The sequence below is a fragment of the Castanea sativa genome, chromosome 5 (genome assembly GCF_040712315.1).
Source record: "Castanea sativa cultivar Marrone di Chiusa Pesio chromosome 5, ASM4071231v1".
Classification (NCBI taxonomy): Eukaryota; Viridiplantae; Streptophyta; class Magnoliopsida; order Fagales; family Fagaceae; genus Castanea; species Castanea sativa.
The window spans coordinates 43,293,297-43,357,573 of NC_134017.1; the positions used below are offsets into that span (position 1 = coordinate 43,293,297).

At 35.5% G+C, this 64,277-nt stretch overlaps 3 protein-coding genes and 1 pseudogene across 3 annotated transcripts; 1 reads left to right on the forward strand and 3 right to left on the reverse strand.

Moving 5' to 3' along the window:
* LOC142635240 (protein FAR1-RELATED SEQUENCE 5-like) overlaps positions 1–3,962 on the forward strand; it is an 11,226-nt pseudogene extending 7,264 nt beyond the window's left edge.
* Positions 3,963–32,846: 28,884 nt separating this feature from the next.
* On the reverse strand, positions 32,847–35,225 carry LOC142635241 (uncharacterized). The gene is made up of 4 exons (XM_075809434.1): positions 34,766–35,225; positions 34,319–34,633; positions 33,982–34,155; positions 32,847–32,905 (listed from the first exon to the last, which is right to left on the reverse strand). Exons 1-4 carry the CDS (start codon positions 35,223–35,225, stop codon positions 32,847–32,849), a joined length of 1,008 nt encoding a protein of 335 aa, XP_075665549.1.
* Positions 35,226–48,800: 13,575 nt separating this feature from the next.
* LOC142636500 (rac-like GTP-binding protein RAC13) lies at positions 48,801–51,387 on the reverse strand. Its single transcript, XM_075810746.1, has 7 exons — positions 51,150–51,387; positions 50,931–51,018; positions 50,361–50,470; positions 50,202–50,265; positions 49,614–49,678; positions 49,406–49,471; positions 48,801–49,234 (listed from the first exon to the last, which is right to left on the reverse strand). The coding sequence occupies exons 1-7, from the start codon at positions 51,246–51,248 to the stop codon at positions 49,133–49,135; spliced, it is 594 nt and encodes a 197-aa protein (XP_075666861.1). The 5' UTR covers positions 51,249–51,387; the 3' UTR covers positions 48,801–49,132.
* Positions 51,388–58,420: 7,033 nt separating this feature from the next.
* On the reverse strand, positions 58,421–58,876 carry LOC142635242 (uncharacterized). Its single transcript, XM_075809435.1, has one exon. The coding sequence runs from the start codon at positions 58,874–58,876 to the stop codon at positions 58,421–58,423; it is 456 nt and encodes a 151-aa protein (XP_075665550.1).
* Between the last annotated feature and the right edge of the window lie 5,401 nt (positions 58,877–64,277).

The following is a 64,277-nucleotide window of genomic DNA, read 5'->3' on the forward strand; positions in this document are numbered from 1 at the left end:
GTCTCATGGGATCCGTATTAATTTATCTAGTAAAGTTTTGTGAACTTCACTGCAGGTTGAAATTAACTCAATCGTTTATATATATTCTTGTTATTTATCTTCCTCTCCCAGACAATTGTGCTATATATACAAGGGTGTTTATTTTAAGAACGTTTTTATTATGAATTAAAAAAAAATGTCAAAACTGTTAATTATTTTTATTTTATTTTTTTATAAATTTTATTTTTAAAAATAATTTACTAGCATATACCTTAAGAGTAAACCCCTAAATACAACGCCAGTGAAAGTTTTTGGTTTAATACTCATGGAAACTTAGGCACAACTAGCAGTACAAAATCTTATTTTAGTCATTTTTGGCTGGATGATAGAATAGCCTCAACGACGAACTTCCATGGATGGCTACCATCAAATCTTACTCTGTGCTCTCCTATAAATTAAAAAAGAAAAGAAAAAAGAGCTGCTGTGCTCTTATATGTCAAATTGTGCATTTAATTTAGAGTACTATTGGGTAGGGTTCACCCTACCCAATAGTAATACCTTCTCCTGCTATTCACACATGTAGTTGGTTTTGTATCTCTGATTCTTCAATTTGACAGAGATTGTCTCCTCCACCAAAAGAAGAAAAAAAAAAAAGTGATATTCGTAAGGACAAAATTTAGCTACAAAAACGGTCTTGAAGTTACAAACTGTTATAATAAATTGATATGTGTAAAAAATGGCATGTGCATTGCACATGATTACTTAAGTAAACTTCACCCAACTAACCTTAGTTAACTACACTACCTACTTAAAAACTAAAAACCTGAAAGAACCTATACATATAATCTCTCTCTCTCTCTCTCTCTACTCTCTTTCCCTCTTTCATTGACTTCTCTCTCTAAATTGTAACCTAGAAAGCCAGGTCCAACTACTCACCCAAAGCCTCTTGTCTCCACCACCGGCCGGCCAACCCAAACCCTCCTGTCTCCACCGTCGGCCAACCTCAAATTCTGTATTGTCTCCACCACTAGCCCACCACCTCAAATCCTCTTATGTCTCCTCCACCGGCCCACCTAGTTCTGTTGCTCAAAGCCACCTCTTGTATGTTGCTCCGCCACTTCACCGATCAAAACTAAGTTTCCCTTTGTTTTATTCATGAATAAATAAATTTAATCTTTTAATCCTTTTTTTTTCTGAATGAATTGTGTTTGATTATTAATGTGAGTTTTGGATTTTCTAGTTTTGTTTGATTATTAATGTAAACATTATCGCTATAGTAGAGTGCTACACAATGCATAACTATGTTATGTTATTCATTTTATTTTCGTTCTCTTTAAGTGCTCATTTTAGTAAATCTCTGCATCCCTATATTTTTGCAAGCATCTCTTGTGGTTCTCTAATTCAGTACCAACAAACTTTGATCAATTAAAAATTTGGAGTCTTTAACTTGTCAAGGGAGCTTCTCATTGTACTCAAAGTTGTTTAATGAATGAGTATTTAGAATCATAGCCCTCTTAAAAATGGTCATCATCAAAAGCTTCTGTTTTGAATGTTGTTGAGCCTAGGCAGTCAAGTTGAAATAGAGAGTACCTATAATTCAATGGCATCTATTTCGTTGAATCCACCAAATTAGCTCTCCTCTGAATCAAATGTAGCACAGACACTGACTCTGCTCGAAAGATGTACAAATATGATGGAACTATTGCAGATTCATTCTCACATTTACAAAACAGGTTCATACTTTCTAAAACTGTAGTGTTTGTAAGTAATTTATTGAGAGTATTCTTTAATGGGTCCAGAATATTAAAATACATTTTTATAAATATTGTTTATAAAATTTTTCCTTGTTTTTGATTTGATTTTGAATATGCTTCTTGACTATAGATTATGGATACTAGTCAAACCATTTTATTAGAAAATGAATTCAATAGTTGCATAGCTAATCGACAAGAAGAGGCTCAAGTAGAACCTACTCATGGAAGCCCAAATAAATCAGATAATCCAAGTAGAAATACCAAGAAAATTGTAGAAGTTCCAGAAATTGTGTTAGAAGATGATTTCATTAGTTGGATAGCTAATCAACAAGAGGACCCTGAAGTAAAGCTTACTCCTAGAAGACAAAACAAATCAAATACTCCAGTAATTGGCATGAAATTTGATTGTGATGAGAGTGCATATGAATTTTATAAAGGATATGCTCACCAAATCAGCTTTAGTGTACAAGAACATTTTGTTAAGTGAGGAAATGCGGGGAAAATTATAAGGAGAAAATTTAGTTGCTCAAAAGAGGGTGAACAAGTTGTTGACAAACATCTCCAAAATGCATCTTATCATCACCCAATTTCACGAATAGGTTGTTTAGCACAGATGACCCGTCATATTCAAAAGGATGGTATCTTACATGCAATTTCTTTTCACGACCAACATAATCATTAGTTTGCTCCTTCGCCAATGAAACATATGTTAAGATCAAAGAGAAAAATTTCACCTGCTCAAAAAGCCATTGCAAATGATGCAGAGAGGTCTAGAATATCAATAAAACAAACCATTGAATTATTGAGCATGCAAGTTGGGGGTCATGAAAATCTTGGGTTTATGGATGTTGACTATAAGAATCATGTACATAATGAGAGGAGGATGGCTTTGAGGAAAGGTGATGGACCTGCTATGATGGAGTACTTTCATAAGATGAAATTGGTAGATCCATCTTGTTTTTATTCAATACAAGTTGATGATGGTGGTCAAATCATGAACATTTTGTTTACTGATGCTAGATCAATAGTTGATTACGGGCACTTTAGAGATGTTATTTGTTTTGACACAACTTATCGAACAAATAGATATGATCATCCATTTGCTCCATTTGTTGGAGTTAATCATCACAAACAATCCATTATCTTTAGTGCAGCTTTACTTTACGATGAGACTAAAGAGTCATTTAAGTGGTTGTTTGAAACTTTTTTTAATTGCAATGTTACTAAAGCAACCAAGAACTATACTTATAGATTAATTTGCTGCAATGGCTAAAGCAATAGCAGAGGCATTTCCTAAATCTAATTATCGTTTGTGTGTATGGCATATTTATTAGAATGCTGCTAAGAATCTACATCATGTATTTCATTCATGTAAGCAATTTGCAAATGATTTTAGTGATTGTTTATATGAGTATGAAGATGAAGATGAATGGCTTGTTTCATGGGATTATATGCTTAAGGAATATGGTCTTACTGATAACAAATGGTTGCGTAGCATATTTGATGTGAAAGAAAAATGGGCTATTGTATATGGTCGATATATGTTCACTGCCAATATGAAAAACACCCAACATAGTGAGTTAATAAACAACGTGTTGAATAAATACTTGAAACCAAAACATGATTTTGTGTGCTTTGCAAGACATTACTCTAGAGTTTTAGTTGATAAGAGACATCAAGAACTACAAGCAGAATTCAAAATGAGGCAAACAAAACCAATTTTACAATATAATGTAGAGATGTTGAGACATGTTGTAGAGCTATACTCCCTAGAAATGTTTCAAATGTTTCAAGATGAACATATGAAGATTGTTGATTGTACTATTTACAAGGCTAATAAATCTGATACTATCACATAAAAAAACACATATAGTCAAAAAATTCAAGGGCACCTAGTTAAATATGAAGCCACAAATACTACGATGGAATGTAGTTGCAAGAAGTTCAGCTATGTAGGAATTCTTTGTGCCCATGTTGAGCATAAAATGTTAAGAGACTTCCCGTCCATTATGTATTGAAAAGATGGACGTAAGATGCAAAAACTAGTTCTATCAAGGACAATCATGGCATTGATATTAAAGGTAATGCTCAAGAGTTGATAGAAAAACACTACTCTCATTTGAGTCACAATGCTCGTGAAATTTCTACGCTTGTAGCAGAGAATGAGATAATCTATGAACACACTGAAGAATGTTTTGAAAAATTAATGAAGGATTTGCAAGAGATTAGAAAAATAAATGTCATTCAAATGATATGGAAAGTTGCATAAAGGTCATGGTGATGTTACCGTAGATGTCTTACAAGGTGATAACAAATTTAGGATTAAAACAAAACCTACTATTAGGCGTCCAAAGAGAAGGTTGAAATCTATATTAGAGAAGAGAAATGGTAAATCTCGAAACAAAACAGCACATGCTAAAAAACATGCCAATGGCTTACAGAAAAAAGCTTATGAGGCGAGACAAGTTGAAACACTTAGAAACCTAAATAAAGTAAGATATGTTACATTCCACTATAATATGTCAATCTATGCGATAATTATTCTTTTCTATTATTTGCAAGTTTCAATAGCTAATTCTAATGTTATCCAAGAAGAGCACAATATTGGCAAAAGCACTAAATAGGCTGGAGTTAGGGTGCAACTTTATTGAATGGAGATTGAAGACTATGCAAATTTATTTGTTAGAGATTGAAGACTATTTTTTATTGTTAGACCATTGGCAAATTGTTTACTTTTTAGTATTCTTTTATCGTTAGACTCTTGTTAACTTCACTATTGAGCTCTATTGAAGCTTGTATTGCTGTGTATTGGTAAACATTATCACTATAGCAGAGTGCTACACAATGCATTACTATGTTGTATCACTTATTTTATTATTGTTCTTTGTAAGTGCTCATTTCAGTAAATCTCTGCATCCCTATGCTTCTACAAGCATCTCTTGTGGTTCTCTAATTCAGTACCAACAAACTTTGATCAATTAAAATTTTGGAGTCATTAACTTGGCGAGGGAGCTTCTCATTGTAGTCAAAGTTGTTTAATTAATGAGTATTTAGAATCATAGCCCTCTTACAAATGGCCATCATCAAAAGCTTCTATTTCGAATGTTGTTGAGCCTAGGCAGTCAAGTTCAAATAGAGAGTACCAATAATTCAATGGCACCTATTTTGTTGAATCCACCAAATCAGCTATCCTTCGAATCAAATGTAGCATAGACACTGTCTCTGCTTGAAAGATGTACAAATATGATGGAACTATTGCAGATTCAAGCTTGCATTTACATTTCCCTCTCATTATAGACCATATTCCAGTTAGTAGGCTTCTAACTTTCAGTACCTCACTGGATTTTGGAAACTTATTATACGCTTGAAAGGTTTTTGACATAATTAGCAAACGCAATACTTTCATGTGGAACACCATGATAAGGGGATGCTCAAACAGCAATGAACCAAAAGAAGCCCTACTTTTGTACCATCAACAGCTATGTCATTCAGCCCCACACAATGCTTACACCTTCCCTTTCCTGCTCAAAGCATGTTCCCGTATGTTAGCCTTGGAAGAAACCCAACAAATCCATATTCACATCATAAATACAGGGTTTGGCTTGGACATTTATGCCGCAAATTCCTTGCTTCATGTTTATGCCATCTATAGCGGCATTAAATCTGCACATCTCCTCTATGACCGGCTCCCCCATTGAGACATTGTTTCTTAGATTGATGGGTATACAAAATCTAGCAACATAACCAAAGATACATCATTAATTTCTTTACGTTTTGAGATAAATACAACCATAGCAAAAAAGTTTACATTAATAATCAAACAAAAGGAAATTTAGTTATCTATGAATAAAACAAAAGGAAATTTAGTTTTGACCGGTGAAGTGGCAGAGCGACGTACAAGAGGTGGCTTTGAGCGGTAGAACTAGGTGGGCCGGTGGTAGAGACAGAGGAGGATTTGAGGTGGTGGGCCGGCGGAGGAGATAGAGGAAGATTTGAGGTGGTGGGTTGGTGGTGGAGATAGTACAGAATTTAAGGTTGGCCGGTGGTGGAGACAGGAGGGTTTGGGTTGGTCGGCTGGTAGTGGAGACAAGAGGCTTTGGGTGACCCGTGGGAGCTGGGTTTCTAGGTTGCGGTTTAGAGAGAGAAGTTGATGAAAGAGGGAAAGAGAGGAGATAGAGAGATAGATTATTTTAGGGGTGGCAATTCGTGTTCGCGTGTCGGGTTCGTGTTGTGTCAACACACGAGTATTCAATTATATAGGTCAATGCTAACCTGACATGTTTATTAAACAAGTCAAGATTCATCAACCCTAACACGACCCATTTATTAAACGGGTTAGTCGTGTCAACCTTTTTATCAGATTTTATCAAAATGAAAAAAAAAAATGAAAAAACAAACAAAGAAATATTTTTAACATAAAATTCAGAACTAATGAGTAACTGCATTACAAATAATTATTCAAAACTAAAACATATCTCAATATCACAAATAATCAATTATAATATGTCAAAGAAAATAAATCACAACAACTAATAATTTTATTTACCTAGAGTTTGAAGGGTATGTTGGTAAAGTGTCTTTTAATTAAACGGGTCAGACGAGTCAAACGAGTTCTATGTGTTCAATACTAACGGAACTCATTTATTAAACGGGTTAGTTGTGTCAACCCGAATATGACACAAACCTGTTAAATCTCAATCCATAACTAACTAATTTCATGTTGTGTTGTGTCGAATTCGCAGGTCGTGTCCAATTTTGCCACTCCTAAATAGGTAGTGTAGTTAACTAAGGTTAGTTGGGTTAAATTTACTTAAATAATCATGTGCAATGCACATGCTATTTTTTACATATGTTAGTTTATTAGAGTAGTTTATAGCCTCAGGCTACAACTAGTTTTGTAACTAAATTTTATCCTATACGTAATCCACGGAGTTAGAACTTTCAACAATACTCTCATCGTCCTTGTCCCCAAGGTAAATAGCCCAACTGGTTTCGGGCCAATTATCTTATGCTTATAAAATCATTTCAAAGCTAATATTGGTGAACATATGTACTAAGATCACTTCTGTACAAATTGATCTCACTATGCCAATCGGCCTCAGGACGTTGGATAGCTAAGCTCGAAGTGTTAGCTTAGGAGATACTTCACACCTTCAATGATTGTAAAGTGAAAAAGGGGATGATGGGGGATTAAACAGGACCTACAAAAAGCATCTGACAGGATGAGTGTGCTGACGAACTCTGGTTTTAATAATAAAACATGATCAAGGAGTGTGTAACTGAAACCACAATATCATCTTCAGTGATATATGTACTTGTAGTAAGCCAAATAACCTAAAGAGAGAGATTATCTACCAAAAACAAAAACAAAATACTTATAGAGAAAAAAATTAAGAACATTATTATTTCACCAAAGGGTCAGATTTAAAATAAATAGCTTATCACCTATTCATCACGTCATTGATTTTCTTCTTTCTTATTAAACATAAAAATATTGAGAAAAAAATAGAATATAAAAGCCTAACTCTAATATCATGCTAAAATATAAAATGATTAAGAAGAAAATAGAGAGAGAGAGAGAGAGAGAGAGAGAGAGAGAGAGAGAGAGAGGACAAAAAGATTAATATGGTTAGAGTTATATGGTTAGGTTTTTTGGACTACATCAACAATAGAAAATTATACAATATTTGCAAAGTATGATAATAGTGTATTTCCTCATCCCATATGAATAATGAGTCTCAACATAAATTTAATTAACGAAACTAATTGTAAATGAGACACTATACCATTATTGTACTCTGAAAATATTGTATATTACTCAACCACAACATAAACCCTTACGGGCTATAAAGCACTGATGTGGCTACAGCGTCGCCTCACCGGAGTCCTACGCAGCGTGCGGCGGTCGACGCCGCTGCCCGCGCGTCAGTGCCACGTCACTTTTTTTTTCTTGATATGCGCCAACTCGAAACCGACTCAGGCCGATTAGCACCGAATCAAGTTGTATTGGCTGAAACCACCGAAATACGCCGATTCAGGTCATATCGACGCTAATATGGCTGATTCAGGCCGAAATTCAAGTTAAACATAAAAAAAGGTGTGCAACGCACCGTTTCAACCCAAGCTTTAAACCGAAAACCCTGAGCTCTCTACCCTTTTGTTTTTCGATCTTTGCTCTCCTCTCCCTCTCAGCTCTGTGCCCTCTGTCTCCCTTCTCTGCTCTCCATCTCCCCTCTCTCTCACAAATCCATACTCAAAGCCTAAGAAAATTTCAAAGTCTCACTCACACACCCACTCACAGCCTCTTTGCTCTTCATCTCCACCATCTCCATCACTTGGTTTCAACTTTCAACTTTCAACTCTCAAGCTCACCAACCCAATTCTCAACTCAGGTATCAAAGCTTTCATTCTCAGTTTCTCACCCTCCATTATACTCTCACATGCTCTATTACTCATTGTGATTTGATTTTTTTTTTTTTATAATTTTTTTATATAAGCTGCTTGTAATGCTGTGAGTTGTGACTTGGGCTTGATTGTTTATTTAGTTATTATATATTTGTCAAATTATTTGTAGGTTAAATTGAAATTATTGAATTTGTAATGGATGAAGTCACTAGCACAGAACTTCACCTTCATTAGATGAAGAAGTGCCAAGTGGTGATGCTCCTCTTTCGCAGTATGTGACTAAAATTAAATTGGAAAAATCACCTAGGTCTACTTCAAAATCATGTGGAAACACACATTTTAAGTGCAAATATTGTGGTGGAATTTTTTTGGGATCCTATTCTAGGGCTAAGGCTCATTTGTTAAAAATTAGTAATAAAGGTATTAGAGCATGCAATAAAGTGACACCGTGCCATAGATTGGAAATGCAAAGAATGCATGATCAGGCTAAGAATGATAAGTTAGAGAGGGAACCTAGAATTAAAATTCCCTTACCCCCACCTTTCCCAGGCCGTGGGCCTATTCCCTCATTCCGAAGACAAGAAGGGAGTGGTAGTACAGATTTGGTTGATGGTAAGAGGAGGAAGGTGACTGCGAATTCTCCTTTGGAGAGAGCATTCCAAAATAATACTAGACATGAATTGGATAGTAGAATTACTAGGATATTTTATATTGGTGGGCTTCCATTTCACTTTGTAAGGAGCCCAAATTATTGTAGTTCCTATGCATATGCTGCTACCCATAACATTCCGGGTTATGTTCCTCTTGGATACAATGCCTTGATAACAACACTTTTGCAAAAAGAAAGAGCTAATGTTGAAAAACTTTTGAAACCAATTAAGGACTCTTGGCTTGCAAATGGGGTAGTATAGTTTCTGATGGATGGTTAGACCCAAAAAAGAGGCCTATTATGTATTAATATTATGGCTGCATCAGATGGGAGTCCAATGTTTATAAAGGCAATTGATAGGTCAGGTGAGTTTAAAGACAAACATTTTATTGCTGAGGTGTTGAAGGATGCTATAAAAGAGATTGGACATGAAAAAGTTGTCTAAGTCATCACTGATAATGCTAGTGTGATGAAGTTTGCTAGAGCTCTTATTGAGAGTGAGTATCCCAAAATATTTTGGACACCATGTGTTGTCCACACTCTCAATCTAGATTTGAAGAATATTTGTGCAGTAAAAAACACTGAAAAGAATGAAGTTACATATGAGGAGTATAGTTGGATTACACTTATTATTGATGATGCACCATTCATACGTGTTTTTATCATGAACCATTCAATGAGGTTGACAATGATTAATGAATTTTGTCCATTAAAACTACTTCAAGTTGCTGATATTAGATTTTCTTTAGTTGTTGTAATACTAAAAAGATTGAAGTTGATAAAAAGATGCCTTCAAGCCATGGCTATTAGTGACCAATGGGTTGCTTATAGGGAGGACGATGTTGGAAAAGCTCAAAAGGTGAAAGATATGATTCTAAGTGATCGTTGGTGGGATGTTGTTGATTATATCCTTGAATTCACAGCACCTATTTATGATATGCTACGAGTAGTTAACACAGACAAGCCTTGTCTTCATCTTGTGTATAAAATGTAGGATTTAATGATAGAAAAGGTGAAGGTAGCAATATATCGGCATGAAGGCTTGGAAGATGATGATTATAGCTCATTTTTTAATGTGGTGTATGATATACTCATTGATCAATGGATTAAAAATTATACACCACTATATTGCTTGGCTCATTCCTTAAATCCTAAGAAAGTACTTTTATTTTCTATTTTCCTTAGTTCCCCCTTCTAGTAAAACACACGTTTCATCATCTATATTTGTTTATATATATATATATATATATATATATATATATATATATATATATATATATATTTTTTAATCTTTAACTAGGTATTACTCCATTGAATGGCTTTCGGAGAATCCAAAACGTATCGCTCCACATTAGGATCATGAAATTTCAATGGAAATGAGCAAGTGTTTGGAGCGATACTTTGAAGATGAGAGTGAATTAAGGGTGGTGAAAATTGAGTTTGCTGCATTTTCAGGAGGGAGGTTTCCTTCACTAGATGCCTTGATAGATAGGTGGGTCTTACAACCTTTGGTTTGGTGGTAATACCATGGCTCCTCATTTCCAACTCTTCAAACCCTTGCCATTAAATTTCTTGGACAACCTTGACCTTGCTCATCCTTATATGCTGAGAGGAATTGAAGAACGTACAAATTCATTCATTCCTTAAAAAGAAACAAAATGGCTCCTACATGTAAGGAATTAACACGAAATTCCCAAACCTGTGAGAAACAAAATAGAGAAAACACACGCCAAAGAAAAAATAATCACACGCACAAGACAATATTTACGTGGTTCAACAATTTGCCTATGTCTACGGAGTTGCAGGAATTTCACTATTATCAAGGAAAGAATACAAAGTGCGGTCATACAGTTTTTCACTCTCTCAAAAACAACAACCAACAACCCTAATTACCAAAACAACGGTTTCTATATCTTGCGCACATGAGTCACAGTGGGCTACAAAACAAGCCAATTACAACGGTTTCTAAGCCTCAAAAAATCCCCATTAAAAACCACGCAATATTATTTCGGATAGGGTCGGATCGTCAACCTGATCAAACACAACTAGGTTCCATAAAGCCCAACACCGCATGTGCTGAGGATTTGGTATATGTGCATTCTAATCTTCGACTCTTGTCAAGGCACAATGAGGAGTACATAAATGCAGCAACAAAGATGTAAGATATGACAGGAGACTCTTGGAATGACAGTGACATACATGGAGGAGCGGGAATTCTTGAGAATGCTACACTTACACTTGATGAGCTAGAGTTGGAGGCCACGGTTATTGGGAATACTAGCATTAGTGTTACTACTAGTGAAAGTGAAGTTTGAAGTGAAGCTATTGATCATGATGATGAGGGTTGTATTTGATTATTTTGTTGATTATCTTTTATTTTGTTTTAGTTTCAAACTTGCTGGTTGTATTCTAGTTTTCAAACATCATGGAATGTTTTAGTTTCAAACTTGTTGATTGTATTTAATTTATGGACATCATGTTTTAGTTATTATCTACTATTGCTCTTAAATTTGGTATATGTTTATATAATGTGAAAAAGTATGCTTAGCAATATAGAGAAAATATAAATAAAAATATTTTTAATAATTTTTTAATCGCTGTACCCGCACTCTATTTTTTCAAAAATTGTCTAGTCCTGCACCTGCATCCACACCGGCATCCAAATTCAGAAATGCACCCGTGCTTTATAGCTTACGGGTCCATGTAACAACTGACGAGTTGCAATCTTTTAATCAACCCGATTCTTGACTTCTTTCAATTTTTTCTAAAATAATATGAATTTTGGCTATTTGCCCATGTGGACATCTTATTTATGTAATTGATATTATGTACAGCCTAAATAAGTTTTAAACCTTCAGACAGTAACAGTATAACACAGGTATATATGCTTAGAAAGTGCGTAGAGCATCTGTATTGAAAGTGCTACACTTCCAATTTGGCTACATGAAAACAAACAAGAGTAACATTCAGGTACTCACAAATTCCAAACCCTTTATTACTCCCATATTACACTTTCTCATTGAGTCTTCCCCCTCAACTGACAAATCAAAATGGTACTGTGGTCCTATATATGGATCAGACAGACAATAAAGTGAGAGCAGAAGGTTCGGGATACCATCCTATCAAATTAATATCATTAGCCACTGAAGTAGACCTGTTGTTTGGCACTTTGGCTTTAATATCACTCCTATATATGCAAACGTGCGTGTATGCTTGTTCATAATGGTGAAATCCAACATACCCCACAGTACCCACACTCTCCCTTTAAATCTTGGCACGACTTTGAGTGTGATCTTCCGCTATCATGTACAATAAATATTTATTGTTTTCTTCCTATTTCTGTGTCAAGTTCCTTTCCCTTCCCCTCACTTTTTCTTTTCTGTTCCCACCTATTTGTCTGAATGAGAATTGAAACGTAATAAATCAATATATAACACTTGGGATGGGCATGTTATAACTCTGCTCTTTTTTCTTTTTTTCATTTCTTCTTAGGTAGAAAAAGTATGGGAGTTATAAATTTGTACATAAACAAATAAACTAAATAAGCTCTCCAAAATACTAAACTAATGTTGTGGATGTGTTATTACTAAACCTAATTAAACTCAAGACATTTGATCGGTCCAAAACACGTGTCATTGGGATACTAGTTCAACTAAAGGGTCACTTGTTAAATTACATAGTTTATAAAAAAAATATTAATTTAAAATAAACATGTTAACATTTTAAAACTAGTTTAGATAATACAATAATTTTATGTCACATATTTATAACCAAAAAATGAAATAAAAAGTAGGATAATACAAAAACATGCATAATTGAAATAAAGAAGCTAATTGCTTCTTTTATTTTATTCTTTTTTTGGTAAAAAATTTATACTTCATTAAAATTTTAAATCAAAATAGAAAAATACAGAAATCGTGAAAAAAATAAAGAAAATTGTGCCTTTTTTTTACTAAAGAAAATAGTTTTTAAGGTATAAAAATTTAAATATATATCTTGACTATAGTCCCAATCTCAAGGCTAAGAAGTCTCAACCGAATCTTGATCTCTATGCAAGGTAAATGGCACAATAAAACCAATCAAGAACAAAATGGGAAAAAAAAGGTCGCGTAATAATGCCACATGCAGGTTTGGCAATCATACAATTTGTGAGCTGGGAAATTATGCCATTTAAATGGCATAATTAGAGATCTCTCATTGCTTAAAAGTTATAATGCAAAAAGAGTATTACGGAAGCAGACGCTATACATAGATTGAAACTCAAAAAAAAAAAATTATAACGCAAAAGAACATGACTTAATTGTTTAATGTATTGCAGCTTAATTGGAAATCATGTTTCTACAAAAAATGTTAAAAAGATACTGGTACTACAATTTATTTTACATGGTATTTAGAGTTTTAGAGTGGCAGTGAATTTCTTATTGTGGATTTCAAATCGTAATAAATAAGTGTTTAAATTACTTATTTGTGATTGGTGATAAATTAATTTTATTATGCCCTATTTTGTCAAAAATAAAAATAAAAATATTGAGACACCGTAGATTGTTTGGATATAATTGAGTGTGTTGTGTGGGTGTATTTATTAGATTGATCCAGCCTTTATTAACAACTAAAAGAAATCTTAATTGTCACTACTAGCAGACTAATTCTTTTAGATTGTAACATAGATGTAGCTAGACCTCTTGGTTAGGTCATTACAAGTTTATAAAAAACTACCTAGTAAAATTTATAATATCTATATTACTCTATTTATGTAGGCAACTTCTCCTTGGTCTCTCTACTCTATTCCAACTTATCAAGTATCTATCTCACTTTGGACTCTTGTTGATATTGATGAGCAGTTTTTCCTTGGTCACTTTTCTGTCTCTTCTTAATAAAGTTTATCATTATTTATTAAAAAAAGAAAAAAGAAAAACAAACAGAGATTATACTGTAATTGACGGGTTTTTTGGTAACTTGGATAATGAACAACTAAACTGATAGAGGCAGGTTGGGATTGTAGGGTTTGTATAATATCAATATCTAAACTATGGTCTCAGATGGCTACGTCACAGTAGACTTATAGCTAAGACAATAAAAGAGTAACGATGGTTCCAAAAGTAATTCCATGTTGTTAATTGTCTGACTCAAGACAACTATACCTTTTTAGAGTCATTGTCAATAATAATCCAAACTCAATTGATCTGCACTAAACTAAGCAGAGCAACAATTTGGACTTGCATGAATCTTACCCCTGCATTTAGAACTCACTCTAACACTAAAGGAAAAATTCTGAACAAGATTCCTTAAATGTTGAACTCGCACATGAAAACAATAAATGTTGATATTAATCTAATGCAAACAGGAAATAGGTTTGTGTGTCTTACCTAAAATTGCGCCAACAGCAGTAACTAAATGCGAACATGCAAGCAGTAAATACACAACATGCTACAATTAAATGCATGATTTTGGTGCACATGAAAGCTAAATAAAATATAGTACACGCGTTGAAATTTTGAAGACGAAACATACTAAAAAAAAAAACTAAATCTTTGGCACAGAAAAAATTGACGAGAAATTATTTCAAAAAAAAGTATTTTTTGACGAGAAAGAGAGAGAGTAGTGAAAGATGCCTTTGAATTCGAATTTATGCATGGCACGCATAGGTGTTCCATTCTTTTTATTACTTTCAAACCCTATAAAGAGTCATTTGGAAGAAGGAAAAAAAAAACACCCTATAATGGGCTTGGTGTCCTCCCATAAGACTTTCCCAATTCCAATCCAAGAATCGGAATTCTGCGGATGTAATCCTGTTGGAAATTATATAACTAGATGTTCCTGAATTTCTTTCGTCGTTCCAAACAATTTTCAAGAGGAACTTACTCCTTGAAAACTCTTTTTTATATATCCAAGTATTTGAATGACCTCTTTATATTCTTCTAAACGAATTCTGGCTTTGGTCAAGAAAATTAGTGTTTTCTGTCATGACAACCAAAGTGTTTTCTAAAAATTATTCCGATAGTCTTATATTACATAAAAGTATGACATTCACCTTATATTATGTTTATGTGGCTCGGGTTTTGGTCGTGATAGTTTAGAACAATTTATGTCTACGTAAATTGAGTGTAACCCTATGGAGAGTATATAGAGCGTCACGTCATTAAAATTTTTTTTAACAGATTATGTAAACCTATGGAATCACATCTCAAGGCTACTCATAGGATAATGCAATATGCTAAAGGGTCACCGTCACAAGGGTCGTCTCTTCTAGGAAATTTGAATTACAATTGAAAGCATTATGTGATGCAAATTGGATTGGATACCCAAATGCATGGTCATTAATTGGTCATTGTGTTTATCTCGTTAATTCCTTAATATCATGGAGGTCAAAGAAGCAGAATATAGTTTTCAGAAGCTCAGCTGAGGCAAAGTATCAAGCTATGGCCTCAACAACATGTGAAATAATTTGGTTAATTCAAATCTTGAAAATTTAGAATGTAAACCATACCAAGCATGCCTTAATTTAATGTGATAATTAAGATGCTCTTCATATTGTAGCAAACCTAGTCTATCACAAACACATTAAGCAAATCGAGATAGACTATCATCTAGTTAGAGAAAATATTCAACAATGTGTGATAAAGACCTTCCACATCTCAGGTACAAATAAGGGAGCAAACATTTTCACTAAATCCTTGGGGCTTCCAATAGTAGACAAAATGGGACTTTTGAACATTTATTAATCTACATTTCAATCCAATTATATTCAAGAGAGCAAGGTTAAGGTTTCATCACAAACAGTAGCAACAACTAGTTTGAGTGAGAGTGTTAACAAGAAAGAAGAAAAGGTCCCATCGATGTCGTTTTGTAGGTTGAAGAGATTGATAGGAAACAAAACATTATAATGACATCGTTTCATCACACACTCTTAAATGAAGCATGTACAGAGTGAATGGTTCATAACAGAGTCGTTTCCTTAAATAATGTTAGATTTGATCAAATTTACTAAATGACTTCTAATCTATTTCAAGCGCGTGTTAAATGAGATGTTAAGCCAGTTGTAATTAATTATAACAAACTTCTAAATTCTATTAGAACTGTGCAATGGTTAATTTAGGCTAGGGTTTTTTTATTATTACAATTTTTTCTTCTTTCTCTCTATGAACTGTTAAAAATTCTATTAGAATTGTGCAATGGTTAATTTAGGCTAGGTTATTTTTGTTATTACTATTTCTTCTTCCTTCTCTCTATGAATTGTTGAGAGAGAGAGAGAGAGAGAGAGAGAGAGATTAACGATTCTACCCTTTTACATTTGATGCAAACGGAGTGACGACTGGTCAATGGGATAAATGTTCATTTTATGGGTAAAGACCTTTACGGACGCTTAGAGCATCAACATTAGTTGTGCTAAATGCAAAATTTTTAGCATTTAGCACACCAAACACTATCAGATATACTACACTTAAAAATATTTAGCATGGGATACAATGCACTTCTTCTACTAGAAGTTTATTGTAGCTCTTGCTACTTTTTTATGAATAATTTCTCTCCTCTCTACTGACTCTCCCTCATATGTCTCTCGCCTTTCTCCTCGCTCTTCACTATGGGTCTTACTTTTTTTGTATTTTAGAGCACTAGTTTCAAGTGTGCTAAATATTAAAATTTTAACATTTAGCATACCAAAAAAAAAAAAACCCTGCATATGAGATGTTTCAAATGCCAAAATTTTTAAGCATTTGTGAACATAGCATTCTATTACAACATCAGCATCAGTTGTTGTGAAAAAAAGAATTTTATTTTACACACTAAAAACCTATTTTATCTATTTTAACTCACTACTTTACAATTTTCCCTACATCGGATTTTCTATTTTAAGATTCATCTCATTTAAAAAAAAAAAAAACCTTAGAAAAAACCTTGTATGCAATAATAATAATAATTAAAAAATTGTAAGTTTACAACCCAATACCATCGGAATTGCGAACCTACCACCATCAACCACCACCACCAAAAAACACTAAAATCAATCAACCACCAATCAGCCACCATCAACCACCACCCAAAACCATCAGCCTCCACCATCACCCACAATATAAAAAAAAAACTAACAAAAAAAAAATTCTAAAACACATAATCACCCACAACCCACCACCACCAGATCTAAACTCTCCACCACCACAAGCCACCGCCACCAGATCTAAACTCCCCACCACCACATGCCACCACTACCGCAAAACAATCACCGCTCAAAATAATCAACCACCATCACTAACAATGTCAACCACAACCTAAAATCCCCAAACCACAACTGGCCGCCTTACCCACAACCACCACATTTAGCCTATGACCACTACCCACCCCATCAAAATAACCCCACAACCACCAAAAAATACCCACAGCAACAACCCAAAAAACCACTACCATTACCACACAAAATAAACTTGCACAGCCTAGAATCGCCGCTTAGTACTGACCCAAACCACCACACCGATCTAGCTGAGAGAGAGAGAGAGCTTAGAGATCCCAAAGACATGCAAGTCGGCAACGTGATGTGGCATTTGGTGTTCGTATTGTTCCAAAAATAGATTGATACTGTAGCATATGCTAACTTTGGCATTTGGAACATCTGGTGTTGGTGGATTTTTAGAGTTTGATGTGTCAAATGCTAAAAATTTAGTATTTGGCACACCTAATGCTAGTGCTTTTAGTAGAATGGTACATATCCAAATGCTACAACTAAAATTATTTTTTCCCATCTCTCCCTCTCTCTCTCTCTCTCACTCTCTCAAGCCAACTTTCAACTCTCGCTACCACTACCCATCGCTCCTCCGCATTCCACCTGACCATCTCGTGAGTTCTGTTCTACATGGAAACGCATGGAGTTTTCTATTTGTTTAAATAAATGGGTCGGCTAATTTCCTTTTTCTTACGGTACTTGTAAGTTTCAAATGGTGTTTTGGGTTTTTTGTTTCCTCCGATAGAGGTGAGTTTCAGATGGGTTCTAGTTGTTTTTTTTCCTCCAATGGTGGTGAGTTTCAAATGGTGGTGATTATGGTTGGTTTTGAGGGTGGTGGTGGCTGTGAGTAGTGGTGAGTTTCAGACAGAGAGACTGACAAAGAGGAAGAAAGAAGAAAAAAAAAAAGAGAAATGAATAAATAAAGGAATAAAACATGAAATTAGACCATACAACGTATAATGTATTGTTAAATGATATATTAAAATAGCAAAAATAAGTTTTGGTGTGTGAAATTAGAATCATTTTGCAACAGCTCATGCTAATGCTCTTAACAAAAGATGGAACTCTTAATAGAAGGTGGGTATTAATTTAGGTTATTTTAATGGATAATGTGTTAAAATAAAAGATGAAATGTAAGGTGTAATATTAAATATTATGATAAAGTAGATATATAAAAAATAACTAGTTAAAACGGGAGCATGGGGGCAAAATTTGCCAAACAGTATAATTCTGAAAAAAATTTAGCCGGATGGCATGCGTTCAAAATTTATTAATTAGTTGGACTCTTTTTTGGAAATAAAATATAGCAAAATCGAGTTTAATATACTTGACTTCCAACCAAAAATCAACTCTGAGGCGGGTAAAAAAGAAAGTCAAGTATAATAAACTTGATTTTGGCTGAAAGTTGATTTTGCTTTACTCGATTTTTAAAAAAAGAGTCCAACTAACTAATAAACTTTGAATGCATGCCATCCAACTAAAATTTTTCTAGTATTATACTGTTTAGCAAATTTTGCCGGAGCATGGGTGTGCTTCCATGATTCAGCAATCGGCCACCTTCATTCAAATAACTTTTTTGAGGATAGTCTTCAATCATAACTCTTGTTGGATAATAAAGTGAAGTAGGACTATACCAAGCAATCCTACTAAATCCCCTCCGATACCCAAAAGATGGTCTCCTCTGCCTGCGGGATAGTACAAAATTAACGCGAATGGTGCCACCTTTAAGGAACATAGGAACTGTGGGGTGGGGGTGGTGATTAGAAATGAGAAAGGTCAGATGATGGGCGCAGTAAGCAAGAAAATCCACCACCCTCTGGGAGCGCTTGAGGCAGAAGCGAAAGCAATAGAGGAAGGAATCCTACTCGCATGGGATTTAGGCCTCAAGAATATCCTACTTGAAGGGGACTCTTTGGCTGTCATTCAACCAATTAAAGGAGCTAACCCCCGAGCTACATCCATCCAGAAGATCATAGAAGGGTTGAGGTGGTGCTTGAAGAAATTCAACGCTTGGAAAGCTGTCCACGCGAAGAGAAGCAGCAACACATGATTGCCAACCAGATATATCATTTGGGGACTTTTGCCCCGAGTAATGAAAGTTCAGTCATTCAGCAACAAAAAAAAAAAAAAATTGAAAGTTCAGTCAAAATTTCTAATAAAAATAAATAAATAAATAAATAATTAGGGCATGAACATAGTTTTGGACCTAGCAGTCCATGGGTCTAAAAGATCCTCCAAGTCCGTTTCAGGCTTGGGCATGAAAATAGTTTTGGACCTATCACTCTTCTTCACTCTCTAGTGCTTTTTAACCCCATTGTTGAATTGATCTATGTAAGGGTTCTAGAAAATAAATATCAATCAAGATTTATTTTATAAATTGAAAATATAACCAAGATTTAAATTGTGCCAATATAGAGCTATTGGGCATAGAGGTATATATGAGTTCCAGGAAATATATATAGCTGTTTAATCAAGAATTCAAGTGTAATTTGATGGTAGAAGTTAAATCTAAAGCAAAAAAGTTTTAAGAAGAATGTTCTGAAAAATTGTAGTGGAGATGACTGGATGATTGGAAAGATGTGGAATAAAGAGAGAAAATAATATAGGTAGCCTTTGTAGTATGGTAATTAAACATGGAAGGCTCGAAATGAGGTTGAATTCAGCCAAATTGAGAGAATAGCCTATACAAGTTGCAAATATACAAAAGCAAATTCACAAGAGCATATGGCGACCTCATGAACAAGGGAGAATGAAAGGCAAACATTGATGGTGTTTGGAATAAAGAAAGAAAAGTTGGTGGAGTTGCCATTGTCTTCCGGATAAAAAAGTTGGAGTTGCCATTACACCGCCATCTCTTGTGTGGGCTAATCTTCCGGGATGACGTTTAATTCATATCTGTACTTTTGTACATAGAATAATATTTACATTCAGAACCTTTCAGCAAGTTTGGGAAGAATTGTGCACTGTCACTGATATCTGAAAAATATATGTATACACAAAAAATATATGAATCATATATATATGTGTGTGCGTGTGGATACCAAATGGATCCACAGTGTAGAGTTTAATTGACTGACGCAATTTATTTGTAAAAAGAGAAATAGGAAAAAAAAAAAAACACTCCACAATGAGAAACTCAAGCAATTGATTTCATAAGCACCATATATTTTAGATGAGACTTATGTATTATAATAGGAAAAAATTTCTATCTCCTGTGGTGTTACACTACATCAAATGGGTATCTCTCTTTCTTCTTTGGTTTCTAGTCTTTGTTTTCCAACCCCTTTCTATTTGCCTGTTTCCCCCCTTAAATAGGTACATTTCTTGTAGTTATCCCTACAATTGTCTTATCGCCAGCCGAGTTTTCAGGGATATTTTTCTTTCTTTTATCAATTTCCTCCATTCCCTTATTTTCGAATTTGACTTTTGGGATATTTGTACTGTTCAAGTTATCTCATATGCATTCAATGTGGCAGAGGTTAGGTGGAAGTCCTCTCATTAATGCAAATCCTTCTTACATATTCTGGAAGATTCCCTGAGGTTCTAGATGCTAGCTGGAAGTAAGATGTGGATCATTCGTGCATATCTCCTCAGACAAGACTTGGCTCCACTTAGCTTACTGCCTGCCTCACAGGAACGATCTACAAGGATTCCTATCTCCTCCCGGATGCTCAAGATAACCTTATTCCCTTCCACCAAATCTTATAGGCTATTGTGCCCTTCTGTAAGCATATGGGTCTGACCTATTCCACTCCACGGGGCTCAACAGGTATTTGGGCTTTAGGCCTAGATGAGGACTCTTCCACTCTCCACAATATATATATATATATATATATATATATATATATATATATATATATATATATATATATATTAAAATGTGCACTGTAGTAATAGTAGAACAAATTATATTTTTCTTTTCCCAGTTTTTTTCATTTAGAGGTTTTTTATTTGCTAAAGATTGAGTAGTGTATGATTATAAAGTGTTCAGCTAATTAAGTTAGAATGTTAGATTTTTTTTTTATAGATGAGCATTGAATTCTAGGACAGTCTTGTCTTTCTAGTTCTTTGCTAGGTATTAAGAAAAACTAGCATGTAACTCATTCAAATGCATGTATGCATTTAAAATTAAACACAATTATTTGTGTTTAATTTTTATAAATATCTAAATTTTCATCGCGAATTAAACATTTTCTTAGAAGAACCGCAATGGATTTGCACGGGCTATACTCTGATGGTGTAATTCATTGGGCAGTTGGAAAGAGAGAAATGTAGGATAATTTTATGTTGGGAAAAACAAATTAATAAATAGGTTACGAACTGCATTTTTCTAAGGAGGGGCCGAATTTTTCATGAATTTCAGCTAGCTAGCAACAAGTTAGAGTCAGCCCAAGGTGAGTTGTTTTCACCTTAACTACAGTGATAAAGGGGTCAAATGGGTTGGCATGGGTGTCAAGTTCTCTTATTTAATTTCTGGCATTCTTACAAATAGTACAATAGTGATGGTAATACAGGATTTTAGTTTTAGGTTGCATGTGTAGTCTCCTTTTAAATTGGTTTCTAGAACTTATGTGCACTAGGTTTCTTGCAAATAATGTTTTTCGCTTAACTTGAACTTTTAGCGAATTATTGATCTTTAAACGTTGGATGCTTATAGGTTATTAAGGACCATGCAGAACTTGTTGACAAAAGAAGAGTGTTTTAAGCCATTAAATATTTAAACTGCATAGTCTCCAAAGCAAAAATTGTGTCGGTTTTCCCAAATGTAAGGGTGCTTATTTACTATCATGGTTATTTCCCTGTAATAGTTGTTGACATGTGAGGTGCATGTTTGTTCAAAGGTTTATGATCAAATTAAATTTTCCTACTGGTTGACTTGGTTTCTAAGGAGAATACAGTCCCTCTGTGACCTTTTTTATGATATGAAATACTCATTGTCATATCTAACTTTTGCAGACATTATTATTGGTAATTTATTACTATATTGGGCTATTTTAAACTTATTATTAGTTTAAAGAACAATAGTACAAGGATGATTATTCTTAATAATCATTGTACTAACTTATTTAGATTGCTCACTTAGATAACTCAGAGCTGTATAAAGCGGAGAATGATAGATCAGATGATAGATCATCAATTTTGAGTGAGACAAATCAAACCACTCAATTGGAGATGCTATTGTTGCCACTAAAGAGTCAAAGATAGATATCACTCATTAACACTATATGTTTGTATTTGACTATAAAGAGGTGGACTAATGACATAAATCCTCATATATGTAAAAGTTTGAAGTTGAATCACCGGTAGTACTCCGTGTTCTTTCTTGTGTTGATCAGGTGAGAAATGAAGCTGCAGATCAGTTTTCAGAACAAAATGTTGATCTAAAAAGGGTTGATGGCAATGATAATGATGAAGATGATGATGATGATGATGTTGATGAAGTCCTTATGGTTCCAGATGTGGATTAAGGCGTAAAATTAAAGTGAGGCCTTTTATGAAAAAAATTTAGTTTTTTCCAATATCCCAAAAGATGGTACTTGTTGAATCTTCTTTGCCAAGCCATCAATTTGATATATTTTTTAATAACTTTGGCCTCAATTAAATTGGTTTCTTTATACTAATATCATTATGATAATACCAATATTATGAAATATTAATCATGTTATTGGCATGTTAAATGCTTTTCATGCAAAATATGATCACATTTCTATGAGAAATTTTCATACATGTAGAGTATTTTAAATATAAAATAGAAAGTTTTCAAAACTTGTAGATTCTAAATGGTGTCATTTCTATTGAATACCTTAGTTCAGTTTAAAATATATTCTTTTTCAAACCTCACTCAAATTCACGATCCGCAAAATATGGCCTAGCCTAGGGCTAACTCAATACTATTCAAGGTCAAATGCAAGTGTAAAATGAATAATTACTTAATATTTTATAAGTAATGAATGAATTAGAAAAACGAATTCAAAATTTTTATATAATTTGAGAAATCAATTAGACTATTTTCATATATTTATAAACACATTTTAAAACTTTCAATTCTAAAATATTGAAATAATCCATATCAAAATAAATATCATATTTTAGATGATCAATACTTCAGTTTTTGAACAATGAGTTTTACTGTTATAGTAATGAATTTTTCTCGGAAATTATTAATTCTAAATTTAATTTTGATAGAGAGAGAAGAAAATAGTAAATTTTTTGGTTTACATTCTTAAACTTCCAAAAATATAGTAAAATGTATTATTTATTTAATTTTTTTTCCTAATTACAAGACATTCTATCAACTAATAGAACATTTTTTCCCCTTAAGTAAGAGACCTTAATTTTTTATTCTTATTTTTGTGCAATACTATAAAACCAAGATATATGATATATGTTATGACATATGTGATTCATGTTAAGAATATATGTCAACATTTTATGTAATTGGCTAATCTTTTGACAAAACGCACTTTACTTGTAATTGGGTAGATCTAAGATGTGTTTAATGCTTCAAGAAACAAGGTTTCAAGTTAAAGTGTTAAAGTCATGCAAATCTGTCCAAGAATTAAAGTGAAGAAGTGTTGTTCATTAAATCTCGACAGCTAGTATCTATCGAGATTTAAAAGAGTTGTTTCAGCCTGAGACTCGACAGCTGCTCGACAGATAGGATATCTACCGAGATTTATGAAATTCAGTTTTTTCAGAGCTAATTTTTATCCAATCCGTGAATATATGTTTAGGCTTTCTTTTCTCACAACCTTAAACATATATAAGAATTATTTTAAGGGCCGTCACAGGTTGCACAGTTGCACAAGAGCACAATTCTACAACTGTAAAGTAAAATATGACTGAAAACCTAGTTTGCCCTACTTTATCTTGAAGAAGCTGTTGTATTTGTACACCGTAGGGTTTTGTGACTAAGCAACTTCATGATCTTCATCGTGTGATAAACTAAAGAACTTTGCAGCCAACATCCTTCTCAAGTTGGTGATCAAGTCGCTTATTAGGATTCGCGCATCTATTGGTTAGTCACATACTGGGAGTCGTGCAATACAAGGAGAAATTGTAGGTTGCTAATAAGGTACTGAGATTCCTTTACTTGTGACCTCTTTTTTTTATAATAGTAGATTTTCGGGAGTGATGACCTTAAAATCACCCAGTGGAGTTTTTTCCTTGGAAGTTTTTCCCATTTGTAAACAAATCATCGTGTCAATTTATTTTCCGCTGCATATTTATTTAGTTGGTGATTTGTTTATGCTGCCACGTACATTGCATGTTAAATTGATTAATTAATTAAACTTGGCTAATTAATCAACTAATTCGTCACAATGGGTCAATACATTTTTGGCCTATCAAGTGGTATCAGAGTGTGCACACTCAGATTAGGGTTTAATCTTTGCTGTGTGATCCATTGACCCCTGTTTGTCATGGATAGAGGACAGTCACTCATTTTACCTCATTTATTTGATGGTACTATCTATGCATACTGGAAAGTACGCATGAGAGCTTTCTTGCAGTCATTAGATGAGAAAGTGTGGCAAGCTGTGGAGATAGGCTGGACCAAGTCGAAGGAAGAGCCAGATGACTGGGATGAGGCAAAGATCAAGGCGGCAAACTTCAATAGTAGGGCATTGAATGTTTTATTCAGTGCGGTCACAAATGTTTTATTCAGTGCAGTCACAAATGAGGAGTTCAAGAAGATATCCTACACTGAAATTGTAAAGGAGGCGTGGACCATTCTCTAGATAACCTATGAAGGAACCAAGGCTGTTAAGGATTCGAAGCTTTAGAGGCTCACTACTAGCTTCGAAGGAATCAAGATGGAGGAGGATGAGTCATTTGATAAGTTCTATACCAGGCTCAAGGACATAGTGAACTCAGCATTTAATCTTGGGGAAACCATTCTCAAACCCAAGATTGTGAGAAAGATACTCAAATCTCTGCCCGAGAGATTTCATGCCAAGATCACTACTATAGAGGAATCAAAGGATATTGATAAGATTTCTTTGACAAAGCTCGTTGGTAATTTGTAGACTTATGAGTTAGGTTTGACAAGGATTGGCAAGAAGGATAAGGGCAAGAGCATGGCATTGAAGGCCAAGAACAGTGACACTGATGAGTCTTTCGACGATGAAGATTCTAAAATGAAGTCCTACATTACCAGGAAATTCAAGAATTTTAGGACATATGTGGTTTACTTGATAAGAACATATGTCATTCTTTTATGTAATTGGATAATACTTTGGCAAAATGCTTTTACTTGGAATTAGGTAGATCTAGGATGTTTTTGATACTTCAAGAAACAAGGTTTCAAGATCAAGCGTTAAAGCCATGCAAGTCTGTCCAAGAAACAAGCTGAGAAGTGCTCTTCATTAAAGCTCGACAGCTAACTCGACAGCTGCATCTATCGAGCTTTAAGAAGCTGCTCCAGCCCTGTGGCTCAATAGCTGCTCGACAGCACCTCGACACCTCTAGCTGTCGAGACTTAAGAGAAACAGTTTTTCAGTACTTTGATTCTAATCCGTGGATGTGTCTTTGGGCCTTCTTTTCTCATAATCCTAGACATATAAAAGGATTATTTTAAGAGCTGTCAAAGTAAGCACCAATTGCACAAGCATTGAGCAAAGTCTGTTCAAGCAATTTCTGACCGGAGACAAAGTTTACCCTAGTTCATCTCTTTGTGAAGAAGTTGTTGTGTCTTTGCATCGTATGGTTTTGTAACCAAATGTCTTCTTGTTCTTCATTGTGAGGATAAACTGAAGAACTTTGCAGCCAACATCTTTCTCAAGTTGGTGATTGAAGTCGCGTACTGGGATCCACGCAATTGTTTAGTCACGTACTAGGAGCCGTGCATTGAAAAGGAGAGATTGTCACTACAGAACAAGTCCAATTAGGTATTGGGGTAAGGGTTCAACTGTAGGTTGGTATAAGGTACTAGGATTCCTTTACTTGTAACCTCTTATTGTGATAATAGTGGATTCTCAGGAATTGTGACCTTAAAATCACCCGGTGGGGTTTTTACCTTGAAGGTTTTTCCCATTCGTAAACAAATCACCATGTCAATTTATTTTCCGCTGCACTATAGTTTATTGGTGATTTGTTTGTGCTACCACGCGTTTGCATGTTAATTTGATTAATTAATAAACTTGGCTAATTAATCAACTTAATCCATCACAAGGGGTCAATAAGTTTTTGGCCTATCAAAGAAGTTCATGAAGAATGTCAATGCAAAGGGCTTCGACAAGGACCGTAAACAATCGAGTTCTTCTTTGTCTAAGAGCTAAGACAAAGGGAAGAAGGATGCTAGAGATGGCGGTCAGTACACTGTTCTCTCAGGACCCAAGTGTTTCAGGTGTCAAGGATTTGGTCACATGAAACAAAAGTGCCCTATGTATCTCAAGTCCATTGGGAAAAGTAAGGCACTAGCTGCTACCTTGAGTGACACCAAACCTAAGGATGATTCCAAAAATAAAGATAACAGAATTCTAAATGCCTTTACTGCTACTGTCAATCCTACTAAAGGGATTGTAGAAGATGTAGATGAAGAAGAAAACTTGGTGGAATCAAAATTTGAGAAGATGGATGAACAAAATGACATCCACACTGCCTATGCAAATTTATATAAGGTCTCTGAAAAGTATGAGAAGTTGTATAGGTTGGCCACCAAGAAGCTCAGTGATATGGAGTTTGAACAAGAACAACTCTCCACAAAATTTGATGAAGCAAATCAGACCATTGGAGTACTAGGGTTTGAAAACAATTTCTTGGCTGAGAAGACCAGGAAGCTTGAGGTAGAACTGTTCCAAATTAGAGCTCAGTTGGAGAGGACCTCAAGTGCAAAGCTTGATGAGATGCTCAGCATGCAAAAATCTGCCTTCGATCGAACCGATTTAGGGTATGATTTTTCTTCTCCTAATATTGCTTCTTCTAGTACTACTGTTTTTGTTTCTCCTGCTAACAATATTGGTTCTGAGAATAATGATGCTAAAACTATGATAGCTTGTGAGAACATAGACAAGGGTAAATCTATCTTTAGAGCACCCCCTAAGCTTGCTTAGAAAGAAACCAAAAACCCTAGGGCTAAGAAGAGTAATGCTCAAAAGTCCAAAGAGAAGAAGCAGCAACTTTGTCATCACTGTGGAGCAGCAGGACATACTCAATCAAATTGCTACAAGTGGCAAGCCACTTAACAGAGAAACAACATGGTCTCAGCAAGAAACCTGAGTCAGTTTCCATCCTCTCTTGCTCCTCTTAGAGAGCTCCTCAAAGCCCTCATGTTCCTTACGAACTTGAATGGTTGCAATTCTTCCCCCTCTCCGCCAATTCAAGGGTTCGCCAAAAGGAAAGGCTCTTCCAAGGTGTGGAAGGAAAAATGCTCTAAGTGATTCACTCACTTTTCTCTCTCCCTCTTTTTGTTGTGTTTGCATTACTTGTATATTTGCTTTCTTATTGAGACAGTCTAGTTTTTATGCATTGTTTTATTTGACATGTTTTTGTTTGGTTGTTTTTCAATTTTCTTTTATTTTGTTTTTCATTCATAAAAATCAAATAAAAATTGAAAAATTAGAAGAATACAAAAACAGTGTGTGTTTGTATACATTGGTACTTGTGTACCTTGAATGGCCAATGAAATAAAGTTTTCTAAATTTTCTATCTCTTGTAGCTTAGATGAGCATCTCTATGCACAATTAAGCAAGTGTGCTTTGTGGCTCTTGTTTACGATGAGTAAGATTAAGTTATTTCTTATACTTAACACTCGTATCACTCTTTTTGACGGGAAGGACTAGAAAATTCTAAAAGAAAGGCATAAATAACCATCTCACCACTGTTACCCGCCAATCATGAAATGACATTAGTATGCTTCGGCATAGCAAAAATGCAATGTCAAAAAACTTAACATAATTGAGAATTCCTTTTCTTTCTCTTATATGTGCATGCATGATATGCTTAATAAAAGAAAAATATGCAAAGAAAATTAAAGCAAATAAAACAAAATGCTTTAAAACATAATTGCAAGCGTGTATTCTAGGAGATGTGAGAGTTATAGGATGTACCTCGAAGGTGATAGTCCCCATCAAGTAGTTATGATTGTGTGTGAGTTAAATTGATTTACTCATATCTCAAATCGTCATAACATAGAGCCACTTATGTGATCTTGCGATATTTTCACACACAACACGCAATATTCTTCGCTACTCTAGATACATGTGCAGGTACAATGTGATTTGGCCATCACAAGGTTTACTTGTGTTAATGTATGTTCACTAAACTGTCTTGACCTGTTTTTGAAATATGAAATTGATTAGACGTGTTTAGTGTGTATGTGTGTGTGTTTTTGGATCTATGTGCTTACATTTTTCCTTGATTAGGAGATTAAAATGTTGTTTGGATCCTTGATTGAGTTGCATGTTTGATAGCATTCATGTCTATATTTTTCTCTTCTTGAAAAACTCTTTTTAAAGTAATCTCGACAGCTCCCTGACACCTCTCGACAGCTAGGCTATCTATCAACTTCTTTAGCTTCTTGTTATCGCAATCTCAATAGCTCCTCGATCCATCAAGAAAGTTTTTGTCTCTGCGATAGATGCTCGATAGGTTCTTGATCCATCGAGCACATTTTTGCTGTAGACACCTCTGGATAGCTGCTCGATAACTGCATCTCTTCAAGCTTTAAAGCTTGACACCTCTCGATCTGTCGAGAATTAAGAGGTTCTATATATAGGATCCACGCGAATTTTCTTCAATTCTCCTCAATCTCTCTCGATTGTTTTCAGTCTTTTCACCTCCCAAACACACTCTTCTCACTCCAAACTTCATCGTCAAGGGTTTTTCGGCCTAGATCAAGTATTTCTTCACTAGTAAGGGTCCTTAATCCTTCATGCTTCATGCATTTCATGTATTTGACCTAACTTTTTGGGTTTTTAAAAATTGATGAAGTTTTGTAAAATTTTTGGGATGGGCTTTGTGAAAATGGCTTTAAATCATCATCCATTGCATCATATTTACATTATAACAATGTTTCATGCATCTTAGATGTGTGTTTACCTTGTTGCAATGGTTGTGTGCTGGTAGGTTTAGATTGGGCTGAGCCCATGTATTTACTATTGCATATCACATGCTCATGCATTTTCATGCATACGTACCTTACATTCTCTATATTCTAATATATTGACTGTGATTGGTGCTTTTTTTTTTCTCTCTCTCTCTCTCTCTTGGTTAGTTGCTCTATGACACCTAAACGAAAATCTACTCAGTCCCGGAACCCTTTTCATTCTGGGGCGTCCTCTTCTTCTAATCCTACTCCTTCTCATATTCGGTTCCATGATGATAAAGCCTATAAGGACTTTTCGGAGAACTATTCTAGAAGAGGCATTCATTCGGAACACCAAGTCATTTTGTCGAACTTCTCCGACACTGACCTACCCACTGTCATTCATAGTAGGGGTTAGGAGTCATTGTGTGACGTCCCGCTCACTTATCCATCTGTGCTTATACAGGAGTTCTACTCTAACATGCATAGATTTGATTATTTAGGACCTCATTTTTCTACTCACGTTCGAGGTACACGCATCGTGGTCACACCAGATATAGTATCCGACGTGCTCCATGTCCCCAGGATAGCACATCCTAACTACCCTAGTTGTAATCGTCTTAAGACCATGTCTAAAGACGAGCTTATGTCCTTTTTTTATGAGCGTCCCTCTGATTGGGGTGGTCATCAATTCACTTCTTATTCAGCCTATGCTAAAGGTCCTAGGTTCATTAATATGGTTATGAATTTTGTTTTGCATCCTTGATCTCATTATAACTCCATTACAAAGCCCCGTGCTCAATTTTTGCTTTTCCTTTTAGAGCATCTTACCATAGATTTTCCCTCTTACTTCATTCTTTCCCTTATAGATGTGCATAAGGATACGGCGACCCGTGATAAGCACATCTTCCCTTTGGCTATCATGAGGATTCTATGCCATTTTTCTGTCCCCTTTCCCATTTTCAACCACTTCCATGTTATGTGTGCCATAAACGCCGCTACTGTTAAATAGAAAGAGGCGCAACTACGATTGAGGAGGTTCGGGACGGCGGTTCCTCCAGCTTCTACAGCTCCATCCACATCCGCTCCCTTTTCTTCTACGGGCAGTGTGACTCTCGAGGACATCATGGCATAGCTTATGCACATGGATGCTCTCCTCAACACTCTCAGTGATGAGTTGTGTCAGGTGAACACTTGTGTTGGTCATATTGCACGACGACAAGCTGTCATGGGTGGCTTTGTTGCTTCTCCTCCTCCTATTCTAGAGGCTTCTGAGGATGAGGACGATGATGCTAATGCTTCTGATGCTAAGGATGATGGTGCTAGCTCTTCCAGTGCTAATGAGATGTCTACTTGATATACTTACCCTTTGTCACTCATGACAAAAGGGGAAAGTAGTTTTGGATATGAGAGTAGTCATACTCATAGGGGGAGGGTTAGTATAAGAGATTTTTGTTAGGGGGAGTGTTCATATTTTGAGGGATGTAGTGAGGATATTTATGTATCTTTTTCTTTTCTCTATATTTTAGATACATTGTTCATGTACCTTAAATCTTGTGATCATATTGTGATAGCAAACCTTGTGCTTGTTGATATATATATATATATATACACACACACACACACACATACATTTGAGGTTGTTATTACAGTTTTTTCACCTATCCTTACATATGTTGTTTCTTTTCTCTCTTTATGCACATGCTTCTTATATATTGTATGCAATCTTTTATTTCTGTCTCACACTAAGATGCCTTGATGAGTTTTTTTTAAGTGTTTCAAAAATACAGATTGTCAAAGTCTTCTTACCATGAACTCTCTTCTTGCAAAGTTTTTTAAGAGTTTGTGTTAAGATAGACTTTATTGTACTCAACAAGTGAGTATGAGTTGAGTGATTTATGACTTTTCTCTTATGTTCATTTGTTTGTTGTGGTTTTGTCACTGATTGTCAAAGGGGGAGATTGTTAGGACATATGTGATTCATGTTAGGAACATATGTCAACATTTTATATAACTAGCTAATCCTTTGACAAAACGCACTTTACTTGTAATTGGGTAGATTTAGGATGTGTTTAATGTTTCAAGAAATAAGGTTTCAAGTTCAAGTGTTAAAGCCATGCAAATCTATACAAGAATCAAGTGAAGAAGTGTTGTTCATTAAAACTTGATAGCTAGCTTGACAGCTAGTATCTATCGAGGTTTAAAAGAGTTGTTTCAGCCCAAAGCTCGACAGCTGCTCAATAGATAGAGTATCTGTTGAGATTTATGAAGTTCAGTTTTTCAAAGCTGATTTTCATCTAATCCGTGAATGTATGTTTGAGCTTTCTTTTCTCACAAACCTAAACATATATAAAGATTATTTTAAGGGCTGTCATAGGTTGCATAGTTGCACAAGAGCACAATTTTACAAGTGTGAAGAAAAGTGTGATCGGAAACCTAGTTTACACTAGTTCATCTTGAAGAAGTTACTGTGTTTGTACACCATAGGGTTTTGTGACCAAGCAACTTCATGATCTTCATCGTGTGATGAATAGAAGAACTTTGCAGCCAACAACCTTCTCAAGTTGGTGATCAAGTCGCGTATTGGGATCTACGCATCTATTGGTTAGTCACGTACTAGGAGCCGTGCAATACAATGAGAGATTGTCACTATAGAATAAGTCCAATTGAGTATTGGGGTAAGGGTTTAACTGTAAGTTGGTATAAGGTACTGAAATTCCTTTACTTGTAACTGCTTGTTTTGATAATAGTAGATTCTCGAGAGAGGTGACCTTAAAATCACCTGGTGGGGTTTTTACCTAGGAGGTTTTCCCCATTCGTAAACAAATCACCGTGTTAATTTATTTTCCACTGCATATTTATTTAGTTGGTGATTTGTTTGTACTGCCAGGTACATTGCATGTTAAATTGATTAATTAATTAAACTTGGCTAATTAATCAACTAATCCATCACAAGAGGTCAATACATTTTTGGCCTATCAATATATTCTACTTTAGGGGGCCTTAGGCCATTGCCTAAACTAGGGGTGTCCAAGCGGCCCGCCAACTCGCCCGCATCCGCGGCCACCTAATTCAACGACTCCGGCGGTCGGAAGCAGGTTCCGAACTTTCTAACCTGACCCCAGCAGGTCAGTTTTCAGTTTTACAACAAATAACAGGTTGTTAGTTGTTATTGGTTCTAATTTGAAATTACCACTGAAATTACTTTTCTACCCCATCAATAATAACCTCTAATAATCTGTCACATAATATTTGTTGTGAAAATGTTGTGGACATAGCATTTCTCTAAATCCACTATATATATATATATATATATTTTTTTTTTGTTTGGCCCAACCAACCAATTTTAATTTGGGTTTTTAAATAATAATAATAACTAGTCGCTAACTTGTGCAATGCACATAATAGTTAAATAAAAAGATAATTAATCTACCTCACGATGAACAAAATAAAATAAATAAAGCTAAAAGAATCGATAAGAGGTTGATTCCCCCCCCCCCCCCCCCCATTAAGAAAAAGAAAAAAGAAAAAAAAAACAACATTAAAGACAATATGAAAACTAATAGCAAAGAATTGCAACTATTGTATGTTTACTTGGCTCAAAGCCAGAATCAAAATTCAATTTTACAGTAATAAAAACATACAACTTCATATTAATTAAAAATCAACCTCATTTCACAAATCCAATATTCGCTATAATGTATTTTGCTGATCATGCATCTAAAACACTCATTGTGTCAAGAATTTCAATACACACTATTGCCACTTTTATCTTTGTTCTAGACATTTAATTTACACAATATTCAAAAGGAACCGCAATTAGCTATCACGGTTGCTCAATGCTATGACAATCTTGACCTCATCTATTTCCTTTAAACCTGCATGTGAAAACTGATTTCAAGTAAAAATTACATTTTACACAAAATCTAAGCAACTTAACTTGCCTTACATCTTATAATTAAGTTAATAACATCTTATAATCTTACAACTATAGCTTCTTGCTCATTAAAAGGTTGTAGTCATTGTATAAAGCTCCTACTCATTAGACTTTATTGGATTTCGAAAAGTTATAAAATTGCATATCATCAAACAACATAAGCATGAGATAATACTATTTCAATGAAGTGAACAAATCAGAAACAAAATCAATGCATATAACTCTAAATAGTTGCATGCAGAAAAAAAAAACACACGCGCGCACACACACACACACACATATATATATATATATATATATATATATTCAAAAGCAAAATTGAAAGCTTTTTGTCATATAAGCAAAATCATAAATTCTCTTTAAACTATTATTATCATTGATAGGTAGGTAAACTAATAGCTCATTCCCACAATAGAAAGACATTAAACGAATTGTGCATAGCATAACTATTAATATGTGTCTTTCATGCTTAAAATAGAACCTAATACGTGCAATGGAGCATATATTATTTGACATGGCAATATCATCTAACTATCAAGCCTCAACGTGATGCTATTGAATTGAATATCAATAACCATTCAAACATAGAAATGTTAAACATCAAATGCTTTCAAGTCGCAATTTCTTAACATCTTTCACTTTTATATTTTACATGTTAAGTTGACCAATCAATACTTAGAACCTTATAATATATATTAAAAGTACAAATAAAGTAAATTAATAATAGGGTAGGATTGAACCTCAGTAAGTCACTACATGGACATATCATTGTAGAATATATGGAATGAGACAAATAATCAGCTTGTGAGGATGGTCCTCTAATAAATTGCTAAATAAGAACTTTCTGCACTGATGACCATATATAATCAAGTGAAGATTATGAAATATAATGCCTAAAAAATTAGTGAAAATATTACACTATATAAATGCAGAACTGATATATGAAGGTATGATTAATAGATTTAAAAATAGACGTTGAATTTAAGCTAGATAGCACAGCCTGAGTAACATCCATACCTACATCTGTCCAATATATCTGATAGAACAGCGGAGGCATGCCATTCGGTCCAGGAGCTTTAAGTGGTGCCATTTGCCTCATTGCTTCACCAACCTCTTCACTAGAATAGGGTTTTCCCAACTCTGCTCTCATCTCATCAGTAACCATTTTTTGAACTCCATCTAAGATATGATCTAAATCATGCGGATTAGAGGAAGTAAAAAGTTTAGAATAATACTCAATAAGGAGGGCCAAAACAACCCCCTCATCCTCTTGCATCACCCCCTGGTTATCCCGCAAACCCTTAATGAAATTCTGCCTTTTCCTTTGTGTTGCAGACCCATGAAAAAAAAAAACGAGTATTTTGATCCCCATCCTTCAACCATTGTTTACGAGACCTTTGATGCCACATCTTTTCTTCTTTGTCATATAAAGCATGCAACTCCTTTTTCAATCGATCAACATCATCACAATTACCAGATCTGACCGAAACCTCCTCAGCCCTCCAAAGCCAATCCTTAGTTCTTTTTATGCTGCTTTGTAAATGCCCAAAATGATCTCTACTCCACACCTTAAACCTATTTTTACACTGTTTCAATTTCATGGCCGTAGCATACATAGGAGTACCACCTGGTGAACAATCCCATGCTCGAGTAATAGCATCTCTGCACCCTGAATCCGAGACCCACATAGCCTCAAATCTAAATGGTTTTCAACGTCACCTACGACACTCCCTACCTACATCCAAAGACAAAAGAATGGGACGATGTTCCAATGTAAAGAAATTTAAGTGCCCTACCCTACCTGTGGGAAATTTTGTCAACCACTCATAATTTGCAACACCCTTATCTAATCTCTCCCAAATCATCTCACCCCTTTGTCTCCCTTTCCAAGTGAAGTCCAGACCTGAATAACCCAGATCGACAAAGCCACATACGTCTAAAACCTCACGAAAATTTTCCATTAAATTATGAGCTCTCGGGATCCCACCTTTCTTATCATGTACCTTAAGCAACTCATTAAAGTCACCAAAACAGTACCACGGAAGTTTAGGCTTTAAACTCAACATACGGAGCATATTCCATCCTTCACTTCTACGGCTTGCCTCAGGCTCCCCATAAAACCCAATCAAAAGCCAAGCACATTCTGAATCACCATCTATAATGGAATCAATATGGTAACTCGAAAAACTATCCACCCACACAGCAACCCCCTTCTTCCATAGAAGGGCCAAAGCCCCTCCTCTACCACCCGTTGGAACCATAAAACAACCATCAAACTAAATCTAGTCCCAAACCCACAATATATGTTCTCTAGATGACCATGTTTTTGATAAAAACACAATCATAGGATCTTGAGCTTGTAAAATATCAACAAGCTCCTGAATTGCACGACGGTTCCGAAGCCCTCGACAATTTCATGCTAAGAGTTCCATGGTTGTTGGCGGGGCTGTCCATCAGCTTCCACCGTTAAATCATTTAAATAAGCTACCCTTTTCTTGAACCAATCACTTGCTTCCTCCAAAACCCCATCCTCCTCTTGTCTCGAACGCTTAGATGGAACCACTCCCAAAGGTTCAAGGACCACACCAGATTTTCTAGGTACTCGAGTAAATAGAGAGACTTGAATTATGTAAAGGTGGCTTCTCCTGTGTAAAGAAATTTTTCAAGAAGAGGGCTGATCCCATCATCCTAGAACCCACGCCACCCTGTGAAGTTTCTAAGCCAACTTCCACTTGATCATATCTAGACAATTCACCATCAATCTCATCCAACTGAGCCTGAAAGGATGGTGGAGAAGAATGCTTCGTCTAGTATGTCACACAACATTGGCCCAAGCCCATGTCCACCTCTAATCGAGTCTCTTGCACCACTGCCCAATCTCCCTGCCCACCCTTATTAGACCGAGCTTGTTGCCTTTCTGCATTCACATTCCTCTGGTCAGGTTGCACTTCAGCTCGTCACTGCCCCTCATGGCTTTCCGTTCCTCATATCCTGCCACCCGCACAATCGTCCTCTTGGCTAGGTTTGGAGTACTAGCTCGTAGCCATGGACCAAACTACTAGTTTCTCGGCGGCATGGATCCTTTTCTGTTTTGCCATAGCGAACAATCCCGATCTTGGTGAGTAAGACATCCACACCAGTAACATAAATTGGGCAAGCGCTCATATTTGAAACTAACCCAACTCTCTTCACCATTATCAAATTCAACCCTTCTGCCTCTACTTAGGGGTTTTGTAATATCAATAGATACCCTTACGCATATAATTCTCCCCTTCAAACTCCTCAGCATCACTTGAACTAGGAATCACTACTCCCACTAATGACATGATATCAGAAGCGATTCTCATATTCAGACTACCTAAAGGAAGATCATGAACCTGAACCCAGAAGCTGACTTTCTTGAAAATTAGCCCTTTCACCTCTGCTGGTCTCAAAATTCTCTTCAACGCAACCAAGTTTTTATCAAAAGACCATGGCTCACCCGCAAAAACTTTCTCGACATCGAATTCCTCCATGAAAACAAATAACACACAATGATTTCCCATGTCCCTCACCTCGAAGCCCTTCTTAACGTGCCAAAGTAGCTTAAAGGTTCTAGCAATTGCTTCTATACTAAGAACTCTACCCGTGAAAAATCAAGCCGCCAAGAGTTATGGACCCTCCACACTGCTTCCTCACACCCGATACTTACTTCCTTTAGTTTTAGACAAAGTGAAAGTTTCCCACAAAGCCAAGAGGTTCTCCATGTTGTCCTCACAGTTGTGCTTACCATGTCCTCCTGATAAAAAAACGCTAAAGAAAAACATAAGCCTAACTTAGAGAGTAGGCACTCCTACTGCCGCGTAGGGTTTCACATGAGCCCTAGGGCAAAGAAACTAATACTGGTTGAAAGCAATCACTCAACGAGGGGTAAACTCTACTCTTGACCGGATAATCATGCAATTTGAATGTAAACCATAGAAAGCATGCCTTACTTTCATGGTTTTGAAACCTAGACCATTCATTGAACTGTAAAAGGGAGAGGTTCAAGATTTTTAAAGTCGAATCGAGGTTGAACCGAAGTCGAACAGTGATGACATCATAATTAATTTAATAATTATTTTAAATATATATATATATAAATATTAAATTAATAAAAAATAGAAAAATTAACTAAAATAGTCTAATTCATTTAGAGATCTATCTTTCAAATATTTTTTATATCATAACTTTCACAAGATAAATAAGAAATGTCAAATTCTTACGCTCTGTTTGTTTTGCTGGAAAACTTTCTGTAAAGATAGTTTTCCACATTTTCCAATGTTTGGTAGCACAAAAAAAAACTAATCAACGAAAACTATCTTTAGTCAATGGAAAATCCTAATAAAAATAAGGCTTGTTTTTTATAGCTTGTTTTCCAAAAAAAATTTTTGGAAAACAATCTCTATCTCACAGTACGCTCTCTCACTCTCACTCTTTCTCTTTTCATTTTTCTTTTTCTTTCCTCACACCCTCACTATCACTCACTCTGGTCTCTCCTCTTCCATAGATCTCTCTCCCTCACTCTCTCTCTATATTTCTCTTCCCCTTTATAACACAGTTCTTTGAGTAGATTTTTTTTCCTTCATTGCTCAGTAATTATTTCATTCCTCTCTACCAACTTGCAAAAGAGAACATATTTGCAGCGGTAATTATTCATTCCTCTCTACCAAAATCTCAATTCTTTACTTTGAATTTCAAACTTGATTTTATTTTTTTCTCTAAGAAACTTTTGGTTTGATGGATTCCATGTATAAGTTTTTTTTTTTGCACATAAAAGTGCTAAAAAAAATATAAAAAATAAATAAGAAGAAAGAATGAAGGAAGGAAGTAAAAGACGAAAATTTTAAACATAGTGCCTATATGGCTCTAAATTACTTTTACATAGCATAATCTTTTTTGTTGATAGATACATTATGCAGATATTATGTAGTGATGATATACTATATAGATACATTATATAAATACATAATTTTGAGTAATATTAAAGACTTCTGGTTGACCATAGTAGACAATTAGTGTACTAGCAAAAAGAGTAGACAATGAAAAGTTATTGTTATTTTGTACTTATTAAAGATGTATTCTCCTGTCAATTATATGTATATAGACAAATGGTTAATATATATATATATATATATATATATATATATAAATGTGTGTGTGTGTGGACGTTCCTGTCCATATATATAAGTAAAATGAGTGGTAGAAATCATGAAAATTTGACAACTAATTTTTATTGTATCTATTGTCAAAATTTTAGTATGAAAACCAAATTCATCCTTGGTTTTTTTTTTTAATATTGATTACATTAGTTAGTTTACATAATACGCATGTTTTAAATTACACAAGGAATATAAAAAATAAAAATAAAAGTTTGCATACCAAACACCAGAAAACATTCTCAAGCTCATTTTCAAGGTCGTTACCAAACACTGGAAAATGATATAGTTTTCTAGAAAATGCTCTTTAGAAAATGAACCATTTTCCAGAAAATGTTGATGCTGAAACAAACAGAGCGTAAGCAAACATAAATATGAATTACTCAATCTATCCACAAAAGTACAAAGTAAAAATGCGTAAACAAGTCTCCAAGTCATACATTGTTTCTTACAAAAATACATAAAACTGATTTCAAAAAAACAAAAAAAGAACTTCAAACTCCAAGTTACACACTGTGTCTTACAAAAAGACAGAAATTATCTCTAAAATACAAAATATAATTTCAAAGTTCAAACAGAATTATAATGATCATAAATCATCATGCTCATCATCATTACCTAGAAATCTAGGAGAAGGGCTTATTGTTTGTCCAAATGTTCTCAAATCAACTCCTTCAACCTCACTGCTATCATCTGCACACAAGTTTGAACAAAATAAAAAGAAAAATCATTATAGTGTTTACATAAGTTTGAAAAGAATAAAATAAAAATCACATAGGCTATCAAATTGTTTACATATAAACTAACCTTCAATATTAGAAGAAGGCTCTTCACTTGCTAGATACACACCCTCTTCATAAATTGCATTCTCCAACTCTTCATATCCTAGATATGGGTCTTCCTCTTCAACAAATACTCAAAAATCAGTTTTGTCAATTCTTGCATAATCAATGGGGTCAAAATTAAACTTTCTGTTGTAAAGCCCGCATCATAAAATGTCATGCTCATTACTAGAATTTGAACATAATTAGTAACTAACAATTACATTATATAAATGACTTCCTAAAAATTAATACAATGACAAGATATAGCATCTAGTTACATATGTCTCAATCCCAAGTTATGATGAACAAACACAAGATCATTGAGACTTTGATGCTCCAACCTATTTCTCCTCTTAGAATGTATTTGTTCAAATAAACTCCAATTACACTCACATCCAGAAGAGGTGGAAGTTTGACTAAGGATTCTAATTGCCAATTTTTGCAAGTTTGGAGCATCAGCCACCAACAACTTTCAATTGATATTAATCAACATAAACAAACTAACTTTTAATTGAATAATCAGTTCAGTTATCTAAACTATAGTGACAAAACTAACTTTCAACATAAACAAAAAAAAAAACTAAGATTTGCTTATAGTATTAAAGTAAACTAATTACTTCTCACCTAGATGAGTGGTCTTGCTTGTTGATAATGTAAGATCTCTATCAAAGCTGCCAATATGGTCCTGAAAAATATTGGGTTTCCTTAATTACCTTTTCTTGGTCACCATTATATATTTTTTTCCCAATGTAGTCCAAAACAGCCATATTTACTGCTAGTTTCTGACAAAAATTCTTCTCATCATATTGAAAAGCGGGATTTAATCAATATGCAGCAACTTGAAGATCTTTGCGCAAATGTTTATCCCAATGGTTTTTTATAATTGAGGTGTATGGCTTGTACAAGTGCTTCTTCATTCGAAAGATCTTCTTGATTCCCAATCGTGCTCTATACATGCCCTTATACACATATCCTATTGCAGGCCTTTGATCAGAATCAACAATCCGTAACAAACGAATGAATGGCAATAAAATCTTGACAATAACATTAATATCATCCCAAAAATAATTATCCAAAATGATAGAAATTGCTTCTTTTGCCTTTAACTCTCTTGCCAATCTATGGTCCACAAAGAACTTGCTAGCCACTAAGGCTTGCAAGTCATGCTTATGCACATGAATGCTTCCAAATGCAAGGAAAGTAGTAGCAAATCTTGTTGCTCCAGGACGTACAATTTATGTCCAACTAGGTCTATTCCTCAAGCAAACAACCAAAGCCACATGATTATAAATAAAAACCGTAATTTTGGAAGCATGTTCTTTGAGTCTATCCACGTGAGGCATGTCTCCCATATCCTTCAACACAAGATTCAAGCAATGTGCTGCACAAGGAGACCAACTAATAGTTTTATACTTTTCACACAATAATTTACCAACAGATACATAATTGGAAGCATTATCAGTAACCATGTGAACTATCTTTTTTGGACCAACCCATGTAACTACTTCATCAAACAATTTAAACAAGTTTCTGGAACTTTTCACAATCTCTAAGGCATCAATTGATTTTACAAATACCATTTCCCTAGGACAATTAGCAAGGAAATTGACCAATGACCTATGTCTACTATCTATCCAACCATCAACCATAAGTGTACATCCAACTTCTTCCCAATGCCTACGTTGTGAGTCAACCAACAACTGAGCCTCTTTCTTTTCATCCCTCAACAAAGGGACTTGTATAGCATGATAAGTTGGACCTTTGTAACCAGGACCAGTAGCAACCACGGCATCAATCATCCTTTAGTAGTACACTGAATTCACAACATTGAAAGGAATGCAAGTGTCATACATCCACCTTGCAATAGCCATATCAGCTTGCCTCACCTTTTCTTTGCTTTGGAACACACTTTTAAGAGATGATTGAGCTCCTGGAGTAGTTCTTGGAGCAAAGTAATTATCCACTGGCTTTCTACCCTTTCTTTTACCTAAAATAGTTTTTTTAGGCAACCCACTACTAAATACTTCTTGAACATCTTCATCTTCTTGCGTATCACTATTTGTGGAAGGCACACTAAACATTTTTTCTTGACGTTGTTTGTCAGCTTTTTTCTTCAACTCAAACTCCTTTAAATATTCCAACATTTGGTATCTCACATCATGAGAAACCTTTGTACATGATCCAATATCACATTTTATCCCCGCAAGGTGTCATTTCATCCTATTAATACCCCCACATTTATATGTTTGCCTACAATACACACATGTAAAAGTATTCCGTCCCTTCTCATCCATCCCAAGGCTAAAATGTTCCCAAGCAAGATCAACCTTTTCCCTTACTCTTGAGCTAGACTCCACTACATTGGAATCAACTTCATGTGATAGAGTAGACCCAGTCTCGGTTTCTATTTTAATCTAAAAGACTAAACAACCAGTGAAACACTCATAGACCTATCAATTTTTGAAATACAGAGAGCCAAAGAATCACAACTTCATACATAGAGTCAAATTAACAATCTAATATACACAGAGTCATAAAGTCAAAGAATCACAAATTCACAACTTCATACAATTTTTGAAATTCACCAATTTTTTACAACAGATCCATCACCCCAAATATCCAAATACACAGTTGACAGTCCACATATAGCTATATGTATTCACAAACATAAACATATGTATACTCTCACATGCAATTATCACATAATATAATTGGTCTTGTAAACTACACTCAATGTAAGTCTACAGAAGTGAATTGATGACCATCAGTAGCAAATATCGCAAATATCTTACACTCAATGCAAAGTCAAATTTTGTGTATGTATAACATTTTTAAATTACCAAACTTACGTACTTTTGATGTTCACAGATTCAGCGAGAAAAAAACAAGAATAAATCACAACTTTCACATGTAAAAGATTGATGTTCACAGATTATTTTACCTAATCAACTTTCACAGATGAGAGTGCAGTGGCCAACGGTGACGAGGGAGAGAGGTAGAGATGAGAGTGAGGCAAGCTGCAATCTAGGCTGAGGTTTGTGTTGGCTGGCGACGACGAGGGAGATAGGCAGAGATGTAATGAGAGTGAGAGAGAGGCAGAAAGCTCAGAGAGTGATTGAGAGATTGAGGCGAGGGTTTCTTTTTTTTTTTTTTTGAGAGAGTGATCCAATTCCAAAGTCCAAACAACGCTATATAGGAAAAAAATAGAGAATTGAGTCCAGAATGGTGTCATTTAAGGCTTGAAACAAAGGACCCGTGTGAACTGCCTGAACCGGTCATGATTCACAGAATCGAACAGATGGACTACGGTCCGTACGGGTTCCTACTTTTTTTGCATGGAACGGCTCTTGATGTTAAACAGACCGTAGAAATGGCCGATTCGAGGTTTTCCAGGTCGGACAGTACGGTCCGGTTTGAGTTTCAAAACTATGGTGACTTTAATATAATAATCAAGTTGCTCTCCATATTGTAGCAAATCTAGTCTATCACGAACACACTAAGCATATTGAGATAAACTATCATCTAATTCGAGAAAATATTAAACAATGTGTAATAAAGACCTTTCACATCTCAAAGTACAGATCAGATAATAGACATTTTCACTAAAGCCTTGGGGCTTCCAATAGCAGACAAAATAGGAATTTTGAACATTTATCAATCTACGGCAAGGCAATTCAAGAGAGCAAGGTTGAGGTTTCATTATAGACATTAGCTACGACTAGTTTGAGAGAGAGTGTTAACAAGAAAGAATTAAAGGTTCCAACGATGTCGTTTTGTAGGTTGAAGAGACTAATGGGAAACAAAACAATACAATGACATCGTTTCATATATATATATATATATATATATATATATATATATATATATATATATATATAAAACCGAAACCTCTGAAGTTCTCACAATTTTCCACATTAGCACAATATTTTTTTTTTAAATAAATAAATACAAAAAAAAAAAAACATAAAAGTAAAATAAAGCTTTTCTAAAACCCGATAAACTTTTCTCTCCCAACACTCCTTCCTCAGTCCCACGGCAAAGCCCACCTTCCATCCAAAGACACACCACCTCTTCCATCAAAAACACAAATTCCTCAATCAAAACCCACCATACCCACAAAAAGTACGCTCTTTTCTCCCTCTCACTCTCTCTGAAATTATTTTTCTGTCTACAACTTTGAAACATTTCTTTGGTGGTCCAAGGCCAATTTACTCCAACCCACAAATCTCCACAACTTCCATTACCGAATAGCTTAACTAATTGATGAGAACACAAGAGAAGGATAACAAAGAGCAATACTACAAGAGAAGGATCAGTGTAGAAAAGAGCACTACTACAAGAGAGGGATAACAAAGGATTTGATTGTGGGGAAAAGAAAAAGAAAAATGAAGGGGCAAGAAGAGATTGTTACAGAAGATATGGTGAGAAAGAGATGGAATTTTTCGTACCAGTACCTTGACATTGTCCTGCCTTTCTTCTTCTTCTTTCTTTTTTTTGTTCCTCTTCGTGTTGCTTTACCTAGATGTGTAGTTGGGTTTCCTTCTTAACTTTTTTAGTATGCAGGTTTTATTAAACGTGCCCATACATGTTTGACACACCACATGAATTGATTCTAATTCAATTTTTTGCACATTACCAATGTTAAGAGCATCCACATCAGTTCTTTCATTTTACACATCTATTTTTACACTAAAAACCTACTTTTTTTATTTTACACATCTAATTTTACAAAACACCCACATCAGTTCATCTATTCTATCACCTCTTTTAATTAAATAATCAATTTTCTCAAAATTTTTATTATTTCCCCCAACCACCCCCTTTAATACGCGCGCGCTCTCTCTCTTCCCCATTTTTCTGATTTTTTGCTCTCACTTTCTACCCATCTCTCTACCCATTTCTTCTTAGATCAACTCTCTCGATCACAATCAGATCCGACCAGATTAGACCCACGACAGGGCAGCTCTGACTTTGCGACCCACGATCCACCACCCTGGCCTTGCTCTTGGGCCGCACCACGGGGCGTCGCGACCCATCCATGCTAGTGGGGGAGACGGCGGCGCGGCTGCTAGAGGAGCGCAGGGCCGACTAGGGGTACTTGAAGCCCGTGGTGGCTTTGGACATCATGTGGAACGTGGCGTTCGTGGTGGTCTCGGTCTCTCCCTAGCTCTGATCCACAAGCACCGACCGATCTCCCTAGCTCCAATCCACAAGCACCGATCAAATCTGAGATCTCCCTAGCTCCGATCAGGTAAGACCCATCTTGGTTAGATATCCCTAGCTCCGATCAGGCAAGACCCACGAGCTCCGATCGTTCCAATCAAGCACCGATCGTTCCATAAGCACCGATCTGTCTCTTTGTGTGTTTTTTTTTTTGAGCAATTGTATCTCTGTTGATTTGTCTGTGTGGATGTGTTTGTGTGTTGATGTATTTGTGTGCATCTGAGGAAAAAGAAGAAAATGAGGAGTTGAGTTTTAACTGGGTTTGTTGAGCACGGAGAAGAGAGAGAAAAAAAGGAGCGAATGGAAAATTATAAAATAATGGGATAAACGAGCTACAATAATCGTGTAAATATACACGGTTACTATAGCTCGTGGATGGATTTGCACAATTTTACACATTTTTATACCCACTGATGTGGGTGTTTTTTTGCTCAAAATGTATAAAATTGGTAGTTTTTTTCTATTTTAGAAGTTTTTACATGAACTGGTGTGGATGCTCTAATAGCATCTGGAAATAGGTGCTTTTAGCCTTTTAGTTTATAATAATAATAATAATAATAATAATAATAATAATAATAATAATAATAATAATAATAATAATTTATTATTATTATTATTGTTGTACATAAATTTTTATTGATAATATTGAGGTATATCAACTATTATAAATCTTAACGTTTTTAACAACTTATTTAAGTTTTGCCTAATAAACACATAAATTCATAAATAAATATTTAGATCTATTTATTTATATATAAAATTAGCGGTAACTTCAAAACAATTCAAAGATATTATCAAAATGTGTTTTTATTCAGCATTGACTCTCTTGAGATAGTCTCGTGGATAGTGGTATACTTTTGCAAAAGTGAAAATTAAAGCTTTTTGGAAGGTGCTTGATTTACAAACACCATTCCATACTTATTTACATAGGTACCTTTTCATTCAATAAACACATTTTTAGTTAATAAGTACATTTTTATTCAATAGGCATCTTTTGGTATATCTAATACAAAGAGTTATGACATTTCAATAAGCACCTTTTAGTATATATATTACAATATATATTTTATATACCTATATATACAATACAAATTAAATTAGAGATTCAACATTCTGTCTCTTATTCCTTCCCACAAAAAACTAATAAATAAAATAACATTTCTTTCTTTTGTCTAACTAATAAAACTTTGAGCTATTTCTTTCAATATATATATATATATATATATATATATATTATGCATTTTTGCTTACTACAACTCAAAAATAATGATTTTTTCCCCTAAAACTCATCCAAAATCTATTCCCGTGGGTTAGCGACTAATTAAAAAAAATTTAAATGAAGCATTAAAGGAGTGAATGGTTCATAATGGAATCATTTCCTTAATTAATGCTAGATCAGATCAGATTTACTTAACGACTTCTAATCTATTTCAAGCACATGTTAAACGAGATGTTAGAACTGTGCAATGGCTAGTTTAGGCTAGGTTTTTTTTTTTTTTTGCTTCTCCTCTCTGTCTCTCTGTCTCTCTCTCTCCAAACTTCAACCTCTTGCTGCCACTGCCCATCATGCCTCTGCACTTCACCTCGCCTATCGCGCCTCCACACGTCACCTCTCTATCTTACAAAATTTGTTATATATGGAAGCACGTGGAGTTTTCTTTTCATTTAAATATAAGTGGGTCAACTAATTTTCATTTTCTTATGGTGGTTGTGAGTTTTAGATGGTGATGATTGTGATTGGTTTTGGTGGTGGTGGTGGTGGTGGGTAGTCAGAGACGGAGCTATTCTTGGACTTGGGGGGGCAGTGGCCCCCCCAAATTTTCAAAAAAAAAAATTTAGTATATATATAACATATTATTTTTAGCAATTTTCTTCAATAAAAATTATATTTTGCCCCCCTCTCATAATATTATTGATATTTTCAAATGCTTAAAAAAAAAATAGCCCAGTAACAAAAATTAAGCCCAAACAACTCCTCAAAACAAACGTAAGCAAAAAAAAAAAATCAAAAATCAAAAATCAAAGCCGGTTCTAATTAGATATCTACCTAGGCTAGGAGTGGGAAACACCCCCACTTACCTCACACATATAATAAAAGGAAAAAAGAGAAGGGGATTTCTAACTCTAAGCCATTTAAAAAAAAGAAAACCTAACTAACTTACGGCTGAACACAAAGGAGAGGAATTTGGCAGCCAGCAGCAGAAGCAAAGGTATCCTCTCATGTCTCATCTCATATTGAATCCTTGTTTGAGATGATTTACTTTTTGTAATGTGTTGATTGTTGACACTTGATATTGTTGTGGCTTGTAAGTTGTAAAGAAAACTTAAAAGAGAACACAAAGCAACTAAGCGCAGGGACTAGAGAGGGAGTTAGCAGTCAGGAAAGCTGGCCTGGAGGCTGGAGCCTGGGAGTTGGGACGGAGACGGAAAAACTCTAAACAGAGAGTAAAGAGAGAGTTAAAAGAGAGGTAAAATTATTACTCACCTATCTTTCATATTTGTCTTTTGCCATACTTTATATTCTTTTATACATGAAAAGCTCTATCTGACCATTGACAAACACAATTACACAACCCCACACGCCACATCAACTCCCATCATTAATGTTTTGTAATTTTTTTTTTTTAAGTTTTGTTTTTAGCAATAGCATGTGGCTGTGATGCTTTGTCATTTGTGATTTTTTTTCTTCATCTGACAATTGACAAACACACTTAGGCAACCCCACACGCAACATCAACTCTCACCATTAATGTTTTGTAATTTTTTTTTTTTTTTTAAGTTTTGTTTTTAGCAATTGGATGTGGCTGTCATGTTTTGTTATTTGTAATTTTTTTTTTTTAGTTTTGTCTTTAGTGTTTTTGTCTATTAGTTAGTGTCTTTTAAAACATTAAAGTTAAGTAAATAATTAAAAAGATTATTTGTAATTTTAAAATTTATTGGGCCATTGTTGAATGTTTGTGTGCATAGTATTTGTCTATTGTGTGTAATGATTATAGATTATTGACCATATAATAACATAATAATTTCAAATTATATTTTATTTATAGATTATGAAAAAGTCAACTATCATATTTGATTTTTTCAAAAGAAAAGCTTCAAATAGTTTAGAAGCTAATACTAGCGATGCAACATTGCCAACCACTAATGTTGAGGAAAATCCTGATGCCCCAATTGAGGAAAATCTCGACATTCCAATTGAGGAAAATCCTGATGAACCTGTTGAGGAAAATCTTGATGTCCCTTTTGAGGAAAATTCTCAAACAAAATTTCAAAAGGTTGATATGAGTTCATTGCAATTAGACGCTATGATGTTATTCATTGAAAGGGACATTGCTGCGACAATTAGTACGGATTCAATCATAGATGATTTCGAAGATTTAAAAAGACGGCGAGTTCCATTTTCATAAATAATTGCATTGTAATATCTTTAAAAAAAAAATTATGTATTTTTCTTTGTTGATGGTTTATTAAATGAATGTTTATTTGGAGTTTCATTTTTTTTTTTATACTTCTGCCCCCCCTAACTCCAAGTCCTGGCTCCGTCCCTGTGGGTAGTGGTGTGTTTTAGACAAACGAAGAGGAAGAGAGAGAAAAATAAGAAGAAATGAATAAGTAAAGAAATAAAACATAAAATTAGAACATGTAATGTAGAATGTATTGTCAAATACTATATTGTAAAAATAAGTTTTGGTGTATGGAATAAAATTGTTTTTGTAACAACAGCTCATGCTGATGCTCTTAGTTTGCATTTGACTCCAACTTAAAAAACTAGCTTATTTTACCATTTAGCTTATTTTTTCCACTATTTATGGACTCCACTGCATTTTTTAGTACTATTCATGAGTTCCATTATACTATTTCAACTAACTTTTACTTTTATCTACAATACTTTCAGCAAAAAGTTTCCAGTTTCAGCAAAATTAGCGAATCACAAACAGACCTTTAATAGAATATGGGTATTAATTTAGATTATTTTAATGGGTAACCGGTTGAAGTAAGAGATAAAATATAAGGTGTAATATTAAATATTATGCTAAAATAAATAAAGTAATTTTTAAAAATGTTAAAATGAGAATTTTTTAGAACATCCAATGCTGATGCTCAATATCAAATTTTGTTGTTGCAGACTGAGAGCTCTTTGGTTGGAGCATGGGTGTGCTTTGCTTCCATGATTCAGTGATCGCCCACCTTCATTTGAACACCTTGGTCGAGGATGGTCGTCGAATGTAGGACTATAATTGGGGCATGAACATAGTTTTGGACCTAACAGTCCATGGGTCTAAGAGATCCTCGAAGTCTATTTCAAGCTTGGGCTTTAAAGGGTCTTGGGCGTAAACATATATAGTTTTGGACTTATCACTCTTCTTCACTCTGCAGTGCTTTTCAACCTCGTTGAATTGGTCACGGTTCTAGAAATAAATATGAATCAAAATTTATTTTTAGAAATTGAAAATATAACCAAGATTTGAATTGTGATATAGGGCTATTGGACATAGATGTATATATGAGTTCCAGGAAATATATCAAGCTGTTTAATCAAGAATTCAAGAGAAATTTGATTGTAGAAATTAAACAATATCTAGATATATAGAAGTAATAGAACAGATGGACATAGATTTAAATATATTGCATTGATTTGCCAAGTTCCAAAGAGTAACTTGTGCCGAGTTGCAGTCTTATTGGTCAAGTGGCTCTTCTTGAGTTGCCATCACAAAAAAGAATCAATTTAATACTGCATCATACAGTAAAAGTGTAAGACTCTCATATACATAACCATTTAGAGATGCCCGAATGTCCTCCCCTAGAGATTTTCCATAGCCCCAAACGGAGCTTATGTATATATATAAGAAAAAAAAAATATTACAATTATAGAGTAACAAAAATGAACTCATGATCGAGTGACAATTTTCGCAAAGAAGATTTGAAATTAAGGCTGATTGGGTATTAGAGGAAAGCACACGTTCTTTGCTTGTGTGGCTTCTTCCTCTTTGGTTTTGGTGGCCTCAAAGCAACCTTTATTGCCGCATCAAAAACCGTCTTCACATTCTGAACAACCAAAACCAAGAGAGAATTTAGAATTAAACACGTGTGAATTAAACACTTGTGTTTTAATGTTGTGTTAAAATAAGGAAACTAGGAAAGACTAAGATTTATTAAGTGTTATGTTTTATTGGATACATACTAGGAAATTTTATCATGGAAAATAATTTTGTTTACCTGCTGTGTTTTAGAACTGCACTCTATGTAAAGGACTGCACCAATCATTTTCCTCAATTCCTCACCCTGCGAATCAATCTCACGTTAAAATCCCCACGTATATTTTTTTTACTATATTTGTATAAGAATATATGTAGCATCTATACTATAGCTTTGCTAACATGATTTGCTTTTTTATTTTTATTTTTAAAATTCATAGATGACATGCCTGAGCAGTGGTTATTGGTGTTGCTCCAGGATGATCAGCCAAAAAGTGTTTGTCTTCTCGCAAATCTGCACTTGAAAGTTCTCCAATAAGTACCGATTATAGAGTCAAATAAAATTACAACGAAAAATTTAATGAACATGGTTATGCGACGGTGAGATGACAAACTTTTTAAATTTCAATGGGTTACCAATATTAAGCATAACCAAAGTGAAGAATAAATTGAATGTCATGAAAAACTTCCTAAGCCAGTGGGAACACCATATTGGGAAATTTTTTTGAGATGATCGTCTATCATTTAAAATTTTATTTTTTAGTAGAGGAATAGTAGTACATATATACTGAGTAACAAAAAAAATCATGCTTTTGAAAACTGTAATAAACTGTAATGGTTCCAACAATTGTGAAAGGTTTTGACAAATTGTAAATTATCAATCTACTCTATAACTTAAGCCAGCGTGCGTGGTCATTGTAATCTGAGTTTTTTTTTTTAAAAAAATTTTAATTGCATTCAACATCTTTAAAAATTTGTCAATATGATATTAATAACTTATGCTTGTAATGCTTTTGCATGATATTAAATTGTCTTACCAAGTTTGGTTCCCACAAGCACAATTGGCACGTTGGGAGCATAATGTTTTAGCTCAGGGATCCACTGTTAGAGATGAATCCAATTGTCATTTCAAAGTCTTTTAATAAGCTGTGGATGATAACTTAAGAAAGGAAAAATTACAGAAAACAAAAAAACACCTTTTTGGAGATGTTCTCATAACTGGCCTTGCTGATGAGAGAGAAGGCCAACAAAAACACATCAGCTCCTCTATAACTTAGAGGCCTTAGCCTATTGTAATCTTCCTGTCCTGTAATGCACAAACGACTATACTAGCTTAGAGCCCATTAACTTCCTACATATATGGAATCCTAATATGATTGTAGATTTTTTTTTTTTTTTTATATACTTTTATATATATATATTTGAGTTTTTAATATTTTTTGTATTGGCCCAAAAGACCCAATTGTAGTGTAAAGCACATCTACACCTAACCCTAGTTGTGTTAGTCTCTATATAGCATTAGTGTTTCACGCTAATTGAGCTTTCAACTTTGAATATTAATGCAATCTATACCAAATATAATGTCAACACACTCTATAAATCATCACTTTCATAGTTAACATTGAATTTCTAATAGGTGTACAAAGTGATACATCATAAACGTTTGTAAATCTAAAAGTATACTTGAGTGTCGTGGAATTTTAAGTAGTGTAGCATATTCAGGACATAAGATCTTAACCCTGAAACTTTATTGGACATGAAATTACCTGCAGTATCCCATAGACCAAGGTTCACTATACTACCATCCACTACCACATTGGCACTGAAATTGTCGAACACTGTTGGAACATAATCCTAGCAAAAAAAAAAAAAGGAAGCCCTTCATATTTGGTTTCCTCATGCCATGAACATTGGTTTTTAAACCCTCCCCCCCCCCCCCCCCCCCCCTCAATTCCAAAAAGAAAAAAGAAAAGAAGAAATCATACCGTTGGAAAGGTGTTGCTAGTATAGGAAATGAGCATGCAAGTCTTTCCTACAGCACCATCTCCCACAGTCACACACTTAATAAATCTGGATGTGCTCATTTTCTTAGGCCCTTATTCTTTCTTCTTCCCAAACCAAGCAAAAAGTCTCCACTTATAATCACTTGAAAAGATAAGAAGAGAATTGAAGAAAATTTTGAAGTATGAAAAAAAATGGAATGGGAAAAGGAGGGACTTAACTACCTAGAAGCTTAGCTATCACCCACTTTAGTTGAAACAAGTCTAATTTAAAATGATTGCTCTTGCCCTACTTTTCTTTCCTTTAGGTGCAAGGCCAGAGCAACTTGGGTTAACAAAGTAGGTTTGGTGCTAGTGTTAGTTGGTTAAGTGTTGGAGAAGGGAAGGAATGAATGATGACAAGAGAAGAATTGCTTAGTTAACAAATACAATATGATTAGATTAGGAATATAAGATCCAAGAGTGTCAAAAAGGTTGTGCCTAATAGAAGAGTTTTGTTGGGTGTCTGCCATTATTACTTGTTGGTTCTGTGCTTATCTGATCTGAGCTAATATTTGCCTGTTTTTAGCCCACTGCATTTTAAAAGCCCAATAAAATACAATTTATTAGATAAAGTTGCAAAGGACATTGTTAAGAGGAAAAAGGAAAAAAAAAAAAGTAGTCATTGGTGGTATCAGACGACTGTTATTGTAAATATGAGGCTGATTGCCAATTTAAATTGCCAGAAGGGCATATACACTATATACATATTATTGAATTTGAGAGAAATTAGAGTGTCACTTAACTTTTTTTTTTTTTTTTAAATTACATATTTTAATTTGTAATATTAATCTAAATCATGAAACGGGTCTATTTCAATGTCAAGTTGTTTGATTTTTTTAAGATACCAAACTTGAGAATTTTTTTTCCCTATATAAAAAGGGGGCGTACTGGAAGACCCTGCCTTTTTATTTATTTGTTTGAATAATTGAGGACAATTGTATTCAAGATAGTGCAGGAATGGTGCAAGCCCGTCTCTAACTTCTAGGCCCAAGATCCACTCCTGAACAGATTAGATGGTTAAAAGCCCATCCTGATTGAGCACCCCATTTTGCAAGGATATGAGACAAGATATTAGAGTTCCTAGATATAAAACAAAAATTCAACTAGAGACGGATCTTAATTCTTAAAGAAGCATTAATAATAGAAGACATTTTGGGAAACACCGGCTTGATATTGTTTGAGAACTAACTACTGCAGTTTTAGTGTTAGGGTGTGAGTATATTTTTTTATCTCATCTCCCTTCTCCTATATATATGTGTGTATGTGTGTTTTTCAAAAAAAAAAAAGTGATGTTTTTTATATTTAAATATCAAATAAATAAATTTATTAAAAACTAGTAAAACCAAGATTAATTTTATATAAAATATCAAAATCATAGTTCAAGTTTAAAAGTTAACTGAAAGAATTGATATTTTTTTTTTATTATTATTTTTTTAAGTAGGCTTATTTTATCTTGGATATAAGGTCATGTATGGTAAAATATAGCTTTAATCTAATTTTCAATTTTAATTTTATTGTTAAGAAAGAGATAGATATTATTTGTTGTGGTGGTCATGTGGGAGATTAGGTTACTAATATTAAAAATTTAACGTGTAGAATATTGGTTTACAAAAAATAAATTCTCAAGTTGTTAGGGGAAATTAATCATCTAATGATTTGACACATTTATAATTTATAATATATTTTTTTTTCCAAAAAATTTAAGGTTTTAATTGTGTTCCGTCTCTATGGGTCTAATATTTTGGAACTCTTGTTTGAGGTAGGATAAATAGTGTACAACCATTTCTTTTAAATAATTATTATCATACAATTGGGCCATTTTATAAGGAGGGGTGAGTGCCTTTTTTTTTTTTTTTTAAGGAACATCAATAGATGACTAGTTACAAAGGGGGTGAGGGTTTTGTGTAGTGGTTTAACCCTGCATTTTAGAAAATAAAAAGTCTAGTACATGAGTTGGAATAAGATATAGGGCCTGATAAAAAGCGATTTCACTTTGTCAGTATGTTCTTCGTCAATATCATTGGACGACGTATGTTCCTGTTAAGAGAAAACACCAAGTAGATGATGAAACTAGTTTGGGGCCTGCTAAGGACCCTCTGATGCTTAAATTAGCTTTAAAAACTCTTTAGAAATCAATAATATGTAGAGCAATTTGCCTGTATATTAAGAATAAATCACTTACTTGCCTCTTCTGGCTTTATATAGCCTTTGTGTGAGCAAATATCCAATCTATTGGCCTCACCTTACATTGCACTTGAGTTGGTGGATTAAAGGCTCAGTAATGACTACTTAATCCTAACCATTTAAGGTTTGTAATGGCCATTAAATGTATAGAAGTGGATGGCGGTAATGGCTTTGTATCCGTTTATCATTTGATCATTAAATGCTGAATTTATGTTTGGGATTAATGTGCTTACGCTCATCCATACTTAGCTCCTCCATACCTAACTCGTCACTTGCTTGGACGGTTTGTAGAATGGACGACCATTTTATCGCTATTCGTCAGTTGCCCCCTTTGTTCCTTTTGCTCGTCATTGGTTTGGACGAGCAAAGGAATAAGAAAGGTTTTAACGGTCCAACTGCCTCTGTTTCTTGAGATTCTTGTTCAATCATCATAAATGTGACGCGACTTCCTCGTCAAGCATTTGACACATGTTTCTTTCCCATTTGTCACACATGTGGAAATTTCATAGAATTTCCTGCGCCTTGATTTTCATTTCCTCCTTTTTGAGAAACTGTTTTCTTCTTTTTCTTCCTTCTTCAACCTTTGTCTCTGAAGTTTAAAGCTCTAAAAAACTGCCAACTTCATCCTAGTAAGCTTTCTTTGCTCTGAATCTCCATTAATGGTTGATTTCGTTTCTCTTAGGCAACAAATTCCCTCTGTTTCCTTTTTCTTTGCTAGACTAAGAGTTTTTCTTGAGCACTTTGGTGGGAAACTTCCCTAAGTAGGTTTGTTCTTACCCCGTAGTTGTACTGCATTTAGACTTGTCTTAGTTACTCTCTCCCCTAATTCTACGCTCTCTGATTAAATATCATTTAGAGTGGACATCGTAGAGGAGGGAGATCCTGAAGCTAGGTCTAGCAAGCTTGAGACAGGCCTGTCTTCAAACTATGAGTCTGAGGAGCTAGGTGTGGACACTGCAGTGTTGAAGCCTTCACAAACCCCAAACCCACCTTTGTCTTCTTCTTCGATCCCTTTCCATGCCCATTTTGAGTCTTGCTGCTTAAAGACGAAATAGTTGAAGTCCATAAGAAAAAGATTCCAATTCTCTCATGGCACCCTCGCTCACTTACCTTGTCCAAATGAGAAAGCTTGCGCCTTTGCCCATGGTGAGGTGTGCTTCTACGAAGCTACCTTCTCATGTAGCCTTCGCTTCCCCATTCACCCATTTATAAGCTATATGTCGATATAGGTATCCGTCCATGAAGGGGACATGATATCACTAAATGAGTTCCTTCATTTACATCGTCTGAAACCCTCTACCCATTATGGGTATTTCGAGCTTTTGCCTTGGAATAGGAATTCTAGGATCGCCTCTGGATTCCCTTCTTCCATCTCTGATTGGAAATCACGATACTTTTTTGTTTCTAGCTCTAGATGGGAAACCATGACTGAGAACCCTTAGGGCGAAGTCCCGTGGTTACTATGGAAATGGGAGATCCTATCTTTTGGTGCGTCTTTTTTGAATTTTTTTTAAGACGACCTCTGTTTCATATACGTAATGGTTCTCTTGATACCTGTTTTACAACTTCTGAACGTCCTATCTTGGAGAGTTGTTATCAAAGCCGAGTTGAAGTTGCTTTGGAGTTTGCTCGTGGGATTGAAGACTTTGACGATTTGGTGGAACCTCGTCATCTGTACAGTCACTATTTTGGACTTGAGCCGTCTGAATATGTTATGAGAAAAATACTCCAAGAAGAGAAAAGTACATATATCCTTCTTTTTTGATCTTCCTTTTCTTTTTATTTATGTTTCTGATCCCTCCCTCTGGTTTTGTTTTTGCAAAGATGGCCACTACAGTAAGGACAAATATGCATGTGTTAAGGGAATGAAGAATGAAACCCTGTCTTAGCTAGTTATCGAAACAAAGAAATGTAAACTAAATGAGGAGAAAGGTGAGATGACCATTCTCTCCCATCATTTGTACTTTCCCTTCTTCTCCAACTCCATCCCTCGAGATAATGATGTTTACACCTCCCACCACTAGCTCTAAAGGGAAGAGCGAGGTTGGAAAAGTCTGGGAGGACCCGGTTACAGCTTTTGGTCGGGCTTATAATGTGATTACAGACGAGGAGCTTAAGGGGTTGTCTTCCATCCCATCTCACGAGTTGGTTAGTTGTCACATACATAAGCTGGTACAAGTATTATACTCAACTGCTTCTTCATCATTAAATTTTCACTCTATCCACGGAGTCTAACTTTGTACTCTTCTTCTAGGTTCTTGGAGAATCACTGCGTTTGACAACCAACTATTTGAGCACTGAGGAGAAGGTAGTGGATGCCAACTCAAAGGTTGAGTCTATGGAAGCTGAGAGCTCAAGGCTGTGAAAAGATTTGATTGAGGCTATGGATAAAGTTACAAATGAAAAAAGGGAGGCTAAAGAGCTCAACGAGGCACTGAAGGTGGATAAACTACTCGTCACTCAAAAAGACAATGAGAGTCAGGCTACTCTTCTTCGAACTAACGAGGAACGTGAGAAAGCGATTGATTAGTTCCTGAAGTCTGAGCGCTTTTCTGACCTTTAATTCATCCATCACTACAAAGGCTTTGAGCTTCTGCTCAAATGGACAATGAAACACCATTAGTCAAGCTATGGACTTCTCTAACCTTGACTTGAGGTCATTGATACTAAGGTTCTTACTGATGAAGCTAATGAGTAAGAGGAAACTACTGGTGAACCAGTGGATGAGGCTCGTGTGGATGAGGGTCATATGGATGAAGTCATCACTACACCTTGGAAAAGACTTTTAATATCTTTCTTTTGTCTCTTTTTTTGAGAACTTTTTTTTTCTCCTATTTTGAGGCTTTAACTTAAAAACAATGGATATTTGGATATCTCCTGTTTTAAGGCATTTATATCTCGTCTTTAAAAACAATAGATATTTTGGGATGCCTCCTGTTTCGAGGTTTTTTTCTTTTATTTCCGTTCAAAAAGACATCAGTCATTTGGAATGCAGCTTTGGTTCCTGTTATCTTCTTTGTTTTGATTGCTTCAACCTTTCCTTTGGAAGGGTCTTTCTTGTAGCTTGTCAATTAGACATATTAACGATTCGTCAATTAAGTCCCTTGACAATCTATTGCTGCTAGTATTTTTTTTTTCTATGATTTGAACTCTCCATTGGAGTTCTTACCATCAACAAGTATCTTTTACGATTTAAACTCATTATTGAAGTTTTTACCACCAACAGTTTTTTCTTTGACTTAAAGTCGTCATTGGAGTTGTTACCATGAACAAGTATTTTTTATGATTTAAACTCATCATTGGAGTGTTTACCACTAATGATTTAAATTCGTCATTAGAGTTTTTACCATTTATAATTTCCTTTATGATTTAAACTCAATGTTGGAGTTTTTACCGTTTATAATTTACTTTATGATTTAAACTCCTCAATGGAGTTTTTTTATCGTCCATAGTTCCCTAATGATTTAAACTCATCGTTTGGAATTTTTACTATGGGTGTCTCCTTTTTATGATCTAACTTCGTCTACAACTTTACCCTTGAGATTGTGTTGTTATGGACGACTGAATCAAAGATCAAGCCTTTTGAAAAAGAGATGGCTTATGGAGCCTTATTCTTTCATTCACCCTTATTTGTGAGGGGATTACAAGGGAAATAATTGGAAATAACTAGACCAAACTGAAATGCTGAAAGGAAAAATGCTAAAGCAAAAGCAAAAGAAATCTCGCTTATCTGATGCATCGTCAGGCAAGGTACTCCTATGAACGGAGTTTATAGGTTTAGGTACTCCCTATTGATAGTACTTCTTGAGGTGCTCCACATTCAAGGGATGAGGCAATGGATTGTCGTTGAGGTCTTTCAAGTAGTAGCTTCCTCTTCTTGAGTAACGGATAACGATATATGGACCTTCCCAAGTAGGGCCTAACTTTCCCTAGGTTGTGTCTCTAGTGGCCTGTGAGACTTTTTGCAGTAACATGTCGTTAGGGTTGAACATCTTGAGCTTCACCCTCTGATTGTGGTACTTGGCATCTTCTGCTGATTTTGAGCCATCCTTAGGGCTGCCTCGTCTTTGACTTCAAATTAACAATCCAAAATTTGTCTCATCTCGTTATTGTTTGAACTCTCATCATAATGGGCTTGCCTAAGGCTATAAAACCCCACTTTGACAAGAATGACTGAATTTGTACCGAAGGCTAGCTTGAATGGTGTTTCTCCTGTTAGTGTCCTTGTAGTTGTTCGATAGGCCCATAGTATCCCTGGTAACTCTTCCGACCATGTACCCTTTGCCTCCCTTAAGTCACGCTTTGATAAGTTTAAGCAGAGTACAATTTGTTACCTCTATCTATCTGTTCTCCTGTGGATGACCAGGTCACAAGTAATGGTTTTTTATTCCTACCTAAACACAAAATTCTCTGAAATTTCAGCTATCAAATTGTCGTCCATTGTTAGAGATGATTGCCCTTGGGATTCCAAACCTGAAAACAATGTTCTTCTAGACGAAGCTCTGTATCTTTCTTTCCACATTTATTGCTAAAGGCTCTACTTCAACTCATTTAGTAAAATAATCAATAGCAAAAAGTAAGAACTTAACCTGTTTCTACCCTTAATGGACCAACAATGTCATCCCCCAGGTGGAAAATGGTCATTGTGAAGAAATTCTTGTCATTATTTCTCCAGGAATGTGTTGCACATTTCTGAACCAATGACACTTATCACATTTTTTGACGAGCTCAATTGCGTCTTTTTGCATAGTTGGCCAAAAGTAGCCTGCCCTGATTGCCTTCCCAACTAAAGATCGAGGTCCTAAATGATTTCCGCATACACCTTCATGGATCTCTCGCAACACATACACCGATTCTTCAGGATTTAGACATTTTAGGTAAGGCAATGAAAATCCCCTCTTGTAGAGTTCACCATTCACGATAGTGAATCTTTCAGCTCTAACCCTAACCTTCTTTGCTTTGGATGGGTCTGATGGGAGTTGGCCAACTCTGATGTAAAAAAGGATTAGATCCATCCTGATGCTTGATTGCTAAACTAGGAAGGCTTGTAATCCCTCTCTACTAGGGATTTTCTGAATTTCCATATATAGCTCGAGCTTCTCTAGGGCGTCTTCAGTCAATGCCAACTTAGAGACTTCGTCTACAATTGAATTGTTCTCCCGTGGGATTTGCTTGAACCTAATGTCATCAAAGTAATCAACTAGTTGATTTGTTAGCTTTAGGTACCTCTTCATTCTTTCCTCTTTTGCTTCATACTCGCTGGTTATTTGCCTAACAATTAGCTTGGAATTTGTTCTCAACTTCAAATTCTTGACTCCTAAAGCTTTTGCAATCCTCAGGCCGGTGAAGATTGTTTCATACTCTGCTTCATTGTTTGTCGTTGGAAATTGGAGTTGAACTCCATATTTAAGGATGTCATTTTCAGGTGAGGCCACAATCACACCAACACCACCAAGACCTGTGACAAATGACCAGTCTACACACATCGTCTAGTATTTTGCTTCTAGATATGGGTCTGGAAGGGTGAATTCAGCAATAAAATTTGCTAATGCCTGGGCTTTGATCGCTGTTTATGGCCTGTATTCAATATCAAACTAGCTAAGTTCAATCGCCCATTAGACCATGCGTCCTACCGCATCTAGTTTGCTCATGTATTTTTGGATTTGCTGATCCATCATTACCTTGATGGTGTGAGCTTGAGATTATGGGCGAAGCTTTCTCGAAGTGACGATCAAGGAGAAGGCCATCTTCTCTATACGTGGATACATCATTTTTACACCTTGAAATGCTTGGCTAGTCTAGTAAACAGGTCGCTGCACCCTAGACTCTTCAAGAATCAAGGTTGACTTGACAGCCGTTTATGATACAGCCAGATAGAAAAACAGATCTTCTCCTTCTACAAATGGGCTTAAGAGTGAAGGTTTGGCCAAATACTCCTTAAAGTTCTAAAAGGCTGCTTTACACTCGTCTGTCCATTAGAAGGCCAGCTTAAGAGTTTTAAAGAAGGGGAGGCATTTATCAGTGGCCTTGGAGATGAACATATTCAATGCTGCGATCCGTCCCGTCAGCCTTTGCACCTCCTTGACTATTCTTGGAGAAGTCATGTCAAGTATAGCTTTGACCTTTTCTGAATTCGCCTCAATTCCTCGTTGAGATACCATGAAACCGAGGAATTTCCTTGATGAGACCCCAAAAATACATTTGGTAGGGTTAAGCTTCATTTTGTATTTTCTCAAAATATTGAACGTCTCCTGGAGGTCGTCAAGGTGAGTTTTTGTTTCCTTGCTTTTTACAAGCATGTCATCCACATTGACCTCCATATTCCTACTTACTTGCTTGTTGAATAATTGGTTTACCAGTCTCTAGTACATGGCACTTGCATTCTTCAGCCCAAATGACATGACTTTGTAACAATACTAGCCCTAGCTAGTCATGAATGCAATTTTCTCCTAGTTTTCCTTATTCATGAGTATCTAGTTATAACCTAAAAAAGCACACATGAATGTTAGTAGTTTGTGGCCAGCTGTTGAATCAAAAAGCTGGTCAATTCTAGGAAGGGGAAAACAGTCTTTTGGGAATGCATTATTTAATTCTGTGAAGTCCACACACATTCTCCATTTTCCGTTGGACTTTTTTACCGTGATGACGTTGGCAAGCCATTCGGGATAGTAAACGTCTCGAATGAAGCATGTAGTCAGGAGCTTCTCTACTTCTTCCATAACAGCTTTATTTCATTTCAAGGCAAAAACTTCGTCTCTTCCGTTGGACGGGCTTCTTCATTGGGTCAACATTAAGACGATGCTCTATCACATCTTCATCAATCCCTAGCATATCTTCGTGGCTCCATGCAAAGACATCCAGATTCTTTTTCAAGAACTTTACCAATTCATCTTTTATGGACGATTGGAGCCCCTTCCTTACCTTGGTAGTTTTGGAAGGATCTCCTTCCACCAACTCAATATTCTCCACCTCTTCCATGGGCTTGGGCGGTTCTTCCTCCATCATCTAGGTGTGATTTTCTTTTGACGCGAGTATCGCTTGGTAACATTTCCTAGGTAAAAACTAGTCTCCACAGATTTCTCTAATCCCTTGGGGAGTTCAGAATTTCACCTTTAGGCAGTATATAGAAGTTGTGGCCGAGAGGCAATTAAGAGTTGGTCATCCTAGAATCACATTGTAAGATGAAGGACAATCAATAATTAGAAAGTCTACCTCTCTTGTTACTTACGCTGGGTAAGTCTCTGTTGTAATCAATAGGGAAATGATACCCTTTGGAAATATGCGGTCCCCATTAAAACTGACTATAGGAGACCTAAAAGGTCTAAGTTGTTTTGGACCCAATTTCATCTGTTGGAATGCCGTCATGTACATCACGTCCGCTGAGCTTTCGTTATCTACCAAAACTCTCCTAGTCTTATACCCTTCAATGGTCAACATGAAAACGAGGGGTCGTCATATGGCTACTTGACTCCCCTTGCATCTCGTTCAGAAAAGGCATTGTCTTCATCTCCTGAGTGATGATGTTTGGCTATTAGGTGCTTTATATGAACACAGTTGACTTGTCTTTGAATTGCCTTTCTTAAAGACCTGTATGACCCCCCTGCTACTAGTCCTCCAGTGATTGTCCTTATTTCTCCCACGACCTAGTTAGGATAGTCCCGCTCATCTTCTTTTTTACCGTTAATAGATTTCTCTTCCGTCCATTGGCGGGACTGGTAGTCTTTCTTGACGAATTTTTGTAGTTTTCCTCTCTAGATTAACTTCTTTATCTGCTCATTCAAATCTCGACATTCATTAGTGTAATGGCCATGATCCTTTTGAAAATAACAATTGTTTTTTGAAACTCTTCGTTTTGAGGATGAACTTAACGATTTGGGCCACTTCAAAGTAGGGTTGTCCTTTATCTGCATGAGGATTTCGTTCACAGGCATTAGTAAAGGAGTGAAATTCAACTTTTTCTTCAATGGTGCTTCCAGACTGCTTTTGCTGGCTTGGTGTCTGAGGGATTCTCTTTGCAATCCCTCTTCTTGCTCTGTGACTCATCATTCTATTCTTTCTTTCGTCTACCCATCAATCCCTTTCCAGTTAGTGCGTCTTCTCCATTCATATACTTCTGTGCTTTGAACAATAAATTCATCATCGAGGTTGGTAAGGTCTTCCCAAAGGAGACAAGGTTAGGATTGTTCAATTCCACTTGGAAGGTTGTCATTATTACCAGATCGTCAACCTCGTTGATTTCCAACACTGCTTTGTTGAAGCATTTCACATATTCCCTCAAGGTTTCCCCTTCTTGTTGCTTCATAATTAGCAGATATGAGGTGGGCCTTTTATGGCGTTGGCCCCCAATGAAATGTTAGACAAAATAGTCGCTCAGCTACTCAAAGTTGGTGATAGATGGCGTGGGCAGCTTGCTAAACCACACCCTTGCTACTCCCTTAAGGTTTGCTGGGAAAGATCTACAAATCACCTCGTCTGGAGTTTGCTGGAGGTTTAATATTGTCTTGAATGCCCCTATGTGGTCTAGGGGATCCTTAGTGCCATCGTAATCTCCAGTTGTGGGAGACGAAATTTGGGAAGTAAGTGGCACGCCAAAACGCTAGCAATGAAGGGTGAATCCGTCCTCTTGCTCATGCCATCAAGGTTTATCGACGTCTTTCCCTTCATCGTGTTCTTGACTTCTTCTAACTCCTTCCTTATATTTTTCATCATCTGATCATTGCCAGGAGTTGACTATGCAGTGTGCTCAGAAGTCTCTCTCTTACTATTTCTCATGCTATGAGCTTTGTTGTCGTTGTCATTGCAATTACGCCGTGACTGTGACGTATTAGTGCCCTCTGAACGCACTCGCCCCTTCAAATCTTCATTTTGTTTAATCAATTCTTGTACATTGGCTGTTAGTGCTTGGATTTGTTGGGCCATCACCATTGAATCCGGCGACGCGGTTGTGGTTGAGTCCATCGGTTCTAAGGAACTTAATCAGTAGAGAATTCAATGGCTTACTAATTGACCTGTCAATTCCCACAGACAGCGTGAAATTGATAAAATACAATTTCGCCTCATTAGTATGTTCCTCGTCAGTACAGTTTGATGACATATGCTCCTGTTAAGCGAAAACACCAAGTAGATGATGACACCAATTGGATGCATATGTTCCTGTTAGCTTAAAAAAAACTCTTTAGAAATCAATAATCTGTAAAGCAATTTGTCTGTGTGTTAAGAATGAATCACTTACTTGCCTCTCTTGGCTTTATATAGCCTTTGTGTGAACAAATATCCAATCTGTTGGCCTCACCTTATGTTGCACCTAAGTTAGAGGATTAAAGGCTCAGTAATGACCATTTAATCCAAGCCATTTAAGGTTTGTAACGACCATTAAATGTATAGAAGTGGATGGCGGTAACGACTCTGTATCCGTTCATCATTTGGTCATTAAATGCTAAATTTATGTCTGGGATTAATGCGCTTACACTCGTCCATACCTAACTCGTCACTTGCTTGAATGGTTTGTAGTTCGTCAGGGCCTTTATAATCGATTAGAGTCATATTCAAATAGAACGAAGGAGAGGTGGAGAGCAAATAGTTTCACAGCAAGAAGAGCAACACGGACTTGTCTTTGTAACGGCTCAAATGGCAGAAGCAGTGAGAAATGGGAAAACAGAACTTCACTAATTTCATTCCTGCACAAAGTAACTACCATTGAGAGATTTGGTCTCAAAATTAAGCTTCACCAAACTTTGAAAACGAGGCTCCCACTTTGGGACTTTCATATGCATCTTTAAAAGCATGATATCTCATGACCCAAAATAATAATAAGGAGCAAAAAATATAGACCATGAACTATTGGCACAACTTGGTGAGGCGTAGATTGAATCTATTAATAAACAAATCCCGAGCTTGATCGCATTTGAAATCCATCTAAGAGGCATCATGGTGGCTTCCATGTTTCAAAGGTCTACCAAAAACAAGCTCAACTTAAACCTAATTAAGCTTATGAGTTATGAAGGCATGGAAATTGGGCCCAATAAGATAAATCGACTTGATGGATACTTCAGTTAGGAGAGCCCAACCACTGATGTCCCAGTCCAAATCACCCAAAATTTTCATTTAATTTTAATTTTGGGATTGTAGAAGGGGAAGTCGCCTTCATTTTCTATTTCTTTTGTTTTTGTGGATAAATGATAACCATCCTGCAAATAAAAAACAAGAAATTACAAATAGAAATTTACCTCAATTTTTTCAGGGACAGTTTTCCTCCATTTCAGTTTGGAAAACTTTCATCCAACCCATTATGTAGCCTGATGATGCCGAAAAAATCACCAGTAAGCTGCAAGCACTCCCAAACCGAAATAACACCTGCAAAAAGAAAAGAGAGGACCTAACAAAGAGCACCGGTGTGGTGCCGGCCAAAAACCCTCCGAAGGTCAAGTTAGAGTCTTTTTCACAATCCTAGAGTGCTAGAGTCAAGTTAATTATGCGTACCTTGATTTACGAGGGTTTTGGGGTATTTATATTGGTGTAGGGTATCTTCCATGCCTTTAGTTCTGCATTCCTTATAGAGTTCTTTTCCATATAGGAGTCTTTTGATTATGGTTAAACGTGCAGCGCAAGAACTCCCTTCATTCACGCTTGTGTAGGGATCAAGCAAAGCCATATCAAACTTATCGCGAGACACAAGTTGATTCCAATTAGGAGTCCATGAAGCCAAATCAATACCGACGAAGACCAAATGCTACAACCATCCACTACGCGTCCTTGTAGGTTTGACCCGTCGACCCTCCTTATGTTAACACCGCTCTGTCGTGATTGATGAAGAAATATCCATCTCATATTTGATCCTCTTCAGTTGCCCCCTCACTCCTTGGGTTCGTTGTTACAAACTAGACGAAC

What these genes read in the sequence shown, in the direction of transcription:
- LOC142635242 (XM_075809435.1), bottom strand. Translation starts at nt 58,876, where the DNA reads ATGTGTGTAGACTGGTCATTTGTCACAGGTCTTGGTGGTGTTGGTGTG.
- LOC142635241 (XM_075809434.1), bottom strand. Translation starts at nt 35,225, where the DNA reads ATGGTTCCAACGGGTGGTAGAGGAGGGGCTTTGGCCCTTCTATGGAAG. An exon ending in GTTGACAAAATTTCCCACAG is followed by an intron (nt 34,634 to 34,765) that starts GTAGGGTAGGGC and finishes TCTCGGATTCAG; the next exon opens with GGTGCAGAGATGCTATTACT. An exon ending in GGATGGGGATCAAAATACTC is followed by an intron (nt 34,156 to 34,318) that starts GTTTTTTTTTTT and finishes CGCATGATTTAG; the next exon opens with ATCATATCTTAGATGGAGTT.
- LOC142636500 (XM_075810746.1), bottom strand. Translation starts at nt 51,248, where the DNA reads ATGAGCACATCCAGATTTATTAAGTGTGTGACTGTGGGAGATGGTGCT. An exon ending in CTAGCAACACCTTTCCAACG is followed by an intron (nt 51,019 to 51,149) that starts GTATGATTTCTT and finishes TTTTTTTGCTAG; the next exon opens with GATTATGTTCCAACAGTGTT. An exon ending in ATGAGAACATCTCCAAAAAG is followed by an intron (nt 50,266 to 50,360) that starts GTGTTTTTTTGT and finishes CATCTCTAACAG; the next exon opens with TGGATCCCTGAGCTAAAACA.